The 71114-nt window shown below is 46.2% G+C and overlaps 4 protein-coding genes and 3 pseudogenes across 6 annotated transcripts; all 7 read left to right on the forward strand.

Annotated features, from left to right (window-relative positions):
* The first annotated feature begins 5114 nt into the window (after nt 1-5114).
* On the forward strand, nt 5115-9406 carry LOC103645574 (trafficking protein particle complex subunit 11). The gene is made up of 7 exons (XM_020544111.1): nt 5115-5353; nt 5459-5626; nt 6431-6485; nt 7517-7597; nt 7789-8130; nt 8223-8389; nt 8479-9406. Exons 1-7 carry the CDS (start codon nt 5115-5117, stop codon nt 9404-9406), a joined length of 1980 nt encoding a protein of 659 aa, XP_020399700.1.
* A 270-nt stretch (nt 9407-9676) lies between these two features.
* Nucleotides 9677-10541, forward strand: LOC103645575 (uncharacterized; annotated as a pseudogene).
* A 4112-nt stretch (nt 10542-14653) lies between these two features.
* On the forward strand, nt 14654-16541 carry LOC103645576 (trafficking protein particle complex subunit 11). The gene is made up of 4 exons (XM_020544119.2): nt 14654-14732; nt 14924-15265; nt 15358-15524; nt 15614-16541. The coding sequence occupies exons 2-4, from the start codon at nt 14924-14926 to the stop codon at nt 16539-16541; spliced, it is 1437 nt and encodes a 478-aa protein (XP_020399708.1). The 5' UTR covers nt 14654-14732.
* Nucleotides 16542-16810: 269 nt separating this feature from the next.
* Nucleotides 16811-17674, forward strand: LOC103645577 (uncharacterized; annotated as a pseudogene).
* Nucleotides 17675-21784: 4110 nt separating this feature from the next.
* Nucleotides 21785-23671, forward strand: LOC103645578 (trafficking protein particle complex subunit 11-like). Its single transcript, XM_020544123.3, has 4 exons — nt 21785-21862; nt 22054-22395; nt 22488-22654; nt 22744-23671. Exons 2-4 carry the CDS (start codon nt 22054-22056, stop codon nt 23669-23671), a joined length of 1437 nt encoding a protein of 478 aa, XP_020399712.3. The 5' UTR covers nt 21785-21862.
* A 270-nt stretch (nt 23672-23941) lies between these two features.
* Nucleotides 23942-24815, forward strand: LOC118473247 (uncharacterized; annotated as a pseudogene).
* A 4232-nt stretch (nt 24816-29047) lies between these two features.
* On the forward strand, nt 29048-36705 carry LOC103643902 (exportin-2). Of its 3 annotated transcripts, none has more exons than XM_008667073.4 (3): nt 29048-30860; nt 33697-34999; nt 36124-36705. In XM_008667073.4, the coding sequence occupies exons 1-2, from the start codon at nt 29218-29220 to the stop codon at nt 34997-34999; spliced, it is 2946 nt and encodes a 981-aa protein (XP_008665295.1). In that variant the 5' UTR covers nt 29048-29217; the 3' UTR covers nt 36124-36705. The 3 variants fall into 3 exon arrangements, with proteins under 3 accessions (XP_008665295.1, XP_008665296.1, XP_008665297.1); XM_008667074.4 differs by having other exon boundaries at nt 29066-30860; nt 36090-36705; XM_008667075.4 differs by having other exon boundaries at nt 29066-30860; nt 36094-36705.
* The last annotated feature ends 34409 nt before the right edge of the window (nt 36706-71114 follow it).

A 71114-nucleotide genomic window follows, 5' to 3' on the forward strand; every position in this document is an offset into this window, starting at 1 on the left:
AAATGCCAAGTCAGCGTGAACAGTACGGGGGTACTGTTCACCTATTTATAGGCACGGGATACAACCCATACAAAATTACATACATGCCCTTTACATTTGGTGATAATTCCATAGCAATCTATCGAGGTCTAAATGGCCTTTTCATCTTTAAGTCGGTTCCCTTTTCTGCGAACATGCCGAAGCTTTCCTGCTTCACAGCTTCGGCACTGCCAACCTTCGTATCTTTTGAGGTTCTCCCTCTTTGACATAAGTCCGAAGGTACCTGTTCACACATTACACTCTAGAAACACTGTTAAATCATGTTTTTGAGGACCTTCGGAAGCCGAAGGCCCCCAACAATCACTACATAAGGACATGACTTACAACCAATGAGGAAATATCTATAGTTATGTGGTGTAAGTCATAAGGCTCAAGACCAAGCTCTAAGAAGGAGATCAAGGTCACTAGAACGAGAACAAATGTCAAAAACAGAACTGGAAGCAGCCCAAAAGAGCTAAGTGCACTCTGACCTTTAGTTTGGGTTGTTCCTATGTTTGGAGACATTCTATGTAACCTTTGCAGGATGTTGGAGCTCAGAAATGTCAATGTAAATCAAGTTAAGCTGACTTGATGATTTATGAGTCCAACATCTGTCTTAAGCATGTCAAATGCTAGAGAGGTGGAAATCCAAGAGAAGGTATGTTTCTAGACTTAGTACATTGGTTTTTGTGTACTAACATATCTGTCTGAGTGCTGGAAACAGAAAGAAAAGAAGAAGAAAAGAAAAGGAAAAAGTGTTGGCTATGAGCAGCCAACTTCAGCTCGGCTTGGTACACCGGACTGTCTGGTGGTGCACCGGACAGTGTCCGGTGCGCCAGGCTGAACTCTGGTGAACAGGCCGCTCTCGGGAGAAGTCGGCGGCGTACGACTATAAATCACCGGACTGTCCAGTGGTGCACCGGACAGTGTCCGGTGAGCCAACGGTCGGCTGGCCAACGGTCGGCCGCGTAATCCGCGCGTGACGCGTGGCCGAGCCAAGGGTCAGATGGGGGCACTGGACTGTCCGGTGTGCACCGGACAGTGTCCGGTGCGCCAACGGCTCCAAGACTGCAATGGTCGTGTGCGCCAGTTATGGAAGGAAATCGGGCACCGGACAGTGTCCGGTGGTGCACCGGACTGTCCGGTGCGCCACCCGACTGAAGGCAAGATTTGCCTTCCTGAATTGCTTCCAACGGCTCCTAGGACCCTTGTGCCTATAAAAGGGACTCCTAGGCGCCTCAAGCATTGGTAGAAGTGCAGCCAACAAGTGTAGACATCACTCAGATCAATTCTTACTCTCCCTCTTGTGTGTAACTCTCTAGTTTGTGTAGAAGGCAAAGCTAAGCCTTTAGAGAGTGGAGAAGAGCTGCCTAGAGCTAGTGCAAGGTCTTGAGCATATCGTTACTCTGCCGGAGTGCTGCCAAGAAGATTGTAAGCAGCCGCGGCTCTGTTGTAACTACCTCAACATAGTGGAAGGCTCTATCTGTCTGACTGACAGATCTGAGCAAACGGAGGAAGGAGTTGAAATAGACTCCAAGCCCAGGTGTGGCTAACTCCAACGAGGACTAGGCAAGCATTTCAGGCTTGGCCGAACCTCGGGATAAATTCCTGTGTCCACGTGCTCTACTCTGTGTTGTGTGCTGATTCTCTGTCTTATTCAGTTCTTACGTTTGCACTTCACTACTTACTTGTGGTACGAGCTTTCTTTGAAGTGCAGGATATTCTCAAGACAGGAATCTCAATTCCGTTGCAATCTACTCGAAGAGTTCTTCACTCCACTGCGATCTAGTCTTCGAGTAGAGTAAGAGTTTAAGTTTTAAAGTAATAATTTTTATTCGCCTATTCACCTCCCTCTAGGCGACATCCAGATCTTGTTCCCGGGCCAAAGGGAACTTTCATTATGTCGTACTTATATTTCAATCCTATGTCGTACTCGTTGACTCTATGTCGTACTTCTATTTGGACTTATGTCGTACTTCTATTTGAAATGTTTGTGTAAACTATGTTGGTGGATGTTATGTTTGTAATGCGTGATTTGATTATGAATGCATGTGTTTGTAATGTGTCTGTTCTGTGTGATATATGTTATGTGTGCAGAAATAGTGACCTAATTTAGTGCTGGTTTTATAGCAGTATAGGGTAATTCTCGTCGACCGAGTTAATTCCCGTCGGCTATGGTCGAACCGACGGAAATTAATTATTAACTCTCGTCGGCCCAGTTAACTCCCGTCGGCCAAGTAGGCCGACAGGGATTAATTAATAACTCCCATCGGCCAGGTAGGGCCGACGGGAATTAATTAATAACTCCCGTCGGCCAGGTTGGCCGACGGGGATTAATTAATAACTCCCATCGGCTAATTAGTGGCCGATGGGGATTAATTATTCCCGTCAGCCGCCGACGAGAATAACCTTATCCCCAACATCTGACGCCTATCGGCTGACAACCGACGAGAATAAGTCCTAAACCGACGAGAATTATTTATTCCCGTCGGTTTAAGGCTTATTCCCGTCGGTTCCTGGCCGACGGGAATTAAGTGTTTTCCTGTAGTGAATGAACAATAGAGAGACACCATTTTTTCCCGTGGTCTTGCTGATTTGCCGATCACCCCTAATCCACGTTGTGGTAGATTCCAAGTTCTCACTTGCTCATCTATCAAGGCACAACTTGATCTTTGAGCCAAGCGAACAAGAAAACACTCGATACCTCGATTCCACTAGCGTCGCATTTGCCGTTGCGGTGAGGTAGGTACGAACCCCTCACAATCTCCTTCGTGACTTCTTCCTTTACTAAGAGCTCGATGGAGTCACCACCAAGCCATCTAGGAGGTGGCAACCTCCGAAAGTAACAAGTCAATGACGATTGCTTGATGTTTGCCCTAGTGCCTCAAGATCACTTCGATGATGCAATGCACTAGATTCACTCAACCACTCATAAGAATGCAATCTCAAGCAATGTGGGTGAGTGAGAGTGTATGGAATGCTCCAATGTTCTCAATGTATGCTCAAAATGGCCAAGAGAGACCTCACACATGAGCACCACTTCTATTTATACCTATACACTCAATACTAATCGTTATGTGAAAGTTGCCCCTTTCTGTGCACTCGCGGATGGTCCGTGACCTAGCAACAATAACTCCTCAAGCTCTGTCCACCTAACTTTAATAGATGCAGATGATCCACCAATCATGGTTGGACGGTCTGTGACCTAGGAGTTAGTATTGTTCGAGCTCAAGCCTCGGACAATCTGCAGTACAACTTGCCAAAAACACACATTTTCTGCCAAAAACCATTTTATGCACCCACAGACGGTCCAGACCTCTTGGGCGGACAGTCCACACAACACATAGAAACTTGTGCAACTCGACAACTTCTCTGGTCATGACTGCAGAAGGTCCAACCGTTAGGCCTGGATAGAGATGGCAATGGGACCCGATCCCCGATTCCCCGCTAGAAATTCCTCCATTAAGGGATGGAGATGGGGAAGTTTCTCCCCCCACATGGATGTAAATGGGAAACTCTTCCTCCGACAGGTAAATAGAGACGGGGACATGGAAGCATTCCACTTCCCCGCGAGGACCCGTTAAACTTGCACGTGACAATGTTTTCGTGTACTGGTTAATGATAAAAATAAACAATTACCTTGTCAAGAGATCACTCATTGCACAAATGTGTTTATTTTGATGTACACATATTAATTTCTTACATCTAACGATGTGTATAGGTGACAATTTAAGCGGGGACGGAGATCTCCATCGGAGATTTATCCCCACGGGGAACGGGGATGGAAAAGAAATGTCCCCCCACAAGCGTTCGTGGGGATCCTCGTGAGGATTTTTTTCGTCACGGGGACGAGGATGGGGAGCTATTGTCGGGGAATTCCCCATTACCATCCTCGGGCCCAGATGGTCCGCAGTACAAAGGCTTCGGACCACGCTAAAAGCCACCAATATGCAGACCTCTATGAGTCAGTCGCGAATGGCCCGCGACACCAACATTTAGCCCTCTTTCCAAATTCTCATTTGAAAAGATTTTAACTCGCGAATTCAGAAGTGTTGTTAGTCCTTATACTAATGCAACATCTAAATGCTTTATAAGGCACTAAGTCTCAAACAAGTAATTGTCATTGATCCCTCTTGATACTATAACTATCTAGCCTACTAACCCGATCAAATTACTTCTCTAAACACCTTATGATGGCAAAAGTAAAACCCTACTTAATATCTTTGTCTTTATTCGTTTCACAACTAATGTCGAAGTCTCCAAGTCTTTCAATCACACTTATATTTTTGTGGTCCAGTGTGCATTCTTATTTCTAAAAGAATTCGTTAGTTTATATATGGTTGTAATTAATTACTAAAACACGAGTTAGGAGCATAGATGCTTCACATATAGGTGGAGTGAGCTTGGTCTTCATTGTAGGATCAACTTAACATTCTTCTCCTTGATCTTAAGGTTACTTATTTATACTCTGAGCTTATTTCTTAATTCTTTAGTTTTTTAGCTTATAATCCCTACCAAGACTTAAACGTCACAATATTTACGTGTGAGCGGTGGGGGAGAGAGGGTAGTTTGGCAATAATAATAGTATAGTTAGATGTTATTGAATTGCTACAATTTCGATAAATCATATGGTTAGACTTTGTTTTAATAAAACACAAAAATATATAATTTTTTGTTAGATGAGTGTGAATGTAGATCTAACAACTAAGTTTCAAACCTATTTATATTTTTATTTTATCTGGAAGAGAAAAGATAAAAGTAGAATTGTGTAGACATGGTTTATATCTATACTACCTATTAAGGCTCTAAGGGGTAGGCTGCCTCCCCTGGTTCTGCCTTCAGCCAATCTGCATCGTCCATCAATATGCGTCAAATCATCACCGTCCGCCCGCCCACGTCCACGTTCGTCCCCCCCGCTTCCCCCACCCCGCGTGAGCCACCGCCGCCCCGCCTCCACTCCCCACGCGCGATCCAGCCAAACCTCGCCACCGCCAGCGCGCGCGTGCCCTAACTACCGCTCGGATCTGGGAGCAGCCGGCGGCGCTCCCTCACGTGGTCCCCGGCGGCAAGGGGGCCCGGAAGGCGGCGCAGCTGAGATGCGACGCGACGCGGTGCCGCCACCCACCGCCCCCTCAGCCTCCTCCTCCTCGTCATCCCTCTTCAGCGGCGGCGAGCAGCTTTTCGAGTCCGGGCCCAGCACACTCGTCTTTCTGCCCCTACTCCTGATCCAGGGCGGCGGCATGGACCTCTCCCGCGTCGGCGAGAAACTCCTCAGCTCTGTCCGCTCGGTCGCTCCCTCGGCCTCCTCCCACCGACCCCCGCCGCGCCCCTTCCCGTCCTGAGGTCCTTTACGCTTTCTCCCTCCTTTCATGGCTTGCTCTCGCACATTGTCGAATCAATGAGGCAGAGGTCGCTCACATTTGTTTCGAACCTTCTGTAGGTTCCAGAACGAGCTGCGGCGGCAGCAGCTGCTGCACGGGGCGATCGCTGGGTTGCCACCTCACGAGAGGATCAACCTGCCATCCAATTCAGAGGATTTGGTCTCCATCTATGGGAGAAACCCCAGGGCTAGGCCGTGGGGGAGCTCGAGGAGGTGTTCTATGAGGAGGTGAGTGCTGCATTGGCATAGATTTGGTTGTCTACTGATTTCAAGGATTGATGTGTTTTGAGTTTGAAATTTGAATTATTCACAGGAGTTTGATCCAATAAAGTACATTCTGCAAAGTATTCCGGACGAAGGCAGTGATGCCACCTATTTCGATGAGCAGGTTAGTGGCGCCAGCTTTTGTTTTTCATTCTAGGACATTATGAACGAAGTACATGCTAAGAAAACTTATGTGTACCATGATTCTGAGTAACGTGTGCATGCATAAGTGCACATAGCAACATTGGTAATGGTTTGGTGTCGGTTTCAAGAATGAGAGCTATGACCTGTGTAGAAGAAACCATCTGTTTTGTCGTTTAGAAGCATTCTGGTTATCCATTAACTGTAATTGTGTATTTCTGTATTATAATTTCGACTATTTGTTATTTTGTTTACATGATTCAATTTTGTTCCCTTTCCCCCTCTTGGCAGACAATGGCCACTTCTCCCTAAGTGAAAAAAATCTGCTAGAAGACCTTAGAGGTTTTAACATTGGGATGGATATTTGGGCCCTTACCTTGCTTTAAGTGGAGATTCAGTTTTATGTTTTCACTTAATATGACAACTGAAGAGCTAAAGACTTTGAAGGGCACGGAGTCTTCAGCTCCTTCTATTCCTCCTGATGGAGGAGTCAGCAAGGAACCTCAAAAAGGGGGGAGATTGCCCAATGGGTGAATTTATATCCGCTTATTGGAACCACTCATCAGGTTTTACATTATGCATATTCCTTCTTAATTCTTATACATGTTTGTTTATCTCTGGCTTCAGGAGGACAACTGGTCCAGCACGCCGCTCATCCAAGGGCAACTGGACTGTAGAAGAGGTAAAGTTGGCACTCTGGTTTCCTAAATTCGTTAATAGCATGCATTTTCAGTACAACATTTGAATAATGAAGTAAATAACCTATCTTAGGTAGCTTTGTTGAATGCTATGCTAAACATCCATTCTCAATAAGATAGTCTTTTTTCTCTACATAGCAAAAGATAAATATCATACAGATATATAACTTTTCCGTTTTCACCATACTCTCTTCTACTGTAGTTGATACTATAGTTAATAGTATGTAGGGATTGTTGTTCTGATTCTCTTGCTGCATTTATTTTCATTTGCATCAAACATTACATACAGTAACACTGTTCAGTGACATGCCTACATCAGCACCAAAGATTTATTTGATATTTTGATGGCAATGTTCTTTCTATATGCTAAGCATTGCATGATGAAACCGTGTCAAAGATGGCCTTATATGTGATGAGATCATATTTTGCCTATCTACTGGTGTGGTTTGATGGGCACAACTACTCAATTGTAGGATGACATACTTCGCAAAGCTGTTGAAACCTACAAGGGAAAAAATTGGAAAAAAGATAGGTAAATTCTTTAGCTAATACAAAGTTCATATGTTCTCTGCAATTCATTGACATTATGAATGTATAATTGTACGCACTTGTTTTAATTGTTTGTTCATTATGTTCAACTTTCAGCTAGCACCATGCTCTTGTATGTGTTATCTTTTCCAAGAATCTTGCTTTTCAGAACTAGATTTGTTTAAGTGTCTTCCTACATGTGTTCATTATGTTCAAAGCACCCCTGTCTCCATCGGCGCTGTGTTGGCGATTTCTCGTACGGGCCATCTCGGTCGAGCATCAGTCGAGCGGGGGGCAGACGAGTAGGAAGCAGTCGAGTGGAGCAAACATCCCACCCAACTTTTTTTTCATAAACCAGTTTGTAGAAACTGAGGATAGAAACTGTTTTTTTTAAAACCGGTATGCTTCCAAACAAGTCCTAAATTTCATTAATCTCTTTTCCATATTGTTCTGATATATTCATTTGCTTCATTATTATAATCATCAGGTTGCTATTTATGCGGAGTTCAGAAGGGATTGGCCAGAAGCATTGAAGTTCTATGAGGAAGGTGTTCGTGTTTTGCGTGAGGTCTGATCACATTCCTTTCCTTATCCTTAATCAACAAGTGGCATACTAAATCAATTATCTCATAAATAAAAGACAAACTATGGCTATCATAAATCCAAAAAAAGTTAACTATTTGTTGATCCACCATTGTTTCTTAAGCAGTTTCTATTGGCTTTGCATCATCTAGTGATAATAAATGTGCTTATATTTAGATTATTGGAACTTCGACAAGGTTGCCTCCAACCCAACGCATGGTTGAGATAAAAGCAGTTGCCGAGCAATTTCACTTTAAGATATCAACCTTGCTACTTCATGCCGGGAAAGTGGTAGAAGCAATCACATGGTTCCGTAAGCATATCAAAAGCTATGAACGGGTTGTTGGAACACTAGAAGTTGCTTTTCTTCACTGGGAATGGTTTAGCAGGCAGTTCCTTGTCTTTGGTGAGCTGATAGAAACAACATCCACAACTATTCCAGATACACTATCTCCTCGATTTGGCACTGCAGACAACACATTGACTGAGTGGGAATTTCAGCCAGCATACTACTATCACGTTCAATCTACATCTTTGCACAGCACTATGATAGGCACTCCATTTACTGGATTGCACTAACAATTGACTTCTCATACATTTTCTTCTAATAGTTAGCGGCAACTTACTTGAGGGAGAAGAGGTATGCCATCGAATGCTCGTCATCAATGGCTAACCTTACAACAGAAGTTAATGGAGTACCTGAGTCAGTAATGCCTTCTGTATATGTTGGCCAATATGTGCGCTTGTTTGAGCAAGGAGATACAGTTAGTCTACTACCGTAAGCTCCTTGATACTTGTTTTCAAAAAATTATAACACATTTTTAGATGGATATGAATATGAATAGTTATGCCTCAATCTCATTGCAGCCTTTCTAATACTGAATACACCAGCTATGCTTTGTTAGAAGCTGAAAGGTTTCAAGATTCTTATGAGATAATAGCATTGTTCAGAAAAGCTTATGAATCATTTCAGAGCCTAGGTGCTACAAGAATGGCTTCTGCCTGTAGCAGTGGAATGGCCATAGAATATTACACAGTTGGTGATTTTAGCAACGCAAAACAGCTTTTTGATAGTGTTGCTGGTCTATACCATCAAGAGGGTTGGACCAGTTTGCTCTGGGAGAACCTAGGATACTTGAGAGAGTGCTCAATGAAACTTAATTCTCCCAAGGATTTTATCAGCTATTCCCTAGAGATGGCTGCATTACCATTATTTTCTGGTAGTGGAGAGGAAAATCGAGAAAACAAAATTAAGAGTGGGCCTGCAGGTTCCCCTACCATTTCTAGGAGAGAGAATATACAGCAGGAAGTTATTAATGTTTTGGAAAGAAAACAGTCATCAGAAGGAACATATGATGGATTTAATAATGAGATAGAAGAAGTTACTCACCTTGATATTGATCAGATAAGTCTGCTAAGAATGGTGCTTACTGCATCTGTTGCTTTTCATGATCAATATGTAAAACCTGGTTCACCTCTGCTTGTCAGCGTGTCACTCTTATCTCATCTTCCTTCTCCAGTTGTGGTTGATCAGTTGGAGGTTCAGTTCAATCAATCTGACTGTAACTTTGTGATGCATAGTGCACAGGAAGACTCACTCCCTTCATATTCAAATTTGCATGGCCAAGTTATTCAAGATACTTCTTCTCTTACTTTACAGGATCATTATGGAATTGAATTAATTTGTTTTACCCTGAGCATTAATCTTAGGAGTTGCTGGCCTGACAATGTGATCTCTGTGACTTTAGGTGCTCTTTCTTCAGACAAATTATTACATACTATTTTTACTGCTTAATATACGTAGAGAGTTAAGTCCTTATCCACGGCTATATATATCATGTGTTGATACCAATTGATGAAAACAACATAGCATTTAAAGTCGATCTAAACTTAGCCTATGCGTGATCACTATTCACTAATTCAACTTAGTAGAGCAGTTAGACTTTAAATACTAACCAGAGTTTTAATATGTCGAGCCTGTTTGATTTCCTACCTAAAACGCCACAATGTACCTATGTGTAAATAGTGCAAAAATATATTAAGAGTGCGAAAATAGTGCGAAACCATGAACAAGAAAGAGACTGGATCTCAGTTTGTGCGTGCGTAAATAGTGTGAAAATAGATTAAGAGTGCGAAAATATAGTTCATTAAGAGAGACAATATGATATTAGGGGAGTTAAAAAAAGGGAAATGTATCCAACTTGCATCATTAAAAACGTAATAATCCTACTACTAATTAAGAGTGGAGCGTGGGTGCCCTGGCGCGACCATGCCCCCGCCTATCTCTAACTGACACGCTGGCCCCACAAGACACCCGCCTCCACCTCGCAGATGCGTGAGTCAATGGGCCACCCACACCTCGCCTCGCCTCCCCCACGGGCTGCGACGCCGCGCTGGTCTGGAAGTCCACTTGGCCCTGGGTGATCTCGGCTGAGACCTCCTCCACCGTCTTCCGGGACAGCAGCGACGACAGCGCGAACGACCCCTGCCGAACCAGTCCCCTCCCTCCTCCTCCTCCTCCTCCTCCGTTCTCACCTGTGCCCATCGTCGTCGCCACGGGCACCGGCTCCCGATACACGCCCTCCTTGTTCCAGCCGGCCGTGGCGGCTTGGAACTCCTCGGCGTTCCATATGTTGGCCATGAACTCGTCCATGTTCATGGACCCAAAGTTGCGGCCCGGCTCGCACAACGAGTTCTGCAGCTCCTCCAGCGTCAGCGACATGATGGACGACTGCCGCGCCAGCGGATCCACCGCCTGCTGTTGCTGCTGTTGCTCCTCGGCGACGTCGCTGGTCTAGGCGCGCGAGTGCTGCAAGGAGACCTCCTGCTCGTCGAGGGCCTTCACGTTCTTGCTCATCTCCGACGCCATATCTCACTCGACCTGCGAGACTAGCTCCTTTTTAGCACACTCTCTGCTGATGCGTTGTTGAACTCGACGCGACACACGGTCCTTATATGAAAAAATTATGTACATACCGGATGTAAACACCACATATTTCTACATAAGTTATCGTAGTATTCTATGTTTCCGTTGCAATGCACGGGCACCCACCTATTATATTGAATAGATGGTGAGAGACTATGTACGAGGCATGCAAATTAGCAAGACTCATACAAGCGCGGAACAGTGTGCTGATGGGGCACATGAGTAACACATGCTCAGGTCTTAACATGTTTGGCTTCCGAGCAAACTTTCTCCAGACCCCCAAGAAAATATAAGATCCACTCAGATATGTGTCGATGATCATCCCAGCGTATTCCCGTTGCAACGCACGGGCATACACCTATTTGTTAGATGATACATGGATTCACTTGTTCTCATTTGTTGTTAATGGTTTGTGCCTTCGTAGTCTTCTCCAATATATTGAAGGTCCCGCAGATTGAAATACTTGCTGACTCGGATGAACAGTCCATACAATATATTTACTTATTGGAATGACAATTTCAAATGTTGATTTGTCATACAACTATGTGCAGCGGGTGCCAGATAAGCTGCAAGTAACTAAGAAGGCAGTGCTTCATGTCTTCCCTGCTGCTCGACTCTAGAAGGGGAGAAAGAGAATTAAAGGAGGTTAGCCAAATTTGTACGGACTTTTTTTGGGTTCGTCTATGCGGAGGGCGCCATTGTCAGTTGTAAATATTGGCGGCATATTAGGAAACAAATTATCCCTATTTGAGTTGCACACACATTTCATGTTATTAGTGTGAATTTGTGAGATATTGAGGTTGATGATATATATGTTGTTCATTTTCATGTGATCGTTATGCACTAACAGTTATCGAATAATTTATACGCCGTCGCAACGCACGGGCACATACCTAGGGGTGGTAATGGATCACGATCCAAATGTTTCTTTACAATAAGTTAAGGCTCTTAATAAATTTTAGCTCAAAAATAAATAGGAATAGAGCGAGCCCAATCTCAATCCAATTTGATCCTTAGATTTTGTAGTGTAATATTTTGAGCTCATTACCACCCCTACACATAACTCAACATATGAAATCATACAAAACTGAAAAGTATTAGCTTTAGAACTATTATTATGCTTAGCTGATAGGAAACAGTCCATCTCATTCAATCACCAGTTTATGAAAGGACAATCAGTTCAGAGTAAAATAACTAGGGCAATAAATCTTCACTAGAAACTTCTCAATTACGACGTACCTTTGTTGCACTTGGTGAATCCAACAATGTTTGCAATGCTTAGACTCAAGCAAACTCCAACAACAAGAAGGTAATCAGCCTCAAGCCTGATGAGTGAAAATATACCAAGAACGATCCATGCAGCAGCCTGAAACATGAAGAGATTTGTTTTTGTTTATCTATACTACCTATTAAGGCTCTAAGGGGTAGGCTGCCTCCCCTGGTTCTGCCTTCAGCCAATCTGCATCGTCCATCAATATGCGTCAAATCATCACCGTCCGCCCGCCCACGCCCACGTTCGTCCCCCCGCTTCCCCCACCCCGCGTGAGCCACCGCCGCCCCGCCTCCACTCCCCACGCGCGATCCAGCCAAACCTCGCCACCGCAAGCGCGCGCGTGCCCTAACTACCGCTCGGATCTGGGAGCAGCCGGCGGCGCTCCCTCACGTGGTCCCCGGCGGCAAGGGGGCCCGGAAGGCAGCGCAGCTGAGATGCGACGCGACGCGGTGCCGCCACCCACCGCCCCCTCAGCCTCCTCCTCCTCGTCATCCCTCTTCAGCGGCGGCGAGCAGCTTTTTGAGTCCGGGCCCAGCACACTCGTCTTTCTGCCCCTACTCCCGATCCAGGGCGGCAGCATGGACCTCTCCCGCGTCGGCGAGAAACTCCTCAGCTCTGTCCACTCGGTCCGCTCCCTCGGCCTCCTCCCACCGACCCCCGCCGCGCCCCTTCCCGTCCTGAGGTCCTTTACACTTTCTCCCTCCTTTCATGGCTTGCTCTCGCACATTGTCGAATCAATGAGGCAGAGGTCGCTCACATTTGTTTCGAACCTTCTGTAGGTTCCAGAACGAGCTGCGGCGGCAGCAGCTGCTGCACGGGGCGATCGCTGGGTTGCCACCTCACGAGAGGATCAACCTGCCATCCAATTCGGAGGATTTGGTCTCCATCTATGGGAGAAACCCCCAGGGCTAGGCCGTGGAGGAGCTCGAGGAGGTGTTCTATGAGGAGGTGAGTGATGCATTGGCATAGATTTGGTTGTCTACTGATTTCAAGGATTGATGTGTTTTGAGTTTGAAATTTGAATTATTCACAGGAGTTTGATCCAATAAAGTACATTCTGCAAAGTATTCCGGACGAAGGCAGTGATGCCACCTATTTCGATGAGCAGGTTAGTGGCGCCAGCTTTTGTTTTTCATTCTAGGACATTGTGAACGAAGTACATGCTAAGAAAACTTATGTGTACCATGATTCTGAGTAACGTGTGCATGCATAAGTGCACATAGCAACATTGGTAATGGTTTGGTGTCGGTTTCAAGAATGAGAGCTATGACCTGTGTAGAAGAAACCATCTGTTTTGTCGTTTAGAAGCATTCTGGTTATCCATTAACTGTAATTGTGTATTTCTGTATTATAATTTCGACTATTTTTTATTTTGTTTACATGATTCAATTTTGTTCCCTTTCCCCCTCTTGGCAGACAATGGCCACTTCTCCCCAAGTGAAAAAAATATGCTAGAAGACCTTAGAGGGTTTTAACATTGGGATGGATATTTGGGCCCTTACCTTGCTTTAAGTGGAGATTCAGTTTTATGTTTTCACTTAATATGACAACTGAAGAGCTAAAGACTTTGAAGGGCATAGAGTCTTCAGCTCCTTCTGTTCCTCCTGATGGAGGAGTCAGCAAGGAACCTCAAAAAGGGGGGAGATTGCCCAATGGGTGAATTTATATCCGCTTATTGGAACCACTCATCAGGTTTTACATTATGCGTATTCCTTCTTAATTCTTATACATGTTTGTTTATCTCTGGCTTCAGGAGGACAACTGGTCCAGCACGCCGCTCATCCAAGGGCAACTGGACTGTAGAAGAGGTAAAGTTGGCACTCTGGTTTCCTAAATTCGTTAATAGCATGCATTTTCAGTACAACATTTGAATAATGAAGTAAATAACCTATCTTAGGTAGCTTTGTTGAATGCTATGCTAAACATCCATTCTCAATAAGATAGTCTTTTTTCTCTACATAGCAAAAGATAAATATCATACAGATATATAACTTTTCCGTTTTCACCATACTCTCTTCTACTGTAGTTGATACTATAGTTAATAGTATGTAGGGATTGCTGTTCTGATTCTCTTGCTGCATTTATTTTCATTTGCATCAAACATTACAAACAGTAACACTGTTCAGTGACATGCCTACATCAGCACCAAAGATTTATTTGATATTTTGATGGCAATGTTCTTTCTATATGCTAAGCATTGCATGATGAAACCGTGTCAAAGATGGCCTTATATGTGATGAGATCATATTTTGCCTATCTACTGGTGTGGTTTGATGGGCACAACTACTCAATTGTAGGATGACATACTTTGCAAAGCTGTTGAAACCTACAAGGGAAAAAATTGGAAAAAAGATAGGTAAATTCTTTAGCTAATACAAAGTTCATATGTTCTCTGCAATTCATTGACATTATGAATGTATAATTGTACGCACTTGTTTTAATTGTTTGTTCATTATGTTCAACTTTCAGCTAGCACCATGCTCTTGTATGTGTTATCTTTTCCAAGAATCTTGCTTTTCAGAACTAGATTTGTTTAAGTGTCTTCCTACATGTGTTCATTATGTTCAAAGCACCCCTGTCTTCATCGGCGCTGTGTTGGCGATTTCTCGTACGGGCCATCTCGGTCGAGCATCAGCCGAGCGGGGGGCAGACGAGTAGGAAGCAGTCGAGTGGAGCAAACATCCCACCCAACTTTTTTTTTTCATAAACCAGTTTGTAGAAACTGAGGATAGAAACTGTTTTTTTTAAAACCGGTATGCTTCCAAACAGGTCCTAAATTTCATTAATCTCTTTTCCATATTGTTCTGATATATTCATTTGCTTCATTATTATAATCATCAGGTTGCTATTTATGCGGAGTTCAGAAGGGATTGGCCAGAAGCATTGAAGTTCTATGAGGAAGGTGTTCGTGTTTTGCGTGAGGTCTGATCACATTCCTTTCCTTATCCTTAATCAACAAGTGGCATACTAAATCAATTATCTCATAAATAAAAGACAAACTATGGCTATCATAAATCCAAAAAAAGTTAACTATTTGGTGATCCACCATTGTTTCTTAAGCAGTTTCTATTGGCTTTGCATCACCCAGTGATAATAAATGTGCTTATATTTAGATGATTGGAACTTCGACAAGGTTGCCTCCAACCCAACGCCTGGTTGAGATAAAAGCAGTTGCCGAGCAATTTCACTTTAAGATATCAACCTTGCTACTTCATGCCGGGAAAGTGGTAGAAGTAATCACATGGTTCCGTAAGCATATCAAAAGCTATGAACGGGTTCTTGGAACACCAGAAGTTGCTTTTCTTCACTGGGAATGGTTTAGCAGGCAGTTCCTTGTCTTTGGTGAGCTGATAGAAACAACATCCACAACTATTCCAGATACACTATCTCCTCGATTTGGCACTGCAGACAACACATTGACTGAGTGGGAATTTCAGCCAGCATACTACTATCAGGTTCAATCTACATCTTTGCACAGCACTATGATAGGCACTCCATTTACTGGATTGCACTAACAATTGACTTCTCATACATTTTCTTCTAACAGTTAGCGGCAACTTACTTGAGGGAGAAGAGGTATGCCATCGAATGCTCGTCATCAATGGCTAACCTTACAACAGAAGTTAATGGAGTACCTGAGTCAGTAATGCCTTCTGTATATGTTGGCCAATATGTGCGCTTGTTTGAGCAAGGAGATACAGTTAGTCTACTACCGTAAGCTCCTTGATACTTGTTTTCAAAAAATTATAACACATTTTTATATGGATATGAATATGAATAGTTATGCCTCAATCTCATTGCAGCCTTTCTGATACTGAATACACCAGCTATGCTTTGTCAGAAGCTGAAAGGTTTCAAGATTCTTATGAGATAATAGCATTGTTCAGAAAAGCTTATGAATCATTTCAGAGCCTAGGTGCTACAAGAATGGCTTCTGCCTGTAGCAGTGGAATGGCCATAGAATATTACGCAACTGGTGATTTTAGCAACGCAAAACAGCTTTTTGATAGTGTTGCTGGTCTATACCGTCAAGAGGGTTGGACCAGTTTGCTCTGGGAGAACCTAGGATACTTGAGAGAGTGCTCAATGAAACTTAATTCTCCCAAGGATTTTATCAGCTATTCCCTAGAGATGGCTGCATTACCATTATTTTCTGGTAGTGGAGAGGAAAATCGAGAAAACAAAATTAAGAGTGGGCCTGCAGGTTCCCCTACCATTTCCAGGAGAGAGAATATACAGCAGGAAGTTATTAATGTTTTGGAAAGAAAACAGTCATCAGAAGGAACATATGATGGATTTAATAATGAGATAGAAGAAGTTACTCACCTTGATATTGATCAGATAAGTCTGCTAAGAATGGTGCTTACTGCATCTGTTGCTTTTCATGATCAATCTGTAAAACCTGGTTCACCTCTGCTTGTCAGCGTGTCACTCTTATCTCATCTTCCTTCTCCAGTTGTGGTTGATCAGTTGGAGGTTCAGTTCAATCAATCTGACTGTAACTTTGTGATGCATAGTGCACAGGAAGACTCACTCCCTTCATATTCAAATTTGCATGGCCAAGTTATTCAAGATACTTCTTCTCTTACTTTACAGGATCATTATGGAATTGAATTAATTTGTTTTACCCTGAGCATTAATCTTAGGAGTTGCTGGCCTGACAATGTGATCTCTGTGACTTTAGGTGCTCTTTCTTCAGACAAATTATTACATACTATTTTTACTGCTTAATATACGTAGAGAGTTAAGTCCTTATCCACGGCTATATATATCATGTGTTGATACCAATTGATGAAAACAACATAGCATTTAAAGTCGATCTAAACTTAGCCTATGCGTGATCACTATTCACTAATTCAACTTAGTGGAGCAGTTAGACTTTAAATACTAACCAGAGTTTTAATATGTCGAGCCTGTTTGATTTCCTACCTAAAACACCATAATGTACCTATGTGTAAATAGTGCAAAATATATTAAGAGTGCGAAAATAGTGCGAAACCATGAACAAGAAAGAGACTGGATCTCAGTTTGTGCGTGCGTAAATAGTGTGAAAATAGATTAAGAGTGCGAAAATATAGTTCATTAAGAGAGACAATATGATATTAGGGGAGTTAAAAAAGGGAAATGTATCCAACTTGCATCATTAAAAACGTAATAATCCTACTACTAATTAAGAGTGGAGCGTGGGTGCCCTGGCACGGCCATGCCCCCGCCTATCTCTAACTGACACGCTGGCCCCACAAGACACCCGCCTCCACCTCGCAGATGCGTGAGTCAATGGGCCACCCACACCTCGCCTCGCCTCCCCCACGGGCTGCGACGCCGCGCTGGTCTGGAAGTCCACTGGGCCTTGGCTGATCTCGGCTGAGACCTCCTCCACCGTCTTCCGGGACAGCAGCGACGACAGCGCGAACGACCCCTGCCGAACCAGTCCCCTCCCTCCTCCTCCTCCTCCTCCTCCGTTCTCACCTGTGCCCATCGTCGTCGCCACGGGCACCGGCTCCCGATACACGCCCTCCTTGTTCCAGCCGGCCGTGGCGGCTTGGAACTCCTCGGCGTTCCATATGTTGGCCATGAACTCGTCCATGTTCATGGAACCGAAGTTGCGGCCCAGCTCGCACAACGAGTTCTGCAGCTCCTCCAGCGTCAGCGACATGATGGACGACTGCCGTGCCAGCGGATCCACCGCCTGCTGTTGCTGCTGTTGCTCCTCGGCGACGTCGCTGGTCTAGGCGCGCGAGTGCTGCAAGGAGACCTCCTGCTCGTCGAGGGCCTTCACGTTCTTGCTCATCTCCGACGCCATATCTCACTCGACCTACGAGACTGGCTCCTTTTTAGCACACTCTCTGCTGATGCGTTGTTGAACTCGACGCGACACGCGGTCCTTATATGAAAAAATTCTGTACATGCCGGATGTAAACACCACATATTTCTACATAAGTTATCGTAGTATTCTATGTTTCCGTTGCAACGCACGGGCACCCACCTATTATATTGAATAGATGGTGAGAGACTATGTACGAGGCATGCAAATTAGCAAGACTCATACAAGCGCGGAACAGTGTGCTGATGGGGCACATGAGTAACACATGCTCAGGTCTTAACATGTTTGGCTTCCGAGCAAACTTTCTCCAGACCCCCAAGAAAATATAAGATCCACTCAGATATGTGTCGATGATCATCCCAGCGTATTCCCGTTGCAACGCACGGGCATACACCTATTTGTTAGATGATACATGGATTCACTTGTTCTCATTTGTTGTTAATGGTTTGTGCCTTCGTAGTCTTCTCCAATATATTGAAGGTCCCGCAGATTGAAATACTTGCTGACTCGGATGAACAGTCCATACAATATATTTACTTATTGGAATGACAATTTCAAATGTTGATTTGTCATACAACTATGTGCAGCGGGTGCCAGATAAGCTGCAAGTAACTAAGAAGGCAGTGCTTCATGTCTTCCCTGCTGCTCGACTCTAGAAGGGGAGAAAGAGAATTAAAGGAGGTTAGCCAAATTTGTACGGACTTTTTTTGGGTTCGTCTATGCGGAGGGCGCCATTGTCAGTTGTAAATATTGGCGGCATATTAGGAAACAAATTATCCCTATTTGAGTTGCACACACATTTCATGTTATTAGTGTGAATTTGTGAGATATTGAGGTTGATGATATATATGTTGTTCATTTTCATGTGATCGTTATGCACTAACAGTTATCGAATAATTTATACGTCGTCGCAACGCACGGGCACATACCTAGGGGTGGTAATGGATCACGATCCAAATGTTTCTTTACAATAAGTTAAGGCTCTTAATAAATTTTAGCTCAAAAATAAATAGGAATAGAGCGAGCCCAATCTCAATCCAATTTGATCCTTAGATTTTGTAGTGTAATATTTTGAGCTCATTACCACCCCTACACATAACTCAACATATGAAATCATACAAAACTGAAAAGTATTAGCTTTAGAACTATTATTATGCTTAGCTGATAGGAAACAGTCCATCTCATTCAATCACCAGTTTATGAAAGGACAATCAGTTCAGAGTAAAATAACTAGGGCAATAAATCTTCACTAGAAACTTCTCAATTACGGCGTACCTTTGTTGCACTTGGTGAATCCAACAATGTTTGCAATGCTTAGACTCAAGCAAACTCCAACAACAAGAAGGTAATCAGCCTCAAGCCTGATGAGTGAAAATATACCAAGAACGATCCATGCAGCAGCCTGAAACATGAAGAGATTTGTTTTTGTTTATCTATACTACCTATTAAGGCTCTAAGGGGTAGGCTGCCTCCCCTGGTTCTGCCTTCAGCCAATCTGCATCGTCCATCAATATGCGTCAAATCATCACCGTCCGCCCGCCCACGCTCACGTTCGTCCCCCCGCTTCCCCCACCCCGCGTGAGCCACCGCCGCCCCGCCTCCACTCCCCACGTGCGATCCAGCCAAACCTCGCCACCGCCAGCGCGCGCGTGCCCTAACTACCGCTCGGATCTGGGAGCAGCCGGCGGCGCTCCCTCACGTGGTCCCCGGCGGCAAGGGGGCCCGGAAGGCAGCGCAGCTGAGATGCGACGCGACGCGGTGCCGCCACCCACCGCCCCCTCAGCCTCCTCCTCCTCGTCATCCCTCTTCAGCGGCGGCGAGCAGCTTTTCGAGTCCGGGCCCAGCACACTCGTCTTTCTGCCCCTACTCCTGATCCAGGGCGGCAGCATGGACCTCTCCCGCGTCGGCGAGAAACTCCTCAGCTCTGTCCGCTCGGTCCGCTCCCTCGGCCTCCTCCCACCGACCCCCGCCGCGCCCCTTCCCGTCCTGAGGTCCTTTACGCTTTCTCCCTCCTTTCATGGCTTGCTCTCGCACATTGTCGAATCAATGAGGCAGAGGTCGCTCACATTTGTTTCGAACCTTCTGTAGGTTCCAGAACGAGCTGCGGCGGCAGCAGCTGCTGCACGGGGCGATCGCTGGGTTGCCACCTCACGAGAGGATCAACCTGCCATCCAATTCGGAGGATTTGGTCTCCATCTATGGGAGAAACCCCCAGGGCTAGGCCGTGGAGGAGCTCGAGGAGGTGTTCTATGAGGAGGTGAGTGATGCATTGGCATAGATTTGGTTGTCTACTGATTTCAAGGATTGATGTGTTTTGAGTTTGAAATTTGAATTATTCACAGGAGTTTGATCCAATAAAGTACATTCTGCAAAGTATTCCGGACGAAGGCAGTGATGCCACCTATTTCGATGAGCAGGTTAGTGGCGCCAGCTTTTGTTTTTCATTCTAGGACATTGTGAACGAAGTACATGCTAAGAAAACTTATGTGTACCATGATTCTGAGTAACGTGTGCATGCATAAGTGCACATAGCAACATTGGTAATGGTTTGGTGTCGGTTTCAAGAATGAGAGCTATGACCTGTGTAGAAGAAACCATCTGTTTTGTCGTTTAGAAGCATTCTGGTTATCCATTAACTGTAATTGTGTATTTCTGTATTATAATTTCGACTATTTGTTATTTTGTTTACATGATTCAATTTTGTTCCCTTTCCCCCTCTTGGCAGACAATGGCCACTTCTCCCCAAGTGAAAAAAATATGCTAGAAGACCTTAGAGGGTTTTAACATTGGGATGGATATTTGGGCCCTTACCTTGCTTTAAGTGGAGATTCAGTTTTATGTTTTCACTTAATATGACAACTGAAGAGCTAAAGACTTTGAAGGGCACAGAGTCTTCAGCTCCTTCTGTTCCTCCTGATGGAGGAGTCAGCAAGGAACCTCAAAAAGGGGGGAGATTGCCCAATGGGTGAATTTATATCCGCTTATTGGAACCACTCATCAGGTTTTACATTATGCGTATTCCTTCTTAATTCTTATACATGTTTGTTTATCTCTGGCTTCAGGAGGACAACTGGTCCAACACGCCGCTCATCCAAGGGCAACTGGACTGTAGAAGAGGTAAAGTTGGCACTCTGGTTTCCTAAATTCGTTAATAGCATGCATTTTCAGTACAACATTTGAATAATGAAGTAAATAACCTATCTTAGGTAGCTTTGTTGAATGCTATGCTAAACATCCATTCTCAATAAGATAGTCTTTTTTCTCTACATAGCAAAAGATAAATATCATACAGATATATAACTTTTCCGTTTTCACCATACTCTCTTCTACTGTAGTTGATACTATAGTTAATAGTATGTAGGGATTGCTGTTCTGATTCTCTTGCTGCATTTATTTTCATTTGCATCAAACATTACATACAGTAACACTGTTCAGTGACATGCCTACATCAGCACCAAAGATTTATTTGATATTTTGATGGCAATGTTCTTTCTATATGCTAAGCATTGCATGATGAAACCGTGTCAAAGATGGCCTTATATGTGATGAGATCATATTTTGCCTATCTACTGGTGTGGTTTGATGGGCACAACTACTCAATTGTAGGATGACATACTTCGCAAAGCTGTTGAAACCTACAAGGGAAAAAATTGGAAAAAAGATAGGTAAATTCTTTAGCTAATACAAAGTTCATATGTTCTCTGCAATTCATTGACATTATGAATGTATAATTGTACGCACTTGTTTTAATTGTTTGTTCATTATGTTCAACTTTCAGCTAGCACCATGCTCTTGTATGTGTTATCTTTTCCAAGAATCTTGCTTTTCAGAACTAGATTTGTTTAAGTGTCTTCCTACATGTGTTCATTATGTTCAAAGCACCCCTGTCTCCATCGGCGCTGTGTTGGCGATTTCTCGTACGGGCCATCTCGGTCGAGCATCAGCCGAGCGGGGGGCAGACGAGTAGGAAGCAGTCGAGTGGAGCAAACATCCCACCCAACTTTTTTTTTCATAAACCAGTTTGTAGAAACTGAGGATAGAAACTGTTTTTTTTAACCGGTATGCTTCCAAACAGGTCCTAAATTTCATTAATCTCTTTTCCATATTGTTCTGATATATTCATTTGCTTCATTATTATAATCATCAGGTTGCTATTTATGCGGAGTTCAGAAGGGATTGGCCAGAAGCATTGAAGTTCTATGAGGAAGGTGTTCGTGTTTTGCGTGAGGTCTGATCACATTCCTTTCCTTATCCTTAATCAACAAGTGGCATACTAAATCAATTATCTCATAAATAAAAGACAAACTATGGCTATCATAAATCCAAAAAAAGTTAACTATTTGGTGATCCACCATTGTTTCTTAAGCAGTTTCTATTGGCTTTGCATCACCCAGTGATAATAAATGTGCTTATATTTAGATGATTGGAACTTCGACAAGGTTGCCTCCAACCCAACGCCTGGTTGAGATAAAAGCAGTTGCCGAGCAATTTCACTTTAAGATATCAACCTTGCTACTTCATGCCGGGAAAGTGGTAGAAGTAATCACATGGTTCCGTAAGCATATCAAAAGCTATGAACGGGTTCTTGGAACACCAGAAGTTGCTTTTCTTCACTGGGAATGGTTTAGCAGGCAGTTCCTTGTCTTTGGTGAGCTGATAGAAACAACATCCACAACTATTCCAGATACACTATCTCCTCGATTTGGCACTGCAGACAACACATTGACTGAGTGGGAATTTCAGCCAGCATACTACTATCAGGTTCAATCTACATCTTTGCACAGCACTATGATAGGCACTCCATTTACTGGATTGCACTAACAATTGACTTCTCATACATTTTCTTCTAACAGTTAGCGGCAACTTACTTGAGGGAGAAGAGGTATGCCATCGAATGCTCGTCATCAATGGCTAACCTTACAACAGAAGTTAATGGAGTACCTGAGTCAGTAATGCCTTCTGTATATGTTGGCCAATATGTGCGCTTGTTTGAGCAAGGAGATACAGTTAGTCTACTACCGTAAGCTCCTTGATACTTGTTTTCAAAAAATTATAACACATTTTTATATGGATATGAATATGAATAGTTATGCCTCAATCTCATTGCAGCCTTTCTGATACTGAATACACCAGCTATGCTTTGTCAGAAGCTGAAAGGTTTCAAGATTCTTATGAGATAATAGCATTGTTCAGAAAAGCTTATGAATCATTTCAGAGCCTAGGTGCTACAAGAATGGCTTCTGCCTGTAGCAGTGGAATGGCCATAGAATATTACGCAACTGGTGATTTTAGCAACACAAAACAGCTTTTTGATAGTGTTGCTGGTCTATACCGTCAAGAGGGTTGGACCAGTTTGCTCTGGGAGAACCTAGGATACTTGAGAGAGTGCTCAATGAAACTTAATTCTCCCAAGGATTTTATCAGCTATTCCCTAGAGATGGCTGCATTACCATTATTTTCTGGTAGTGGAGAGGAAAATCGAGAAAACAAAATTAAGAGTGGGCCTGCAGGTTCCCCTACCATTTCCAGGAGAGAGAATATACAGCAGGAAGTTATTAATGTTTTGGAAAGAAAACAGTCATCAGAAGGAACATATGATGGATTTAATAATGAGATAGAAGAAGTTACTCACCTTGATATTCATCAGATAAGTCTGCTAAGAATGGTGCTTACTGCATTTGTTGCTTTTCATGATCAATCTGTAAAACCTGGTTCACCTCTGCTTGTCAGCGTGTCACTCTTATCTCATCTTCCTTCTCCAGTTGTGGTTGATCAGTTGGAGGTTCAGTTCAATCAATCTGACTGTAACTTTATGATGCATAGTGCACAGGAAGACTCACTCCCTTCATATTCAAATTTGCATGGCCAAGTTATTCAAGATACTTCTTCTCTTACTTTACAGGATCATTATGGAATTGAATTAATTTGTTTTACCCTGAGCATTAATCTTAGGAGTTGCTGGCCTGACAATGTGATCTCTGTGACTTTAGGTGCTCTTTCTTCAGACAAATTATTACATACTATTGTTACTGCTTAATATACGCAGAGAGTTAAGTCCTTATCCACGGCTATATATATCATGTGTTGATACCAATTGATGAAAACAACATAGCATTTAAAGTCGATCTAAACTTAGCCTATGTGTGATCACTATTCACTAATTCAACTTAGTGGAGCAGTTAGACTTTAAATACTAACCAGAGTTTTAATATGTCGAGCCTGTTTGATTTCCTACCTAAAACGCCACAATGTACCTATGTGTAAATAGTGCAAAAATATATTAAGAGTGCGAAAATAGTGCGAAACCATGAACAAGAAAGAGACTGGATCTCAGTTTGTGCGTGCGTAAATAGTGTGAAAATAGATTAAGAGTGCGAAAATATAGTTCATTAAGAGAGACAATATGATATTAGGGGAGTTAAAAAAAGGGAAATGTATCCAGCTTGCATCATTAAAAACGTAATAATCCTACTACTAATTAAGAGTGGAGCGTGGGTGCCCTGGCGCGGCCATGCCCCCACCTATCTCTAACTGACACACTGGCCCCACAAGACACCCGCCTCCACCTCGCAGATGCGTGAGTCAATGGGCCACCCACACCTCGCCTCGCCTCCCCCACGGGCTGCGACGCCGCGCTGGTCTGGAAGTCCACTGGGCCCTGGCTGATCTCGGCTGAGACCTCCTCCACCGTCTTCCGGGACAGCAGCGACGACAGCGCGAACGACCCCTGCCGAACCAGTCTCCTCCCTCCTCCTCCTCCTCCTCCTCCTCCTCCTCCGTTCTCACCTGTGCCCATCGTCGTCGCCACGGGCACCGGCTCCCGATACACGCCCTCCTTGTTCCAGCCGGCCGTGGCGGCTTGGAACTCCTCGGCGTTCCATATGTTGGCCATGAACTCGTCCATGTTCATGGACCCGAAGTTGCGGCCCGGCTCGCACAACGAGTTCTGCAGCTCCTCCAGCGTCAGCGACATGATGGACGACTGCCGCGCCAGTGGATCCACCGCCTGCTGTTGCTGCTGTTGCTCCTCGGTGACGTCGCTGGTCTAGGCGCGCGAGTGCTGCAAGGAGACCTCCTGCTCGTCGAGGGCCTTCACGTTCTTGCTCATCTCCGACGCCATATCTCACTCGACCTGCGAGACTGGCTCCTTTTTAGCACACTCTCTGCTGATGCGTTGTTGAACTCGACGCGACACGCGGTCCTTATATGAAAAAATTCTGTACATACCGGATGTAAACACCACATATTTCTACATAAGTTATCGTAGTATTCTATGTTTCCGTTGCAACGCACGGGCACCCACCTATTATATTGAATAGATGGTGAGAGACTATGTACGAGGCATGCAAATTAGCAAGACTCATACAAGCGCGGAACAGTGTGCTGATGGGGCACATGAGTAACACATGCTCAGGTCTTAACATGTTTGGCTTCCGAGCAAACTTTCTCCAGACCCCCAAGAAAATATAAGATCCACTCAGATATGTGCCGATGATCATCCCAGCGTATTCCCGTTGCAACGCACGGGCATACACCTATTTGCCAGATGATACATGGATTCACTTGTTCTCATTTGTTGTTAATGGTTTGTGCCTTCGTAGTCTTCTCCAATATATTGAAGGTCCCGCAGATTGAAATACTTGCTGACTCGGATGAACAGTCCATACAATATATTTACTTATTGGAATGACAATTTCAAATGTTGATTTGTCATACAACTATGTGCAGCGGGTGCCAGATAAGCTGCAAGTAACTAAGAAGGCAGTGCTTCATGTCTTCCCTGCTGCTCGACTCTAGAAGGGGAGAAAGAGAATTAAAGGAGGTTAGCCAAATTTGTACAGACTTTTTTTGGGTTCGTCTATGCGGAGGGCGCCATTGTCAGTTGTAAATATTGGCGGCATATTAGGAAACAAATTATCCCTATTTGAGTTGCACACACATTTCATGTTATTAGTGTGAATTTGTGAGATATTGAGGTTGATGATATATATGTTGTTCATTTTCATGTGATCGTTATGCACTAACAGTTATCGAATAATTTATACGCCGTCGCAACGCACGGGCACATACCTAGGGGTGGTAATGGATCACGATCCAAATGTTTCTTTACAATAAGTTAAGCCCAATCTCAATCCAATTTGATCCTTAGATTTTGTAGTGTAATATTTTGAGCTCATTACCACCCCTACACATAACTCAACATATGAAATCATACAAAACTGAAAAGTATTAGCTTTAGAACTATTATTATGCTTAGCTGATAGGAAACAGTCCATCTCATTCAATCACCAGTTTATGAAAGGACAATCAGTTCAGAGTAAAATAACTAGGGCAATAAATCTTCACTAGAAACTTCTCAATTACGACGTACCTTTGTTGCACTTGGTGAATCCAACAATGTTTGTAATGCTTAGACTCAAGCAAACTCCAACAACAAGAAGGTAATCAGCCTCAAGCCTGATGAGTGAAAATATACCAAGAACGATCCATGCAGCAGCCTGAAACATGAAGAGATTTGTTTTTGTTTATATATATTATACTAGGAGAGTGTCCGTGCGTTGCAACGAGAACGTATAAAACCACGATAAACTATGTGGCAAATCGAGAAGTTTTACATATAACAGTGTTCTCGATTTGTATATAAGTTATGCTTCCTGTGGAGCAAGGAAGCGAATGCAAGCCAGCGTTTTGTATTAGTGCATTATGTTCAGTTCTTACTTGATCATCCCGTGTTCTCGCGTGTGCCATGGCCGAGTGGCAAGCTCAACACTGGTATTGTTGTCTTGTCTCAAATGAAGTCTGGTTCCACAAGTTAACCGGAAATCTTCATGAGTGATAGTTGTGTCAGATTCTTTCGCGCATAGGGCAAGTAATACAAGTGATAGCTGTGTCAGTTTACCCCCATTTTCTTGGGCATCACTTGTCTCAAATGAAGTTCATTGGAGGTTCGCAATTTATGTTCCGTGACATCGCACGGGCACCTACCTAGTAATAGAGAAGAGATTTAAGCCGTAAAAAATGAAGCAATTACGTGTCCGACCAATCCCAGCCTGCCCTTCGTGTCAACTTGCCTGCTAACGTACTTGAACACGATGATCTGCTCGTATCATGAATAGAGATGGCAACGGGTACAAACCCGCTGGGTTTTGCCGTCTCAAACCCGTACCCGTGAAAAATATCTATGCCCATTAAAAAACCCGTACCCGTGACGGGTTTGAGATTTTGCCCAAACCCGTACCCATCGGGTTAACGGGTACCCATGGGTTACCCGCGGGTTTCATCTCCAATATAATTATCTTCTCATAATCAATAAGTATCGTAATGATTAATGATATCATGATCCAAAATCTATGTAATGAACAACGAGTTCATGATTTGGTATAAAAATTATTAGTAGAGAGAATGAAATACAAATAATAAGTTGTATAATTAAGTGACCTTGCACTAAGTTATCCATCCACCACATATATAACGCTAGTAAAAACTATAATAGCAAGCAAGCAACACTCTCACCGATTACTGATACATTCACCAATTGTTAAAAATTATGAAGTAAATAAGGAATAACAAGTTTGTTGTTCGTTTATAAAATAAAATGACAATATGCACTAGGTTTGGTCGGGTTTAAAAAACCCACGGGTTCACGGGTTTGGGTACTATAGGAACAAACCCGTACCCATAAACCCGCTGGGTACAGATTTATGCCCATTAACAAACCCATGGGTATGAAAATTGGCCCAAACCCGTACCCTAATGGGGTAAAAACCCATCGGGTTTCGGGTTTCGGGTACCCATTGCCATCTCTAATCATGAATGAGTGCATCTCGCTGTCGAGCAAGCGGGGCCTAACAAAACGAATACACAGGACTTTCACTTTATTTTAAAGAATTGGAATCTAACTAATACAGTAGGCTAATTTTTTATAATGTAATATTTCGTAACTTTCTAAAGTGTATATATAAACCTATCTCAAATTCATGAGATACAAGATAAAAATTGATTATATAGATTTACATGCTACTTTTCTAATGTACAATTTATAACATACTTTTCTACTTATTTATCTATAACATAAATATGCTGTATAACTATCTCTCTCATATGATTTAGAATAATATACAAATATATTACATAGATAAATATATTAACTTAATTAATTTTGTCTAAATTATAATTATTAGAATTAGAATGGAATTCACACAGGTTTCGGGTACATGTACCCTTTTGTTGAAGGTCGTTCGAGCTTTTCCTGAGAGTATGGGTTACATACTTCAGCGCCGTAGCGCCTGGTATGAGCCTCGCGGAGAAGCAATGACTAGTCCACGGGGCTCATACTTCAGCGCTGCAGCGCTTGGTACTCGGACCTCGGCTCGAGGCATTTTCTCTACCCCTTCTTGCCCTGAAAAAGCAGGGTCACCTTGTGTCCTTAAACCTATAACCATCTTTCGGCTAACCTAGCCTCCTCCGTCCCTCCGTACCAATAAGAGAAGGGGTAGTACAGGAATATTGACCTGTTGTCCATCGACTACGCCTTTCGGCCTGATCTTAGGCCCTGACTCACCCTCCGTGGACGAACCTTGCGGAGGGAACCTTAGGTTTTCGGGGCATTGGATTCTCACCAATGTTTTTGTTACTCAAGCCGACATTCTCGCTTCCGCTTCGTCGACCCCCGCTTTCGCGTTTGCTTCCCTCTAAGGCGGAACGCTCCCTACCGACAAAACAAACATGTCTAATTATACTTTTCCTTGAAGACGAAGTACACTATAATCATAGTTAACTACAGAGTGTGGCAATTACAGACGTGATACGTGGTTGATGTTCTTGAAGGTTTACGCAGCAGCCAAATGCGTGGCGTGCATTCATCCAATCCAACAGTCCATGCCATGTTGATGGATGACCACAGGTTCTTTTGTTATATACGCTCTGTAATCCGGCCGTCATTGACATTGCCAAAGGAATTGAACCAACCAGATTCTATAAGAAAACTGACGTAGCACGTTATTTTCTTTCAGAATTTTATCCAACACGATTTACAAACCTGATGCACTTTTATTTAGGCACCAGCCGATCATACCGCTTTGATGTCAGAAAAATGAATTTGATCCGACGAGGCGACGACAGTCTTAAATACTGCGGCGTTTAAGGATCTTTGAAGCAATTTTGACAGGCCATTGCTATCTTCTGATCTCATGATGAATTGTTCTTTCTTTAGCAATTGATGAATTTGTTCTTGGCAAGTTGGCTTCATAATAAAAGAGAAAAAAGATAGGCCGGAGCGGCCTGAAATCACCTTCGGCCCTGGTACAACTTTGCCAACCATAAAGTCTAGGCCGACGAATAGTTGGCCCAACACTACGGCCCATAACCACCATTTACTCATTTTCCCTTTCCTCCGACACGTCGCCCCTATTTCTCTCTGCCTGTCTGCCTCGCTTCCGGTTCCGACCTCCCAGGCTCCCACTTCCTCTGCAAGTCGCAGCGCAAAGCGGAAGCAGGATTTCAAAAACCCTACCTCCCTACCCTACTCCGCACACACCCCGATCTCCCTCCCCCACCCAGATCGCCGGCCCGCGGCGGCGCGAAATGGAGGTGCCGCCGGAGATGCTCGACGCCCTCGCGGGCTGGTTCGGGCAGTCGCTCTCACCCGACGCCGCCGTGCGCCGCGCCGCCGAGCAGAGCATCTCTTCCGCTACCTCTTCCCCAGGCTTCGCGCTCGCGCTCCTCGGCCTCGCCGCCTCCCCGCGCCACGATCTCCAGGCCCGCCTCGCCGCCTCCGTCCACTTTAAGAACCTGCTCCGCCGCCGGTGGCCCAAGCCCGACGCCGACGCCGACGCTGACGCCGACTACCTCCCCGCCTCCGACTGCGCCATCATCAAGGCACACCTTCTCCAGCTCCTCCTCACCGCCCCGCCCCTCATCCAGGCGCAGCTCTCCGAGGCCCTCGCCGCCGCGGCGGCCTCCGATTTCCCCGCCAGGTGGGAGTCGCTCCTCCCGTCTATTGTGTCCTCCCTAGGCAGTGCCGTCAACGCGGGGGACATCGCCGCCACCAACTCCCTCCTCACCGCCGTGGTGTCGCTCTTCTCCCGCTTCCGCAACGCATTCGACAACAATGCCCTCCGCCTCGACCTCAAGTACTGCCTTGACATCTTTGCCGCCCCACTCCTCGAGGTCTTCCTCTTCGCCTCCCGCCGCCTTCAGGCCACCGCCACCACGGCCAACCCGCTCGAGCTCCGCCCCGTGTTTGAGTGCCTCCGCCTCTGCTGCGAGATCTTCTACTCGCTTAACTCCATCGACCTGCCTGAATTCTTCGAGGATAACATGCGCCAGTGGATGACAGAGTTCCGAACTTTCGTTACCACATCCTACTCACCGCCTGTTGAGGCAGATGGTGCCCCTGATGCGCTCCGTGCTGCTGTCTGTGATAACCTGCAGCTTTATATGGAGAAGTACGAGGAGGAGTTTAGGGGATACCTGAAGGAGTTTGTTGAGGCCGTGTGGGGGCTCCTCATGGCGCAGACCACCTCTCCATCCCGTGCACAGCTTGCTGTTACTGCGATAAGGTTCTTGACTACAGTTGCTGAGAGTGTGCACCATGCCTTATTTGGGAGTCCTGAAGCAATGAAGCAGATATGTGATAGTGTTGTTGTGCCTAACTTGCGCCTGCGGGATGAGGATGAGGAGTTGTTTGAGTGCAATTGGGTGGAATATGTTAGGCGTGACTCTGAGGGTAGCGATGCAGATACGCTCAGACGGGCAGCGTGCCGGTTGCTGCGAGGCCTTGCAGCGAACTACCGGGAGCAGGTGGCTGCACTCGTGTCAGCACAGGTCCAGCAGATGTTGGCAGCATATGCCGCGAATCGGGCAAACAACTGGAAGGAGAAGGATGCTGCAATATACCTTGTTATTGCTCTTATGCAGAAGCCTGGTGCCACAGGTGGCGGCACAGCGGTGGTTGACATGGAGAGCTTCTTTACATCTGTGATTGTGCCTGAGCTCCAGGCTCCTGATTGGCAGTCTGAGCCAATGTTGAAGGCAACTGTGCTCAGGTTCTTGAAGGAGTTCAGGGATCAGATCCCCAAAGCCACTGCATTGGCACTCCTGCCAAGTGTAGTGAGGTTTCTGACACATGAGTCTAATGTTGTTCATTCATATGCTGCAACTTTTATCGAGAACCTGCTGATCATCAAGGATGCTATCCCAGTACCAGGGGTGACCACAGTAACCAGGTGCGTCAAATGCCAACAACCTCCATTTCGGCTGTCATGTGATACTCTTTTCTTGCTGTTTATTTACCAGTGGTTCCATAGGGGATGCCTTTGGAGTATCAATAGTAATTTCATACATGAATTAGGAATAAGTGGCTTACACCTTGAACTTGTGTTGTTAGAGTGGTCGTTTATTCAATGCTCAATCATTTACAATTGAATTTGTTGATCTTTGAGCCACGTGAATTAGTTTCCTTTAGTGTTAGATTGCTTCTTTTCTTGCCAATCTGGATTAGTTTGTTGAGTAGACAAAACAATGCTTTTGAGTCTCTGATATTGACAAGCTAGAACCCTCCTTATTTGCCTTCCTTGTTAGTCATATATTCTACTCTGCCTTTTCAGTTTTCATGTGCTGTAGCGGGGCATCAGCTTTCGGTTAGCACTATGGATTGAGAATAAGAACCTTAATGTGCACCCTTTAGCCCCATGCATTCTTTTTTTTAACGAACATGGAGGAGAGCCGCACATCATTATATTATATTAAGAAGAGAAGAGGTCTACAATAGAGCAGTACAAAAGGCCGTTCACGGAGGCCAAAACCGAAGATACACAAATGGATCCATCTATGATTAAGCCCCAATACGACACTACATCTTACGACCAAATTCCTCTCAAACCCGATGCACCGACTAGACACCACACACTAGCTTTATCTTTGATTTCTTGGGCAAGCCTTTGCACACATGGAGGAGAACCCTTGAGCACCACTGTGTTCTTGTGTTTCCAGATGGACCACGTGACTAAAATCACCAAGGAATTGAAACCTTTTCAATGTTGATCCTGTATACGAAGAACCACAGCCCTCCACCAGCCTTGGAAAATCTGCTCCGTAGTACTACGAGTGAGTTGTTGTAGGTTGATGATAGAAAGAATCAGGAACCAAACCTCCCTAGCAAAAACACAGGAGACCAACAAAGGCTGGATTGTTTCATCCTCTTGCTCACACAAGGGGCAGCAGTCTAGATGATCCATGTCCCTTCGAGGGAGGCAGTCGGCCGTCCAACATCGGTTTAAATCAGCCAACCACAAGAAATAAGGATCAAATTCAACCGAGCCAAAAAGAATTGGCTTATAGCCGATTTAGAGGAGTAGATGCCCGAAGTGGTTGGTGTCCACACATGGCTATCAGCAACCTCTGGAACTAGTTGCCACCCCTCCAGCAGTTCTCAAAGGTATTCATGATGGCCTGCATAGAAAGCCCTCCCGTGATATCTCTCACCCAAAGCCTGTTTGATAAAGCGTTTTTATTGTACGTTTGTTGACAACTCTTTTAGAAACCAGGGAAACTAAAGCCCCTAGTTGAGTGATGGACTGACCATGAAGCCACTGATCGGTCCCGAACAAGGTATTTTCTCCATTGCCGACTGTAGACACAATAGAAGCCACAAACATCTGAGCTATGTCCTACGTGCGGATGCACCTTGATCCCCAATCTTGCTAACGGCTGGTCAGGCTGGGTTTTCTTAAGCCAGAGCCACCGCTTGCACAGGGCCCAACCAAGTGTCTCTAGATTATTAATTCCAAGACCACGGCGAATTGGTCTGCAGACTTTCGACCAACCCACAAGACAGTGGCCTCCCTTTATGTCCTTGCGATCCCTCCAAAGGAAACCCTGCCTTATCTTGTCAATTGACTTAATGACCCATTTGGGACACTAATGCAATCAGTTGATAAATAGGAATAGCAGTTAGCACAGCCTTGATCAAGACCGCCCGACCAGTAGGATGAATGAGGGCAGCTTTCCACCCAGGCAGCTGATCTGCAATTCTTTCAATCAATGCAAACCACTGATTTTTAGTGAGCTTTTTAACTGAAAGCTGCAGACCCAAGTATTTGCAAGGAAAATCTACCACATTACATGGCATGACTTCCTGTGCCACACTTACATCTTGCTTATCACATTGGATGGGAGTCAAAGAGCACTTTTGGACTTAGTCACCAGCCGCGAAGCTTCACCAAACACTAACAGCAATTCCATTTCCAAGGTCACCTCTTCTGATCGTGGCTGCAGGAATAGGATGACATCATCGGCGTACTAGGAAATTCTTTGGCTGAAACCACGACACAACATTGGTAGAAGTTGATAAGTTAATCTTTTTAATATTGGTTTACTACTAGAATATGTTTGCTTGTAGCGCTGAATTGTTAGTGCAAGCTGACTGATTTACTCTATGGGCCCCTTTGGTAGGGCTTATTTTTCAGCTTCGGCTCTGGCTCATGCAAAAGTTGTGCCAAACACCTCTTTTTCAAATGGCTTCACCAGTGAAGTGCTTTTCCAAAATGAACTAGAAGGCATGAGCCAAAAAAAGTGGCTCACCCGGCTTCAGCTCACGTCATTTTTGCACAATAGCCCTCCCACCAGTCCAAATTATTTTTTTGGTCCTGCTCTCAATCCCTAGCCACGCACAATAGCCCTCCCACCAGTCCAAACTATACAAGGGTCTTTCTGAAAAACAACCTATAAGCCGTTTTGCCAAATGATTTTTCAGAATAGCTTTGGCTCATCTAAAGAAGTGGCTTCACCTCGTGAGCCAGAGCCAAAGTCGTTTTTGGAGAAGCCAGAGCCATGCCAAAGGGGCCCTATATATTTTACTTCTATACAAAAGATGCGTCTAGTTATTCTCAAGACATGCAAAGCAATTATACAAATTCTGGTTATAGGCAGCTAGTTTGGTGATGTATTACGTTTATGTGCTGCTTTACTTTCATGCTATGTTACTGTGCAAATAAATAGGAAATAAAAACGCTGACTTAAATTTTGGCCTAATATGTGGACTGGTTTGTTTTGCAACTCCAGGTCTCCACGTTTTGTTGCTGCTGATATCAATCCATTTGCCCCACAGATCATTCAGAACCTGTCCACAGCACTAGGTTTCCCTGATTCATATGAGAACCCCTACCTGATGAAGTGCCTGATGCGGGTGCTTGGGATTGCTAATATAGCTGGTCAAATTGTTCATGAGATCACTGCTCGACTTGTGGGTATTCTCATGGAAGTGTGCAATAACCCCAAGAACCCTGACTTCAACCACTACTTGTTTGAGGCTCTGGCAGCAGTTATTGGCCGGACTGGTGAGCAGGACCCAGCGCTACTCCCTGCTTTTGAGGCCAGCCTCTTCCCAGTGCTCCAGAGGATATTGGTCGAGGACATCTCAGAGTTCTGGCCATATGCTTTTCAGATATTTGCACAACTCGTCAATTTGAGCCGACCACCTCTCTCGCAGAACTATATGCAGCTATTTGGTGTTCTCCTCAGTAATGCCACCTGGGACCGGCCACCATGTGTTCCTGCCTTGGTTCGCTTGCTGCGAGCATTCCTTAGGAAAATTCCAAATGAGCTAAACCAAGAGGGCAGGCTTCCAAATATCTTGGCAATATCCCGTAGTCTCCTCTCACGCAGCAGCACTGAAGATTCTGCTTTCTACATGCTGAACACAATAGTGGAAAACGTTGGTTTTGACATACTGAACCCATATATAACTGAGATATGGAGTGCTTTGTTTACTCGGTTACAGACTAGACAGGCAGTGAAATATGTGAACTCTCTTGTGGTTTTCATGTCGCTAGTGCTGGTCAAATATGGATCAAGTGTTCTTGTCAGTTCCGTTGATTCAATTCAGCCAAATCTTTTCACCCAAATCCTTCAGCGATTTTGGATTCCCAACCTCAAATTGATCAAAGGTGCTCTTGAAGTTAAGTTGACAGCAGTTGCTTCGACAAAGCTGCTTTGTGAGTCTGCGGTGCTGTTGGATGCTGCTGCAGCTCAGTTATGGGGTAAATTACTTGATAGTATTGTCACACTGTTGTCCAGAACGAATCAAGATGGAACACAAGAGCAAAATGATGGTACTGATGCAGTGGATATTCAGAAGACATCAAGTTATTCTGTCTCATTTGTACGGCTTCAATATGCTGGAAAGAGTGAAGATGACCTTTTGAAAGAAGTAAATGATCCAAAACAGTTTGTGGTCACATCCTTGGCCACACTTTCTGCCCAGTTTCCTGGGAGGTTTGGACTTGTCATTGAGCAGCATGTGGACCCAGCGAACAAAAGTGTGCTTCTTCAACTTTGTGCAGCCTACAGTGCCAACATTGTCTAGGTAAATTCTTTTATGACCTTAAAACATGGAACATCTATTTGATACTTTTACCATTTTGTTCTGAAGTTCTGTAAATCATGCACATACATGTTAACAAAGTAACAACAGAAACCGCTGGATGCTATGCAAGGTTATTCGAGTAGCATAGTTGTCATCTTTGGTCAGTTAGGGCATCAAGCTTCGTGTTCATAGCATCTCATTGGTCACATGCAGCAGATATTGATTAGCCGTTGCTTTGAATTGTTGTTTTCTTTTTACAATTTCGTATCTAGTTGCTTCAAGTATATCATTGAGAAGCCTTGCACATCTGGATATTATTTTGAACACTGAAAAAATGTTCATATATTAGCCACTAGTCTAGTGGCTATTGTCTATTGAAGATCTCTTCTCAGCTTGCAATTCATGACTACAGTTATTTCATTCACATTTTCTTAGCCAGAAACTTCAATGGTTGCACATCTTGTCTCTCTCGTTTGTTTTGGGAACTCAAAGGTGATATTCAAACTGCATGTTCTTAGGCCATCTTTCCAAATTTATAATGTGATTGGTACTTTGGTAGTATTTAACTGTTGAATTTAGCTGAAAAGTGGGTGTTGTGTTGTGTGTGTACTTAGTGCCTTAGTGGTCTCAACTCTCAAGTCTGGAGGAGGACTTAGGCACTTAGCTACATGGCTGTACCATTAATAGTCATTCTTGCTACTGAAACAACTAAGAATGACACAATTTGTTTCTTTTAAGATGTCTTCCACGATGTTGTAACTCCTAATATCAAGTGGTTAACACACTGCAGCCTCACCTTATAGTGTCATTCTGGTACGACTCACGAAACTGAAAATATTATCTTTATTCCGAAATAAATCAACTTCTGGAGTTGTCCTAAGTCAAACATTCAGCTAGAAACTCAAAATTCTGTTGCAGTGATCCTGAATGTGCAATCTTGTTGGTTAGTTGTTCATATAAATACTAATTTTTATAGCTTGTATGGAATGTGGGAGGTGTTATATTTGCTTCAGAAATGTTGACATTCCAATGTTTTTTGAAAAGAATCTGCATTCACTGCAAACTTATAATTTGTCTTTTGTGACCCAAGGCAGTCACATGCCCTTCTTCTCCCTAAATTTCAGGAGCCAATTGCATTGGGAAGGCATTTGCTTGTTGTCAAATGGGTCTGGTCGAAAGATGAGTCTCTTGGAGTTGTCTGTCTGTCAAGATTTTCTGGTGTAATCCTTATTTATTTAGTGGCAGGATGTTGGTTGTGCCGTGGTTGTGCCGTGGGACCCTTGGATGCCAAAACATGTAGGGTTGATTTGGTGATCAGAGATCACGAGGAATCCATGGGAGATGAATCCATTGCTATTCAAATTGAATAGCAAGGGGATTCCTCCCCATGGATTCCCTTGTGATTCCTGGTCACCAAACCAGCCCATAAGGAAAACAACATTAGCTTTGTGGAGGATTCGTCTGTTTGGTTTGGCTGAGGATTTTGTTTCGAGGCTGAAGTTTCTTTTTTTGGGGCAGTCTAATGGTGTACTGTCCTGATTATGTATCTGAAGGTCCTGAATCAATGGTTCGGAAAACAACATTAGCTTCAATGGTTGTTGGAACACGCTGTAATTTTGCCTGCCTGCCTTTCATGGTTCGGGGAATGCTATTCTGCAGATGCATAGCCAAAATTGACAATTGACGAAGGAACCGTATATGTTCAACGTATCTTCATTCAATTTCGCGACTGTATATTTGAAATCTAACCATCATGATTCATGCGGTTGCTTCTACGTAAGATTTGGATCCCGTGGAGATAACTAGCTGTCAAAATTAGCCGAGGCTCCGTTTTCATTGGCTGTCTAGTTAGTGCTTTATGCTAGGTCACAAGATCTTGCATATGGTCGTACTGTTTGATTATTGTTTATAGGATGGAGTTTAAAACAAAAGATGGAGATGAGTAAGCAGTTGGAGATAGCCTTATACTGTTACACGTATCACTTAACTAATAATTAGCTTAGCTATTAGCTAACTCTCTTCAGCTTCTGTTTGCTTTCTTAGCTTGTTAGTGTCTTATCAACCCGCTAACAATTAGTGGTATTTGGTTTTTAGGGACTAATTTTTAGTTTTCATTTTATTATATTTTAGTCCCTAAAATATTAAATATAGAAATTAAAACTCTATTTTAGTTATAATTTAGGAACTAATACAAAATTAAATGGATGACTAAAAATTAGTCCCTATAAACTAAACATGCTTTAGTTTCATTTAAACTGCTTATCAAGTTTTTGATTGTCAGACTGTCTCTAGCAACGTCCTCTATATCTATCCTCTATATTTCATCTTTTATATCTACTTTGTCTCTAACAACGTCCTCTAAATCACGTCCTCTATACTCAAATACCTATATTAAAGACATTTTTTTATTTTTTATACATACATATTTGTCATACTTTCAAATATATTGTACATACTTTAGTTTTGCTAAACCGACTATTTAAAGTATTCAAATGAATAGAGTACCGTTTAGAGAAACTTTATATATAGAGAATTCAACAGTGTCCTCTAAATTTAAAGGACCGTTTAGAGGACGCTGCTCGAGAGCGTAGATGACTGTTTAATCCTCTATATTTAGGGTATAGAACCCTTTATAGGCCCTTGCTAGAGCTAGAGGACTGCTCACTTTTAAGATCAAATTAATTTCTAAAACAATTACCATATAAACAATGGATAATTCATTGTTGGTCTTGAATGTATCTAATATAAATATGAGTGAGAAACTCGTCATTACTGGATTGATGCAGTCTGGTCAATGATGAGTTTACGTTGTCGTTGAAGTTCGTAGACGTCGTAGTGTATGTTAACTTGATGACTAAAAATCTGAAAGTCACCTAGAGGGGGTGAATACCTAGATGGGGTGAATAGAGGAAACCTAAAAATTACAAACTTTCAACATAAACTTCGCTCGGAATTAACGTTAGAACGAGTAATGATGAAATCGGAGTGCGGAAGAGAATTCTTGTTATGAGTTGCTCAATCAATGCGGATAACTTTGGGAACTAACTCAAAACAATTGCAAGCAAGAGAACTTAAAGAGAGGGGAGAGGAAGAATCAAATAGCAATACAAGATTAACACAAAAACACATACGGTTTGTTTTCGAGATTAGGTGCCAAAGAACCTATTTCCCGTTGAGGAGGCCATGTGCCCATGTAGGCCGGGTTTTCTTTCAACCCTTTCTCTCTCTCAAACGACCATTTAATTAGATCGGTTGAGTGCTTCTTCTTAATCTCGATGGTCACTTAGACCCCGTAAAGATCACCACACAATTAGGTGTCACTTGCTAGCTTTACAAGTGAAAGGGAAATGTGCCCTTAGGCCATTTCTATAATGTTTTGGTGATTAAGTGCCCAACACACATTCTCTAAGTTCTGAATGTGCTAAAGATTGAAGAAGTGCAAATCATGTAACAAGGTACGTTTCTAGACTTAGTACATTGTTTTGAGTACTAATATATTTTGTCTAAGTACTAGAAACAGGAGAAAAGGAATTGAAAAAACAGCCAACTCCTGCTCGGTCTGGGTGCACCGGACTGTCCGGTGGTGCACCGGACAGTGTTCGGCGCGCCAGGCGAGTCCAAGGTGAACTGGCCGCTCTCGGGACTCAACGACGGCGTACAGCTATAATTCACTGGACTGTCTGGTGGTGCACCGGACTGTCCGGTGAGTCGTCCGCGGCAAAGTCGTCGCTCTCGGGAAAAAGGATCAGCGGCGTATGGCTAAAATTCACCGGACTGTCCGGTAAGCCAACGGTCGACTGCGCAACGGTCGACCGTGCAATCCGCGGGCGACGCGGCCCGCACCAACGGTCGGAAGGGGGCACCGGACTGTCCGGTGTGCACCGGACAGTGTCCGGTGTGCACCGGACAGTGTTCGGTGCGCCATTCGGCCCAGAGGTGCAATGGTCATCTGCGCCAGAAAAGGAAGGAGATCGGCACCGGACCATCTACAGTGACTGTCAGGTGGCGCACCAGACTGTCCATTGCGCCACTCGACAGAAGGCAAGGATGGCCTTTCTTGTTGGCCTCCAACGGCTCCTAGCTGCCTTGGGGCTATAAAAGGGACCCCTAGGCGCATGGAGGAGTCACCCAAGCTGACTAGAAACATTCTAAGACTCCAAGACTCCAACTTCACGCATTCGATTCTTTGAGATAGTGACTTGAGCTCCATTTGAGTTGAAAACTCCATGCGTTGTGTTTTGAGCTCAAGTTGTGGCTTGTGTGCGTGATTGTGCTCTCGATTTGAGTCTTGTGTGTGTTGCTCTCCCCTCCCTTACTTCCGTGCTTCTTTTGTGATCATCATTGTAAGGGCGAGAGGCTCCAAGTTATGGAGATTCCTCGCAAACGGGAGAAAGACTAAGAAAAGAACATCGTGGTATTCAAGTTGATCATTGGATCACTTGAAAGGGGTTGAGTGCAACCCTCGTCCATTGGGACGCCACAACGTGAAAGTAGGCAAGTGCTACTTGGCCGAACCACGGGATAAAATCGTGTGTCTCTTGTGATTGCCTTCTCATTGATTGTCTATGTTCGCAAGAGCTCACAGACTTGATTAACTTGCACTAACATCTTTATAGTCAAGTTTGTGGAATTTAGTGTTGAATTTTACAGGATCACCTATTCACCCCCCTCTAGGTGCTCTCAATTGGTATCAAAGCCGTTCTCTTCACGTAAGGGACTAATCGCCCGAAGAGATGGATCCTAAGGGAAAGGGGATGGTGGTCAACGACAAGGAGAAGGAGTCCATCGTCAACGAGCCAAGAGATGACAAGCCCACTGACTCTGGCTCGAGTTACAAGAAAAAGGACGGGAAGAAGAAGAGGCGCATCAAGAAGATCGTCTACTACGACAGCTGAAAGTCGCCTAGAGGGGGGTGAATAGGGCGAAACTGAAATTCTCAAAAATAATCACAACTACAAGTCGGGTTAGCGTTAGAAATATAAACGAGTCCGCGAGAGAGGGAGCAAAACAAATCGCAAGCAAATGAAGAGTGTGACACGCGGATTTGTTTTACCGAGGTTTGGTTCTTGCAAACCTACTCCCCGTTGAGGAGGCCACAAAGGCCGGGTCTCTTTCAACCCTTCCCTCTCTCAATCGGTCCCTCGGACCGAGTGAGCTTCTCTTCTCAATCAACCGGGAACCAAACTTCCCCGCAAGGACCACCACACAATTGGTGTCTCTTGCCTCAATTACAATTGAGATGATCGCAAGAAAGAATGAGAAAAAGAAGCAATCCAAGCGCAAGAGCTCAAATGAACACAACAATCACTCTCTCTAATCACTAAAGCTTTGAGTGGAATTGGGAGAGGATTTGATCTCTTTGGTGTGTCTAGAATTGAATGCTAGAGGTCTTGTAAGTAGTTGGAAGGTGGAAAACTTGGATGACTTGAATGTGGGGGTGGTTGGGGTATTTATAGCCCCAACCACCAAACTTGACTGTTGGTGGAGGCTTCTGTCGCATGGCGCATCGGACAGTCCGGTGCGCCAGCCACGTCACCTGGCCGAAGGGTTTCGACCGTTGGAGCTCTGTCTTGTGGGCCCGTCTGGCTGTCCGGTGGTGCACCGGACAGGCCCTATAGGCTGTCCGGTGTGCCACCCGCGCGTGCCCTGCTCCTCTGCGCGCGCAGGCGCGCATTTAATGCGTTGCAGTCGACCGTTGCACGCGAACTAGCCGTTGCTCCGCTGTCATAACGGACAGTCTGGTGACTCACCAGACACTCCGGTGAATTTTAGCGGAGCGGATTCCCGAAGCTGGCGAGTTCAGAGTCGCTCTCCCCTGGAGCACCAGACACTGTCCGGTGGTGCACCGGACAGTCCGGTGAATTATAGCGAAGCGCCTCTGAGATTTCCCGAAGGTGAAGAGTTCGGCTTGGAGTCCCCTGGTGCACCGGACACTGTCCGGTGGTGCATCGGACAGTCTGGTGCGCCAGACCAGGGCAGCCTTCAGTTGTCCCTTGCTCTTTTGATTGAACCCTTTTCTTGGTCTTTTTATTGGCTTATTGTGAACCTTTGGCACCTGTAGAACTTATACACTAGAGCAAACTAGTTAGTCCAATTATTTGTGTTGGGCAATTCAACGACCAAAATCAATTAGGAAATAGGTGTAAGCCTAATTTCCTTTCAATCTCCCCCTTTTTGGTGATTGATGCCAACACAAACCAAAGCAAGTATATAAGTGCATAATTGAACTAGTTTGCATATTTGTAAGTGCAAAGGTTACTTAGAATTGAGCCAATATAACTACTCATAAGATAAGCATGGATTGTTTCTTTATTTTTAGAATTGAGCCAATATAACTACTCATAAGATAACTACTCTGAGAAGGGCGGCGATGCCCATGTGTGCCGCTAGTGGGACTCCGACGAGAGCTCCACCGACTCCTCCTCCGACGAGGACGCCACCAACATCGCCGTCACCAAGGGACTTCTCTTCCCCAACATCGGCCACAAGTGCCTCATGGCAACGGACGGCAAAAAGAAGAAGGTTAAATCCAAATCCTCCACTAAATATGAGTCCTCTAGTGATGATAATGCTAGTGATGAGGAGGATAATTTGCGTACTCTTTTTGCTAACTTCAACATGCAACAAAAAGAAAAACTAAATGAACTAATTAGTGTCATCCATGAGAAGGATGAACTCTTGGACTCCCAAGAGGACTTCCTAATCAAGGAAAACAAAAAGCATGTTAAGGTTAAAAATACTTATGCTCTTGAAGTTGAAAAATGTGAGAAATTAACTAGTGAGCTAAGCACATGCCATGATTTGATTGCCAACCTTAGAAATGAAAATGCTAGATTAATTGCTAAGGTTGATTCTAATGTTTGTGTTGATTCAATTTCCAATCTTAGAGATGATAATGTTAATTTGCTTACTAAGATTGAAAAATTGAATGATTCTCTTGCTAGCCTTAGAAATGAAAATGAAAAATTAATTGCTAAGGCTAAAGATTTTGATGTTTGCAATGTTACTATTTCTAATCTTAGAAGTGAAAATGATATATTACATGCTAAGATTGTAGAATTAAAATCTTGCAAACCCTCTACATCTACCGTTGAGCATGTTTCCATTTGCACTAGATGTAGAGATGTTGATATTGATGCTATTCATGATCATGTGGCTTTAATTAAACAACAAAATGATCATATAGCAAAATTAGATGCTAAAATTGTCGAGCATGAACTTGAAAATGAAAAATTTAAATTTGCTCGTAGTATGCTTTATAGTGGGAGACGCCCTGGCATCAAGGATGACATTGGCTTCCAAAAGGGAGACAATGTCAAACTTAATGCCCCTCCTAAGAAATTGTCTAACTTTGTTAAGGGCAAGGCTCCCATGCCTCAGGATAACGAGGGTTACATTTTGTACCCTGCCGGTTATCCCGAGAGCAAGATTAGGAGAATTCACTCTAGGAAGTCTCACTCTGGCCCTAATCATGCTTTTATGTATAAGGGTGAGACATCTAGCTCTAGGCAACCAACCCGTGCTAAGTTGCCTAAGAAGAAAACTCCTAATGCATCAAATGGTCATGACATTTCATTTAAAACTTTTGATGCATCTTATGTTTTGACTAACAAATCCGGCAAGGTAGTTGCCAAGTTTGTTGGGGGCAAACACAAGGGCTCCAAGACTTGTGTTTGGGTACCCAAAGTTCTTGTGTCTAATGCCAAAGGACCCAAAACCGTTTGGGTACCTAAAGTCAAGAACTAAATTTGTTTTGCACGTTTATGCATCCGGGGGCTCAAGTTGGATCATCGATAGCGGGTGCACAAACCACATGACCGGGGAGAAGAAAATGTTCTCCTCTTATGAGAAAAACCAAGATCCCCAACGAGCTATCACATTCGGGGATGGAAACCAAGGTTTGGTCAAAGGTTTGGGAAAAATTGCTATATCTCCTGACCATTCCATTTCAAATGTTTTTCTTGTAGATTCTTTAGATTATAACTTGCTTTCTGTTTCCCAATTATGTCAAATGGGCTACAACTGTCTTTTTACTAATGTAGGTGTCACTGTCTTTAGAAGAAGTGATGATTCAATAGCATTTAAGGGAGTGTTAGAGGGTCAGCTATACTTAGTAGATTTTGATAGAGCTGAACTCCACACATTTAAGGGAGTGTTAGAGGGTCAGCTATACTTAGTACACTTGCTTAATAGCTAAGACTAACATGGGTTGGCTCTGGCACCGCCGACTAGCCCATGTTGGGATGAAGAATCTTCATAAGCTTCTAAAGGGAGAACACATTTTAGGATTAACAAATGTTCATTTTGAGAAAGACAGGATCTGTAGCGCATGCCAAGCAGGGAAGCAAGTTGGTGTTCATCATCCACACAAGAACATCATGACGACTGACATGCCACTGGAGCTCCTACACATGGACCTATTCGGCCCGATAGCTTACATAAGCATCGGCGGGAGTAAGTACTGTCTAGTTATTGTGGATGATTATTCTCGCTTCACTTGGGTGTTCTTTTTGCAGGAAAAATCACAAACCCAAGAGACCTTAAAGGGATTCTTGAGACGGGCTCAAAATGAGTTCGACTTAAGGGTCAAGAAAATAAGAAGCGACAACGGGACGGAGTTCAAGAATTCACAAATTGAAGGCTTCCTTGAGGAGGAGGGCATCAAGCATGAGTTCTCTTCTCCCTACACCCCACAACAAAATGGTGTAGTGGAGAGGAAAAATAGAACTCTATTAAACATGGCAAGAACCATGCCTGATGAGTACAAGACGCCGGATCGGTTTTGGGCCGAGGCGGTCAACACCGCCTGCTACGCCATCAACCGGTTGTATCTACACCGAATCCTCAAGAAGACATCATACGAACTCCTAACCGGTAAAAAGCCCAACATTTCATATTTTAGAGTCTTTGGTAGCAAATGCTTTGTTCTTGTTAAAAGAGGTAGAAAATCTAAATTTGCTCCTAAGACAGTAGAAGGCTTTTTACTAGGATATGATTCAAACACAAGGGCATATAGAGTCTTTAACAAGTCCTCAGGACTAGTTGAAGTTTCTTGTGACGTTGTGTTTGATGAAACTAACGGCTCTCAAGTAGAGCAAGTTGATCTTGATGAGATAGGTAATGAAGAGGCTCCGTACATCGCGCTAAGGAACATGTTCATTGGGGATGTGTGTCCAAAGGAATCCGAAGAGCCATCACATGCACAAGATCAACCATCCTCCTCCACGCAAGCATCTCCACCAACTCAAAATGAGGATGAGGCCCAAGTTGATGAAGGAGAAAATCAAAATGATGAGCCACCTCAAAATGACGGCAATGATCAAGGGGGAGATGCAAATGATCAAGACAAGGAGGATGAAGAACCAAGGCCGCCACACCCAAGAGTCCACCAAGCAATCCAACGAGATCACCCCGTCGACACCATCCTCGGCGACATTCATAAGGGGGTAACCACTAGATCTCATGTTGCACATTTTTGTGAGCATTACTCTTTTGTTTCCTCTATTGAGCCACACAGGGTAGAGGAAGCACTCCAAGATTCGGATTGGGTGATGGCGATGCAAGAGGAGCTCAACAACTTCACTAGGAATGAGGTATGGCATTTAGTTCCACGCCCTAATCAAAATGTTGTAGGAACCAAATGGGTCTTCCACAACAAGCAAGATGAGCATGGTGTGGTGACAAGGAACAAAGCTCGACTTGTGGCCAAGGAATACTCCCAAGTCGAAGGTTTGGATTTTGGTGAAACCTATGCACCCATAGCTAGGCTTGAGTCAATTCGTATATTATTAGCCTATGCTACTTACCATGGCTTCAAGCTTTATCAAATGGACGTGAAGAGTGCCTTCCTTAATGAACCAATCAAGGAAGAGGTCTATGTTGAGCAACCTCCCGGCTTTGAAGACAGTAAGTATCCTAACCATGTCTATAGGCTCTCTAAGGCGCTTTATGGGCTCAAGCAAGCCCCAAGAGCATGGTATGAATGCCTAAGAGATTTCCTTATTGCTAATGGCTTCAAAGTCGGCAAGGCCGATCCTACTTTATTTACTAAAACTCTTGACAATGATTTGTTTGTATGCCAAATTTATGTTGGTGATATTATATTTGGGTCTACTAACAAATCTACATGTGAAGAATTTAGTAGGATCATGACACATAAATTCGAGATGTCAATGATGGGGGAGTTGAAGTATTTCTTAGGATTTCAAGTAAAGCAACTCCAAGAGGGCACCTTCATTAGCCAAACGAAGTATACTCAAGACATTCTAAACAAGTTTGGGATGAAGGATGCCAAGCCCATCAAGACACCCATAGGAACCAATGGGCATCTCGACCTCAACACGGAAGGTAAATCCGTAGATCAAAAGGTATACCGGTCGATGATAGGTTCATTACTCTATTTATGTGCATCTCGACCAGACATTATGCTTTCCGTATGCATGTGTGCAAGATTCCAAGCCGACCCTAAGGAATCTCACCTTACAGCCGTAAAATGAATCTTGAGATATTTGGCTTATACTCCAAAGTTTGGGCTTTGGTACCCTCGGGGATCCACATTTGATTTAATTGGTTATTCCGATGTCGATTGGGCAGGGTGCAAAATCAATAGAAAGAGCACATCGGGGACTTGCCAGTTCTTGGGAAGGTCCTTGGTGTCTTGGGCTTCAAAGAAGCAAAATTCTGTCGCTCTTTCTACCGCCGAAGCCGAGTACATTGCCGCAGGTCATTGTTGCGCGCAATTGCTTTGGATGAGGCAAACCCTTAGGGACTATGATTACAAATTAACCAAAGTTCCTCTTCTATGTGATAATGAGAGTGCAATCCGCATGGCGGATAATCCCGTTGAGCATAGCCGCACTAAACACATAGCCATTCGGTATCATTTCTTAAGGGATCACCAACAAAAGGGAGATATCGAGATTGCATACATTAATACTAAAGATCAATTAGCCGATATCTTTACCAAGCCATTGGATGAGCAAACATTTACCAGACTTAGGCATGAGCTAAATATTCTTGATTCTAGGAATTTCTTTTGATGTCTTGCATACATAGCTCATAAATATACCTTTGATCATGTCTCTTTCATATGCTATGACTAATATGTTTTCAAATGAATTTCAACCCAAGTCATAGGTATATTGAAAGGGAATTGGAGTCTTCGGCGAAGACAAAGGCTTCCACTTCGTAACTCATCCTTCGCCGTCGCTCCGAGCATCTCTCTGTCTTTGGTATAATCTTCACTCATATGTTTTATTTGCCAAAGGGGAGAAAGTAGTTGAAAGAGCTTATATTTCACTCTAAGTATCCGTTTTTGGCGATTCATGCCAAAGGGGGAGAGTATTAAGCCCAAAGCAAAAGGACCGCACCACCAACCAAATTTTAAAACTTATGATTTTCAAATTGGTATCTCATTGTGTTCTAAAGGGGGAGAAAGTAGCACCTTCAAAAATTGGTATCTTAAAACCCTCTTGAACTCTAAGAGGAGAATTTTATTGAAGGGGAGTTTTGTTTAGTCAAAGGAAAAAGCATTTGAAACAGGGGAGAAAATTTCAAATCTTGTAAATGCTTCTCAAAATCATACTCATTTACCTTTGACTATTTGCAAAAGGACTTTGAAAAGAGTTTACAAAAGTATTTGCAAAAATAAAACATGTGGTGCAAGCGTGGTCCAAAATGTTAAAAATAAAGAAACAATCCATGCTTATCTTATGAGTAGTTATATTGGCTCAATTCTAAGTAACCTTTGCACTTACAAATATGCAAACTAGTTCAATTATGCACTTATATACTTGCTTTGGTTTGTGTTGGCATCAATCACCAAAAAGGGGGAGATTGAAAGGAAATTAGGCTTACACCTATTTCCTAATTGATTTTGGTCGTTGAATTGCCCAACACAAATAATTGGACTAACTAGTTTGCTCTAGTGTATAAGTTCTACAGGTGCCAAAGGTTCACAATAAGCCAATAAAAAGACCAAGAAAAGGGTTCAATCAAAAGAGCAAGGGACAACTGAAGGCTGCCCTGGTCTGGCGCACCGGACTGTCCGGTGCACCACCGGACAGTGTCCGGTGCACCAGGGGACTCCAAGCCGAACTCTTCACCTTCGGGAAATCTCAGAGGCGCTTCGCTATAATTCACCGGACTGTCCGGTGCACCACCGGACAGTGTCTGGTGCTCCAGGGGAGAGCGACTCTGAACTCGCCAGCTTCGGGAATCCGCTCCGCTAAAATTCACCGGAGTGTCTGGTGAGTCACCGGACTGTTCGTTATGACAGCGGAGCAACGACTAGTTCGCGCGCAACGGTCGACTGCAACGCATTAAATGCGCGCCTGCGCGCGCAGAGGAGCAGGGCACGCGCGGGTGGCACACCGGACAGCCTATAGGGCCTGTCCGGTGCACCACCAGACAGCCAGACGGGCCCACAAGACAGAGCTCCAATGGTCGGAACCCTTCGGCCAGGTGACGTGGCTGGCGCACCGGACTGTCCGATGCGCCATGCGACAGAAGGCTCCACCAATAGTCAAGTTTGGTGGTTGGGGCTATAAATACCCCAACCACCCCCACATTCAAGTCATCCAAGTTTTCCACCTTCCAACTACTTACAAGAGCTCTAGCATTCAATTCTAGACACACCAAAGAGATCAAATCCTCTCCCAATTCCACTCAAAGCTTTAGTGATTAGAGAGAGTGATTGTTGTGTTCATTTGAGCTCTTGCGCTTGGATTGCTTCTTTTTCTCATTCTTTCTTGCGATCATCTCAATTGTAATCGAGGCAAGAGACACCAATTGTGTGGTGGTCCTTGCGGGGAAGTTTGGTTCCCGGTTGATTGAGAAGAGAAGCTCACTCGGTCCGAGGGACCGTTTGAGAGAGGGAAAGGGTTGAAAGAGACCCGGTCTTTGTGACCACCTCAACGGGGAGTAGGTTTGAGAGAACCGAACCTCGGTAAAACAAATCCTTGTGTCTCACTTCTTTATTCGCTTGCGCTTTCTTTTTACACCCTCTCTCGGACTCGCATTATATTTCTAATGCTAACCCGGCTTGTAGTTGTGATTAACTTTGTAAATTTCAGTTTTGCCCTATTCACCCCCCCTCTAGGCAACTTTCAGACGACAAGCCCGCAAAGACACCAATGGGAACCGACGGACATGTCGACCTCAATAAAGGAGGTAAGTCCGTTGATCAAAAGACATATCGGTCTATGATAGGGTCATTACTTTATTTATGTGCTAGTAGACCGAATATTATGCTAAGTGTATGCATGTGTGCTAGATATCAATCTGACCCCAAGGAATGTCACCTTGTGGCCGTTAAGTGAATTCTTAGATATTTAGTTACTACGCCTTGCTTCGGGATCTGGTATCCAAAGGGGTCTACCTTTGACTTAATTGGATATTCAGACTCCAATTATGTTGGATGCAAGGTTGATAGGAAGAGTACATCAGGGACGTGCCAATTCCTAGGAAGGTCCCTGGTGTCTTGGAGTTCAAAGAAACAAACTTCTGTTGCCCTATCCACCGCTGAGACCGAGTATGTTGCCGCAGGACAGTGTTGCGCGCAACTACTTTGGATGAGACAAACCCTCCGGGACTTTGGCTGCAATCTGAGCAAAGTCCCACTCCTATGTGACAATGAGAGTGCAATCCGCATGGCGGATAATCCTGTTGAACACAGCCGCACTAAGCACATAGACATCCGGCATCACTTTCTGAGAGACCACCAGCAAAAGGGAGATATCGAGGTGTTCTATATTAGCACCGAGAACCAGCTAGCCGATATCTTTACCAAGCCATTAGATGAGAAAACCTTTTGCAGGCTGCGTAGTGAGCTAAATGTCTTAGATTCGCGTAACTTGGATTGATCTATAGCATACATGTGTTTTATGCCTTTGATCATGTTACTTCATACATTTATGCAATTTGTTGCTTATTTATGGTGCTCAAGTTGTGCAAGGGATCCCCGGACCTCACAAGTCCATGTGTGAATGATGCACATATTTAGGGGGAGAAGTGCTACAACTTGACCCTTTGAGACTAATCCTTGTGTTTGAGTTACTTGATGTAGTCTCAAAGGTGCATTAAAAGGGAAAATGGACTTGGACGTTGCTGTAGGAAACGAGTGACGCCTAAGAGGGGGGGTGAATTAGGACTTCTAAAACTTTTACTAAACTAGGCCACAATTAAATCCCTAGAGCAAAACCTATGCAAATAATCAAAACTAGAATGTGCAAGCTAGGTTTTGTCTAAGTGTTGCTATCTCTACCACAAAGGCTAAGTTTCAATCTACACTAAATAAGTATGACTACAAGATTGAAACTTAAATGCTTAATATAAGTGCGGAATGTAAAGAGCTAAGTAGAGAAGCAAACTCTCGTGGATGACGCCGGTATTTTTACCGAGGTATCCGGAACCACACAAGGTCCCGACTAATCCTCGTTGGTGCCCCTACGCAAAGGGAAGCCCACGCGAGGGACAAGCACCACGGTCGAGTAACTCCGTAGAGAGCCACGGGCCTTCTCCACGCGCAAGTGGTGCTCCGCTTCCGGCTCCTCTCGGACGCTCCCCGCCGTCTCCACTATCGAGCTTCCGGCCGAAACGCCGCGGGCCTCGTTCCCTCCGGTACACGGTGGCGGCCGTGACACAAACGCGGTTGTCACGGTCTCGCAAGACTCTCGCCCCACTCGGTACAATTACAACGACTCACGCAAGAGCCGAGGGGTTGTGTGGTTTTACAAAACTCACTCAACTAACTAGGGTTCACCTAGAGCAAGCGCTAAAGCGGTCTAACTAACCTAAGCACTTCGCAAAGCATCTACGCTAATCACCGAGTGATTCTATTAAGCACTTGGGTGTTTGAGCTCTTGGAAATATGCACTATGTGCCTTGGTATGTTGCTTGGGCTCTCACACTTGAGAATGGCCGGTTGGGGTGGTATTTATAGCCTCCACACCCCCAACTTTCTGTCGTCGGGTGCACCGGACAGTCCGGTGCACCGCCGGACATCTACTGTGCAGTGTCCGATGCACGCCACGTCAGCCGACCGTCGGCGCCTGTAGCAGTCGACCGTTGGATCCGACCGTTGCCGTCTGCCCAGTGCACACCGGACAGTCCGGTGCTACAGCCAGAGAGCGCCTGTCTGTGGCCTCTCTGCGCAGACAGTCCGGTGCACACCGGACATCAATGTCCAGTGCACCACTAGGCGCTGGCTGACAGCCCTCATCTTGGATTTCTTCGGGCTTCTTTTGTTCTTGAGTATTGGACTCCTATGCATCTTTTTATGTCTTCTTTTGAGGTGTTGCATCCTCATTGCCCTGGTCCAATTCTCTTTGCATCCTGTGAACTATAATTATAAACACTGGCAAACATATTAGTCCACAGGTTGTGTTAATCATCAAACACCAAAACTCAATTAGCCAAATGGCCCGGGGTCCATTTTCCTTACAGTTGCAAAGACTTCCACTGCACTCTGGTATTGGTGTATTTAATTCCAAGTTCATACTTATGCTCTTATTGCCTTTTTGCTCTTGATTGACAATTTTGGTCTCTGCAATAGGGTTAAAGGGAAAAAATGATCCCGTTTTGGTGCTTAATGCCAAAGGGGGAGAAATTAAGGCCAAAGCAAATGGATCAGCTACCACTTGAGAATTTTGAAAATAGTAGAGTTAGAATTTTTGATTTGTCCAAATCTTATTGCAAAATTTGGTCTCTTGTGGGGGTGAATTTATGATTATGGGAAAAGGGGGAGTTTTTGCCTCTTGATAAATTTTCCATTGGAATATCTCTCTTTATGCCCAAACAAGTGAGTTTGAATTAGAGATAAGGAAAATGAATTTGATTTGTAAAAACAAACCAAGTGGTGGCAAAGAATGATCCAAATATGACAAATTAGAGACAAAAACAATTTGGTTCTCTTTTGCATTGAAATTGCACTTATTTTGGTTGCTTTGTGAAGTGTTGGCATAAATCACCAAAAATGGGGAGATTGAAAGGGAAATGTGCCCTTGGGCCATTTCTATTATGTTTTGGTGATTAAGTGTCCAACACACATTCTCTAAGTTCTGAATGTGCCAAAGATTGAAGAAGTGCAAATCATGTAATAAGGTACGTTTCTAGACTTAGTACATTGTTTTGAGTACTAACATATTTTGTCTAAGTGCTAGAAACAGGAGAAAAGGAATTGGAAAAGAGTTGGCTCCTGCTTGGTCTGGGTGCACCGGACTGTTCGGTGGTGCACCGGACAGTGTCCGGTGCGCCAGACGAGTCCAAGGTGAACTAGCCGCTCTCGGGACTCGACGGCGGCGTACGGCTATAATTCACCGGACCGTCTGGTGGTGCACCGGACTGTCCGGTGAGTCGTCCGCGGCGAAGTCGTCGCTCTCGGGAAAAGGATCAACGGCGTATGGCTAAAATTCACCGGACTGTCCGGTGGTGCACTGGACTGTCTGGTGAGCCAACGGTCGACTGCGCAACGGTCGACCGCGCAATCCGCGGGTGACGCATGGCCCGCACCAACGGTCGGAAGGGGGCACCGGACTGTCCGGTGTGCACCGGACAGTGTCCGGTGCGCCATTCGGCCCGGAGGTGCAACGGTCATCTGCGCTAGAAAAGGAAGGAGATCGGCACCGGACCATCTACAATGACTGTCTGGTGGCGCACCGGACTGTCCAGTGCGCCACTCGACAGAAGGTAAGGATGGCCTTCCTTGTTGGCCTCCAACGGCTCCTAGCTGTCTTAGGGCTATAAAAGGGACCCCTAGGCGCATGGAGGAGTCACCCAAGCTGACTAGAAACATTCTAAGACTCCAAGACTCCAACTTCACGCATTCGATTCTTTGAGATAGTGACTTGAGCTCCATTTGAGTTGAAAACTCCGTGCGTTGTGTTTTGAGCTCAAGTTGTGGCTTGTGTGCATGATTGTGCTCTCGATTTGAGTCTTGTGTGTGTTGCTCTCCCCTCCCTTACTTTCATGCTTCTTTTGTGATCATCATTGTAAGGGAGAGAGGCTCCAAGTTATGGAGATTCCTCGCAAACGGGAGAAAGACTGTCACACCCGGTTTTAGAAGGCAAACCGAATGCGAACCATGTACGTGCCAGGATCAGTTATTCACGTACACAGCAGTTACATAATATGGACATCATCACACAGTGCTCAAAATAGTATTAATAAGGGAAATAGTCGATTACATCATACGTCTGAGACGTCCATATAGTTCTTACAATAAATCAAAGTGCGGAAAAGAAACGTAGATAACTGCGGCCTTCACAGGCAGCCGACTGGGGGTTGCCGCTAACCCACACCTAGAACTCGTCGTAATCTTGGAACTCCTGGAAGTCTCCTTCCACAGCTTCATCTTCGCCCGAGCAGTGGTTGCAATGCTGACAACCTGGGGGGGTTTGGTGTATAGAGCAAGGGTGAGTACACATCAACATACTCAGCAAGCATCATGTTTGGCTATAGTGGACTAGCTTTATGTGGGGATAAGTCAAGCAGTTGCTTTTAGTTGGTCAGATTATTATTTACTAGTAGAAAGCCAAGTTTTAGCATTAACCCAAGTTATTAACCCGATGTACCCTTTCCAAACGGAAAGAATACCACTTACCAGCACCATAGTCATAACCAAAACCATCAATCTCATTGCCACCTGTAAACCAAAAGGTCTCTTATCAAGTACCACTAATCACTGGAGCTCCCTTGGCCGCTCATAACCGCGAGCACGGCTGATATATCAGTTTTCATAACACTCTGCAGAGGTTGTGCACTTTACCCACAAGCCGTGATTCCCTCTTGCCTAGGGCCGATCAAACCCTTAAACACTACCAAGGTGAATAGGCAGGGTTTCACTACGTAGCCTTTACAAAGATTCCCCGGGGCTGTAGCCACCCGTTAGGTTTCCTAAATGCACCGCACTCCTCCCCAAGGGGCGAACCCAAACTTGGCAGAGCGAGCCGCATACACCGAGCCCCATTGACGGCACGACGGCTAAGTGAACTACACCCCGGATCCTCTAATTATTCAGCTAAGGGCACCCCATTCCACCCTCATGGTTGCACTGTTTTCCCGGGCGGTCATCCATAGAACAGGTCCTTACGGAGAGGCACTCGAGAAACCGCTCGAGCCCCCTTGAAGCCACAAGTACAACATCATCATAAGAGAAGGGAAAACAGCGTATCATAGATAATCTCATCATGTTCATTGATTAGAGTTGAGCAATAGCATAAAGCTAAACAGTAATAATCCAACCCAAATAGGTAAACAAGGACATGGATAACAAAAGCTAGTCAATCCTTAGGTATAAAGGTGTAATGCGGGAGGTGAATTAAATAATGAATAGGACAGAGATAGGTCAAAGGACACTTGCCTCCACCAACCGACTGCTGCTCAGGGGCTTCTCCTGCGAATTCCTCGGGCTCTTCGACTGGATCGTTCTCTATGCGAGCGCAAACATACATACACCCATCCACATATTTAATACAAAAGAACAGTACACCATACAAGGGAACAAATAAAGTGAGTATGCATCAAGTATGACATTCGACATTGCATTTGTTATGGTTAGAAAGAAACGGGAAAGGGTCTCGCAGGGGGTTAAATCTTATGCACTAACGATCAATTACAATTGGTTCTTAACAAAAGAATTCCGTTATATGCACTAGTGGGAACCTAATCATTTTAAGTTGTTCAACATCGCACGAGATAAACAATTAACTACATAAATCAATTAGCATAACGGAATTTTAAATTAAGCTTCACATTTCAATAACATTAACAATGATTAGCCTACCTAAAATAAAATAGCTATGATCACAGAAAGTAAATAAAATAATAAAAAAAAATAAAAAAAACAGAGGGGGGGGGGGGGCGGTTGAACCGGCCCTAGGGGCGGTTGAACCGGCGGCCAGGCGAGCGCGCGGGGGGGGGGGGGGGGGGGTCGGGCTGGCCAGGCGGCCGAGCCGGCCAAGCGGCCAGGCGAGCGCGCGACCAGGGCGGCCAGGCGGGCGGCCGAGGGCGGCCAGCGGGGGGGTTGGGGTGGCCGGGGGCGCGGCCAAGGCCGGCCGGGGGCCAGGGGCCAGGCGGGCGCGCCAGGGCGCGGCCGGGCGAGCGGCCATGGCGGCGGCCATGGCGCCGAGCGGCGAGGGGAAAGGGGAGGGGGGATGGGGGGAGGGAGGAGAGGGGGAGGGGTCTCACCGGCGACGGGGACGGGGACGGGGCGGGGCGGCCGAGCGGGGCGGCCGATCGGCGACGGGGCAGGGGGCGGCGGCGGCTTAGGGCAGGGGTAGGGGCGGCGCTAGGGAGAGAATGAGAGAAAATGAGAGGGAGAGGGAGAGGGTTTGGGGAAAAAGGGGAGGTGGGGGGGGGGGCGGCATGGGCCAATTGGGCCCAAGGGGGGGCGCCAGGGGCGGCTGGGCCGGCCGGGGTCGGCCCACGGCGCGGGAGAGAGAAAAAGAGGAGAGAGAAAGAGAGAGAAAAAGAAAGAAAAGATCTTCTCCTTATTTTCGAAATCCGATCTTCCTACATGAATGCATTTGCACTTTCAAAGCAATCAAAAGAAATGCAAGGTTCGGCATGGTGCATCAAACAACATAAAGTATTTAGGGTTTTTCTTACACGGGAAATCCAAACCGAATCCCGCTAGAACTTTGGAAAAGGTCAAGGTTTAGCGAAGGGAAAAAGAAAAAGAAAAGGTAACGCCCGAATTTTGGCGAGTAAAGAAAAGAAAAAAAAATCAACTGCAAAATTCGGGGCGTTACAAACCTATCCCCCTTAAAAGAATCTCGCCCTCGAGATTCAGGGCTGGCTAGCAAAGAGCTCTGGGTACTTGGCCACTAGATCATCTTCACGCTCCCAGGTTGCTTCTTCCTCAGAGTGGTGATTCCATCTGACTTTGCACATTCTGATGGTCTTCCTTCGGGTGACTCGGTCTGCAACCTCAAGGATTTGCACTGGCTTCTCAACGTAGGTCAAGTCCTCCTGGACCTCAAGACCTTCCACTGGCAACTGCTCTTCTGGCACACGCAAGCACTTCTTCAACTGAGACACATGAAAGACATTATGCACAGCAGACAAACTCTCTGGCAAACTGAGCTGATAGGCCACTTCTCCTCGTCTTGCAAGAATCTGATACGGACCAATGTAGCGGGGTGCTAGCTTGCCTTTCACTCCGAATCTTCTGACTCCTCTGATCGGTGACACTTTCAGATAAACAAAGTCTCCGACTTCAAAACTCAGCTCTCTTCTTCTTGTGTCTGCATAGCTTCGCTGCCTCGATTGCGCTATCTTCAGATTCTCTCGAACCATCTTGATGTTCTCTTCGGCTTCAAGCAAAATGTCTGGCCCAAACACTTGCTTTTCTCCAGGCTGATCCCATTGCAACGGAGTTCTACAACTCCTTCCATAGAGCACCTGAAATGGTGACATCTTCAAACTGGCCTGGTAACTGTTGTTATAGGAAAACTCTGCATAAGGTAATCTCTTATCCCATCCGGACTGATCTTGCAACGCACAGGCTCTCAACATATCTTCAAGAATTTGATTGGTCCTTTCGGTCTGGCCATCTGTCTGCGGATGATAAGCTGAACTGAAATTCAGATGCGTGCCCAAGGCTTCATGCAACTGCTGCCAGAAATGAGAGGTGAACTGCGTTCCTCTGTCTGACACTATCTTCTTTGGCACACCATGAAGACAAACGATCCGAGACATATACAATTCTGCCAATACTGCACTGTTGTAGTTGGTCTTGACAGGTATGAAGTGGGTTGACTTGGTCAAGCGGTCCACTACTACCCAAATGGAATCGTAGCCGGCTCGAGTGCGAGGCAATCCGACTATGAAATCCATACCGATTTCATCCCATTTCCACTGAGGGATCTGCAACGGTTGCAACAATCCAGCAGGTCTCTGGTGCTCTGCCTTAATTCTTCGACAACTATCGCACATAGCCACATGCTCTGCGATTTCCCTCTTCATTCTGTACCACCAGAATTTCTTCTTCAGATCCTGATACATCTTCTCACTACCAGGGTGAATCGAATAAGCTGTCTCATGAGCTTCCTTAAGAATCAACTCCCGAATGGACTGGACATTGGGAACACATAAGCGGTCTTTGAACCATATCACGCCTTCTGCACCCTCTCGAAAATCTTTGCCTTTGCCTTCTAGAATCAGTCGCCGGATCTCACTGATTTTCTCATCATTCTTCTGCGCTTCTTTGATTTCGCGCTCCAAGGTAGGTTCCAACTCTACTGTGACTCCTCGCGAATTGTTCAGAAATCCGAGACTCAACCTGTCAAACTCCTTGGCCAACTCATAAGGCATCGGACGAGCAACCATCAGATTGACTTGACTCTTTCTGCTCAAAGCATCTGCCACTACGTTTGCTTTGCCTGGATGGTAATGAATCTCCAACTCATAGTCTTTGATCAGCTCTAACCATCTTCGTTGCCTCATGTTCAACTCTGACTGAGTGAATATGTACTTCAGACTCTTGTGGTCTGTGTAAACATCACATTTCTGTCCATACAGATAGTGCCTCCATGTCTTCAGTGCGTGAACCACTGCTGCCAACTCTAGATCATGGATTGGGTAATTCTTCTCATGAACCTTCAACTGTCGGGACGAGTAAGCCACAACTCTTCCCTCTTGCATCAACACACATCCCAAACCTGTGTAGCAAGCATCGCAATACACCGAAAAGGGCTTGTGCACATCAGGCAAGACTAGGACAGGCGCTGTAGTCAACTTCTCTTTCAGCGCTTCAAAGGCCTCTTGGCATTTCTGGGTCCACTTGAACTCAACCTTGTTGCCTAGCAACGCTGTCATTGGTTTCGCAATCTTCGAAAACCCTTCAATGAATCGCCGATAATATCTGGCCATTCCAATGAAACTCTTGATTTCTCTAGCATCTGTTGGCGCTTTCCAGTTCAGAATGTCTGCCACTTTCTTCGGATCCACAGCCAATCCTTCTTTGTTGATTATATGACCCAAGAACAGGACTTCACTGATCCAGAATTCACACTTGCTCAACTTTGCATACAACTGGTGCTCTCGCAATCTTTGCAATACCATCCTCAAATGATCTGCATGCTCTTCTTCGCTATGAGAGTAAACTAGAATATCATCAATGAATACCACCACAAACTTATCAAGGTAATCCATGAATACACTGTTCATCAAGTTCATAAAGAACGCTGGCGCATTGGTCAAACCAAAAGACATCATTGTGAACTCGTACAAACCATACTTGGAAATGAATGCCGTCTTCGGAATGTCCGAAGGTCGGATCCTGAGCTGATGATAACCTGACCTCAGATCAATCTTAGAGAACACACTGGCTCCTCTCAACTGGTCGAACAGATCTTCTATTCTGGGCAAGGGATACTTGTTCTTGATCGTGACCTCATTCAAAGCTCGGTAATCGATACACATCCTTTTGGTGCCATCTTTCTTTTCTACGAACAAGACAGGGGCGGCCCAAGGCGAGGTGCTTGGCCGAATGTAACCTTTCTCTGACAGCTCATCAATCTGCTTCTTAAGCTCAACCAACTCTGGTCCGGATATTCTGTAAGCTCTCTTAAAGATAGGGGCGGTTCCAGGAAGAAGCTCTATGGCAAACTCAACTTTCCGCTCTGGTGGCATACCCGGTAAGTCCTTTGGAAACACATCTGGGAACTCAGACACAACCTTGATACTCTCATTTGGATCTGCTTCACTGCTATCGACAACCATCTGATAACAACTTCCTTTCTTTGGCTCAGGTGGGACTAACTCGGTCACCACTTCCTCTCCTAGTGGGGACACCAACTTGATTGTCCTTTGATCACAACTGATAACTGCCTGATACTTATCTAGCCAATTCATCCCTAGGATGACATCTATTCCCTGAGTACCCATTACTATAAGGTTGGCGGGAAACGCTATCCCCCTTATTTTCACACTTATATTCAAACAAATGCTATCGGCTCGAATTCTACCACCGGCTGAGTCAATTTGGATGGGGGTTGACATGGTAGTAATTGGAAGATTATGTGCTTCTACCCATGATGCAGTAATGAAAGAATGCGTTGCTCCAGTATCAAATAACACTTCTGCAATATGGGAGTCGACTGGGAACATACCTACTATCATGCCGGGGGTCTCCTGAACTGCTTCAGCCTCCAAGTGATTCAATCTTCCATGATTATAGCGCGGCTGAGGGCGATTGCCTGCTCCAGGCTGAGACACATTCTGCTTTGCTGGGGCATTGGGGCCTGACTGCTGCTGGGCTGCCTTCTTCGGACATTGCATCACCCAGTGGCCTTGCTCTCCACAGTGGAAACATGCCCTGTTTCCAACCTGAGCTGGTGCTGCCTGACTGTTCTGCTGATTTGCTGGGGCAGGAAGACGAGGGGCCTGCTGATTCTGCCTTTGAAACTGACCTCCTGACTGATTGCTCTGACGGTTCTGGTACTGATTCTGAGGATACTGCCTTTGAAACTGCTGATGCTGCTGAGGTGGACGCTGGTTCTGCCTGAACTGCTGAGGTTGATTGCCTGAAAAACGAGGGCGGCTGCTGCTTCCAGGCTGGGGTCCACTGATCTTGCGCTTACGATCTTCCATCTCCTTGCGCTTTCTCTTCGTCATGATTGCTCTATCAATCAGGTGCTGGAATGTCGGGAAGGTGTGGTTCATCAGCTGATACTGCAGAGGGTCAACCAAGCCTCTCAGGAAACGGTATTGTCGCTTGGCGTCAGTGTTGACATCTTCAGGAGCATAGCGAGACAATTGCAGAAACTTGTCCCGGTACTCACTGACAGACAATGGCCCTTGCTTGAGGGCCAGGAATTCCTCCTTCTTCACTGTCATCAGACCTGCAGGAACATGGTACTGACGAAAGCTACCCCTGAATTCTTCCCAGGTGATGGTGTCGGGGTTGGCATGGGTGGCGAGGTAAGACTCCCACCATGACTGGGCTGCTCCTCTCAACAGACGGGGACCATACAGAACTTTCTCCCTGTCATCGCACTGAGCGGTATGCAATTCCCGCTCCACAGTGCGCAGCCAATCTTCAGCATCCATGGGGTCAGAAGAATGAGCGAACGTTGGTGGATGACCTCTCATGAATTCAGCACGCTTGTCTCTGGGCATCTGAGGCATCTGAGGCTGAGGTGGGGCCTGCTGCTGTTGCTGCTGCTGCTGCTGCTGAATGGCGGCCAAAGTCTGACCGATGGCTTGAACTGCCTGAGTCTGCATCAGAAACATCTGCTCGATGGACATCGGGGGCGGGGGCGGCAGCTGCTGCTGCTGGGGCGCCTCCTCCTGTTGAGCGGCTCGCTCCTGCTGAGCACGCCTTCCTCCTCTACGCCTGTTCTCTGACATCTGCAGAATGCAACCACACATCAGAACTGATCTGGCAAATCTTGCAGCATAAGGAAAGAGAATAGAATTCTTCAACAGCACTGAACAGATGAGCATCTTCACTGATCTCCAACACAGACCACACAGCTTCTCAGATAAAGAGGAAAGTGGAATAAAAGGTTTCCCAACTATGTAACTAACTTTATTAACATAAGAGGTAAACCAAAATGCAGGGGATACCCACACTCTGGTGACAATCATTACAAAGATCCAAACCAATCATAGTTCATCATGACAAACATCAATGCACAGGATATAGCAAACTACCCTGTCTAACTAAGACTAACCAAGACTGAGACTAACGCTAAGACTGAAGCTTCTATGTATATATATTTCGTATTAATTACAAGATCCAACTCTAGCGATCTATGGTTCTAGAGTTATCTTGGTCTTGCAGTCGGGATTGCCATAAGACTGGTGTCCACGCTGAGGTGAGCGGTACGGGTGCTGAGTCCCAACGGGAGCGGGGGAACCACCATCCAAATAACGACGTTCCGCGCGCTCAGCCCGCAGCAGGGCGATCTCAGCACGAGCCCTACTCAGCTCGTCTAATGCATGGTCCAGCTCCGTGTTTAGCACGGCGGCTAGGTTGACTGTGCTGCTCAACCTAGGATTGCCCTCACCGACAGGTGAGACAATCACGCCTCCTGTGCTGCCAGATGGACGGCGGGGGTAATACTTCAGGTCAAGACCGTCAGCTGCCCCACCGAAAACCGAGCAGTAGTGCGAAAGCGCACGCCGTGCAGCATCTTGCATGGCTGCCTCAGCTGAGTCCCGCTCAGAGATAGAATAGTGCTCTGAACAGGCCTCCGCACCCTGGAGACTGTCCTCCGGGCAGCGCACCAAGCAAGTCGCCTCCCAGCGGTCTGGGTAGACCCCACGACTATGCTGGTAGACCACACAGCGATACTCGACGGACCAAGTATGCCGGTCAAATGCCCGACGTAGCAGGGTGTCGAGCGCATCGTGGAAGTGACACCCGCGAGCAGCGTCGCGAGTGATGGGTCGAGCAACCCATCCTTCCGGCTCAAGGTTAGCAGAGAAGTCGGTGTCGTGGCTCGAGCTGTCGTCACCATCTCCGTCGTCTGGGTCTCCTCCAGCAGCTACTCCAGAAGCTGGGGCGCCCAGTGGTGGTGCAGGGGGCGGCTCCAGAGGAAGCACAGGGGAGCAGCTCCTCACAGACTCTATCTCCTGGTGGAGCGAGAAGGAAGAGCTCTGCTGCTCCTGTCGTCGACGTTCCTGCTCCTCACGCAGGCGGTGGTGTAGTCTCTCCAAGTGGCTGGACTGTCCGGCCACGGGACGGCGAAGCGGACGCTCAGCAAGGCGGGAGGGTAAGAAGGGGATGACTGACTTTCGTGCAGTGTGTCTAAGTCGAGCCATCTACAAAAGACATCGCAAGCAAAAGGGTGAGAACAGAATTAATATGACCAGCAAGTAATAAGTAAATGAAGGATCAGAATGAAACACAATTTTTTAGCAAGGTATAATATATAGTAGAACATAGGTTTGGTCGGTATGACCAACTTTTGAAGGGATATCAAAGTCAAGGAAGAGACAGAGGTCTATAGTCCTTAGAACGACCATTCTACTCTAGGTTAGCGGTCCTACAGTCAGCACGGCTCTGATACCACTTATGTCACACCCGGTTTTAGAAGGCAAACCGAATGCGAACCATGTACGTGCCAGGATCAGTTATTCACGTACACAGCAGTTACATAATATGGACATCATCACACAGTGCTCAAAATAGTATTAATAAGGGAAATAGTCGATTACATCATACGTCTGAGACGTCCATATAGTTCTTACAATAAATCAAAGTGCGGAAAAGAAACGTAGATAACTGCGGCCTTCACAGGCAGCCGACTGGGGGTTGCCGCTAACCCACACCTAGAACTCGTCGTAATCTTGGAACTCCTGGAAGTCTCCTTCCACAGCTTCATCTTCGCCCGAGCAGTGGTTGCAATGCTGACAACCTGGGGGGGTTTGGTGTGTAGAGCAAGGGTGAGTACACATCAACATACTCAGCAAGCATCATGTTTGGCTATAGTGGACTAGCTTTATGTGGGGATAAGTCAAGCAGTTGCTTTTAGTTGGTCAGATTATTATTTACTAGTAGAAAGCCAAGTTTTAGCATTAACCCAAGTTATTAACCCGATGTACCCTTTCCAAACGGAAAGAATACCACTTACCAGCACCATAGTCATAACCAAAACCATCAATCTCATTGCCACCTGTAAACCAAAAGGTCTCTTATCAAGTACCACTAATCACTGGAGCTCCCTTGGCCGCTCATAACCGCGAGCACGGCTGATATATCAGTTTTCATAACACTCTGCAGAGGTTGTGCACTTTACCCACAAGCCGTGATTCCCTCTTGCCTAGGGCCGATCAAACCCTTAAACACTACCAAGGTGAATAGGCAGGGTTTCACTACGTAGCCTTTACAAAGATTCCCCGGGGCTGTAGCCACCCGTTAGGTTTCCTAAATGCACCGCACTCCTCCCCAAGGGGCGAACCCAAACTTGGCAGAGCGAGCCGCATACACCGAGCCCCATTGACGGCACGACGGCTAAGTGAACTACACCCCGGATCCTCTAATTATTCAGCTAAGGGCACCCCATTCCACCCTCATGGTTGCACTGTTTTCCCGGGCGGTCATCCATAGAACAGGTCCTTACGGAGAGGCACTCGAGAAACCGCTCGAGCCCCCTTGAAGCCACAAGTACAACATCATCATAAGAGAAGGGAAAACAGCGTATCATAGATAATCTCATCATGTTCATTGATTAGAGTTGAGCAATAGCATAAAGCTAAACAGTAATAATCCAACCCAAATAGGTAAACAAGGACATGGATAACAAAAGCTAGTCAATCCTTAGGTATAAAGGTGTAATGCGGGAGGTGAATTAAATAATGAATAGGACAGAGATAGGTCAAAGGACACTTGCCTCCACCAACCGACTGCTGCTCAGGGGCTTCTCCTGCGAATTCCTCGGGCTCTTCGACTGGATCGTTCTCTATGCGAGCGCAAACATACATACACCCATCCACATATTTAATACAAAAGAACAGTACACCATACAAGGGAACAAATAAAGTGAGTATGCATCAAGTATGACATTCGACATTGCATTTGTTATGGTTAGAAAGAAACGGGAAAGGGTCTCGCAGGGGGTTAAATCTTATGCACTAACGATCAATTACAATTGGTTCTTAACAAAAGAATTCCGTTATATGCACTAGTGGGAACCTAATCATTTTAAGTTGTTCAACATCGCACGAGATAAACAATTAACTACATAAATCAATTAGCATAACGGAATTTTAAATTAAGCTTCACATTTCAATAACATTAACAATGATTAGCCTACCTAAAATAAAATAGCTATGATCACAGAAAGTAAATAAAATAATAAAAAAAATAAAAAAAACAGAGGGGGGGGCGGTTGAACCGGCCCTAGGGGCGGTTGAACCGGCGGCCAGGCGAGCGCGCAGGGGGGTCGGGCTGGCCAGGCGGCCGAGCCGGCCAAGCGGCCAGGCGAGCGCGCGACCAGGGCGGCCAGGCGGGCGGCCGAGGGCGGCCAGCGGGGGGGTTGGGGTGGCCGGGGGCGCGGCCAAGGCCGGCCGGGGGCCAGGGGCCAGGCGGGCGCGCCAGGGCGCGGCCGGGCGGGCGGCCAGGGCGAGCCGGCTATGGCGGCGGCCATGGCGCCGAGCGGCGAGGGGAAAGGGGAGGGGGGATGGGGGGAGGGAGGAGAGGGGGAGGGGGCCTCACCGGCGACGGGGACGGGGACGGGGCGGGGCGGCCGAGCGGGGCGGCCGATCGGCGACGGGGCAGGGGGCGGCGGCGGCTTAGGGCAGGGGTAGGGGCGGCGCTAGGGAGAGAATGAGAGAAAATGAGAGGGAGAGGGAGAGGGTTTGGGGAAAAAGGGGAGGTGGGGGGGGTGTGGGGGATAGATATCCCCTGGGTCCACTAAAGAAGTAATAGGCCTCACGAAAGGCCCGAGGGCCCAATAATTCGTAAGGTCATTCTTTCATGGGCCTAGGGAAAGACCACCAACAAAGAAGAGAAGACGTGAGACCCGGACGGCCCACAACGTCGAACGAATGAATCACAACAAAGACCCGACTTTCCCGCGCTGAAGCCCCATGCAGCGCAGCCATGCGAGGATAAGTCGGCAAGGGTTACGTAGGGATAAACTCAAAGAGGTTCACTATCTTTTAGCTACTTGTTGTTATCATATCACATGTACTGCTCCACGGTCGAGTATATAAGGCCTAGGGGGCACCCCTTCAGAACGATCGACTCTGCTCTACTTAGCCACCCACAAAAACTCTCTGCGCCCTCTACCCAGAGAATCCTCTTGTAACCACACTCATATACTCACCAGGACGTAGGGTATTACGCACTTCTAAGCGGCCCGAACCTGTAAATCTTGTTCATTGTCCCTCGTGCGATCGGCACGAACCATTTTGCTACAGTCGTCGACACCGTCCTACTCCTAAAAACACCTTGAGGGGCAACCCCGGGTGTGCGGTCGGACCCAAAACACCGACAGCTGGCGCGCCAGGTAGGGGGTGTGTCGACGATCCAAGCTAGCTCAATGGCCGTCACCTTCCACAGCAAGATCACCATGCGTCCCGGATCCATATTCTGCTTCGGGACAATCTCATCCGTGGCGGACGAAGAAGGAATCCTACACCGCCTCGCGGATCTGCCGGAACAGAAGTCTCCTCCAACAAACTCCGAAAATGCTGGAAAGACGCTACCTCCGGCTCTTTGGAACAAGATCGTCTCCGGGGAGGCTGGAGCTAGAAGCTCGCTGACCCGGAAGACTCCGCTGTCTACTTCCCCGACGAAAGAATGGACACAGATCATGAGAAGGAAGGAGATCAGGGAGAGGCCGGTCGTTCTTCCCGTTCCTCCGACCTCAAAGGAGAACGGAAAGAAAGTCACCGCGGCAGCAATACCGTTCTACCCCGACGTCCTCTTCATCGGGAGGGCAGAGTCGCCCGCCGTCTCCGATGATGAACCGACCGCGCCCGGAGAAGAACCGCCTCAGCGAGAATCCCGCCGACGAAGGAACCGACGCAGAAACGTTCGACGACATCACGCAGCTGGAGAACGGGATCCGGAGCAGCCTGTCTCGCGAGACGAGGTCTCAGAGATAGGAGAAACTCCGGAAGAACGCGTCTTCAGGGAACGAAGGAACTCCCGACGACGTGATCGCCGTCGGACTCAGGAGCAAGCCGAACAAGATGCAAGGCAACGACGCGAGAATCCGCTCTTCGGGCGTAACTTGAACCCTGACTTCGCCCGAGCTATGAACACGCCGAGCGAGGTCGGAGGCGTTCTAGCCCGGATAGCTGACGGACTTCCTCGGACCCCCGACGCCGAGGGATACCGGCGCCTGTTCACTCAGGCAGCCAACCATCTTCTACCGCTCGCTCACCCGCCGAACGATCTGCGACACGCCATCAACAGTCGCCGAGACGCGCGGAGCTCTATCAATGCTTCGCGCGAACGGCGGCACGAGAACGAAATTCGCCGTCGAGAGGAGTATGACCGAGATCATGGCTTCCCGACTCAAAGCCAGGCCACCCGAACTGAGTCGGCAACAGCTTCAACTGGTGGAACCACCCGGGGACGGTCGAGGAACCACCACCGCCACTCCCCTCCCCGGGACAGACGACATCCTCGACGACAGGAGGACACGTGCGGAGTATCTGCCCTTACTCCGCGCCTTAGGGCCATCCAATGGCCTCCCAACTTCAAGGTATCCAATGTCGACAAATATGAACCTAAGCAGGATCCAGGGGGCTGGTTGGCCGTCTACACCACCGCTGCTCGGGCTACCGGGGCATCCGAGGACGTCATGACTGCGTATCTGCCCATCGTCCTCGGGCAAGACGCGCTACAGTGGCTACGACATCTACCCCGACACTGCATCGACGACTGGGGAGACTTCAGTCGACGTTTCACCGCCAACTTCCAGTCTCTCTCCGACAAGCCAGCGCAACCATGGGACCTCAAATCCATCAAGCGCCGGGGGATGAGACTCTCCGGTCATACCTTAAAAGGTTCCAGACCATGAGAAACCGCATCCCCGAGGTCACGGAGGCGGCCGTGATCGAGGACTTCTACAGAGGATCTAACGACTCGGCTTTCGTCCGAGCCATACTGCAAAAGGCGCCGACTACCTCCGAGGAGCTGTTCCGGGAAGCCGACCTCTACATCACCGCTGACGAGCGGGCCCAGGACCTCATCGGAGGAGCAAAGCCCGCACCGGCGGCGCTACGACGCGACGTGAACCAGCCGCCCGACAAGCGCTGGGAGAAGAGGCCTCGCGAAGAAGTACACGCTGCCGGACCACCCGCCTCTCGCGCCCGAGGAGGACCTCGTGGAGGCGAACGCACGCTGGACGACATCCTCGACGCCCAGTGCCCGTACCACAAGGATATGCGCCACACTCTCCGCAACTGCCGGGATTTCAAGCACTCCGTCGGGCATGGCCGACCTTTCCAACCTCTACCACCTCCTCCGCCGAGGGGAGGACCAGATGAACCACGACAGCCCCATCAGCCGGAGGAGGGGGGAGGAGGAGCATTCCCGCGCGTTGACAGGGAGGTCAACATCATCTTCGGTGGACATGGGTCGCAGGAGAACAAGAGACAACAAAAGCTCAACGATCGCCAGATACTGGTGGCGACCACCGGCCCTCCCGCTCCGTACCGGTGGTCGGAGCACCCAATCACGTTCACTCGGGAGGATCAATGGCTCAACTTCGACCACCCGGGCAAATATCCGCTCCTCGTCGATCCGGTGATCCGAGAGAGCCGGGTGAAGAAGGTGCTAGTGGACGGGGGGAGCAGCATCAACGTCACCTTCCCCCGTACGCTCCAAGACTTGGGAGTTCACCTCAAAGAGCTCCACGAGTCAGACACTCCTTTCTTCGGCATCGTGCCGACGGAAGGGGAGTACCCGCTGGGCCACATCTACATGCTGGTCACCTTCGGGACTCCGGATAACTACAGAACCGAGTTCCTGAGGTTCGAGGTGGCGAACTTCGACTGCGGGTACAACGCCATCATCGGGAGGCCGGGGCTGGCCAAATTCATGGCCATCCCACACTATACGTACATGATACTGAAGATGCCAGGGCCGCAAGGAATCATAACTGTACGCGCCGACTTCCAAGGCGCCGCAGAATGCTTCCGAGTGGCCATCCAAGCAGCCCTCACCACCAAGCCATCAGCGGTTCCTTCTACACCGGCGAACTTTAAGCCTGAAGAAGACCTCGCCGTGCCGGCAAACGAAGCTCAGGCCGCGACCTCTATGCGGCCGACTGAGGACACCAAGCGGATCAACCTGGGGTTCGCTGATGAGCGCAAGACGGCCATCATCAGCTCCAGTTTGAGTGACAAATAGGAAAGCGCGCTCGTCCAGTTCCTGCAAGATAACCGAGACGTATTCGCATGGCAACCTGCGGATATGCCGGGAGTCCCAAGAGAACTGGCCGAGCACAAATTGAAGGTCTATCCCCAGGCGAGGCCGATCCGGCAAAAGCTGCGTCGTTTCATGCCCGACAAGAGAGAGGCCATTCGTGCCGAGTTAGCCCGCTTGGTCGCGGCCGGATTTATTAGAGAAGTATTACACCCCGAGTGGTTAGCCAACCCTGTTCTTGTACTCAAAAAGAATAAAGTGGATTGGCGCATGTGCGTCGACTATACTGATCTCAACAAACACTGTCCGAAGGATCCCTTCGGACTCCCGCGGATAGATCAGGTGGTGGATTCCACCGCTGGATGTTCGATGCTGTCTTTCTTAGATTGCTATTCCGGGTATCATCAGATTAGTTTGGCAAAAGAAGACGAGGAAAAAACGGCGTTCATCACCCCGTTTGGTGCTTTCTGTTATACCTCCATGTCGTTCGGCCTCAAAAACGCTGGAGCGACTTATCAGAGAGCTATTCAAACATGCTTAGCCGATCACTGGGGCAAGCGTGTGGAGGCTTACGTAGACGACGTGGTGATTAAAACGGAGAATCCGGAAAATTTCATTGAAGATTTACAGCTGGTTTTCAATAGCCTGAGAAGATATAGATGGAAGCTCAATCCTGAGAAATGCGTCTTCGGGGTACCAGCAGGAAAGTTACTCGGATTTATTGTCAGCCACCGGGGAATTGAAGCTAATCCAGATAAGATTGAAGCTATCATGAAGATGGAAGCTCCTCGATCGCAAAAGAAGATTCAGCGACTCACTGGATGTATGGCAGCCCTGAGCAGATTCATATCCAGGTTGGGAGAAAAAGGTCTACCATTTTATAAATTGCTGAAGAAGGTGGATAAGTTTCAATGGACTTCAGAGGCACAGGAAGCTCTAGACGCACTGAAGAAATTCCTGACAACACCGCCAGTATTGAAACCGCCCCGGCGAGCTACACCGACTCAGCCAGCTGAAGATTTGCTGCTATATATCTCTTGCACGACTCACGTGGTAAGCACTGCGTTGGTAGTCGAGCGAGTGGAAGAAGGGCATGCCTACCCGGTACAACATCCCGTCTATTTCATCAGTGAGGTTCTAGGCCCATCGAAGAAAAAGTATCCTCAAGTTCAGAAGCTATTATATGCAGTACTTCTAACTGCCCGCAAGCTGCGCCACTACTTTGACGACCACAAAGTCATAGTAGTTACTGGTTTTCCAATAGGGGACATTCTTCACAACAAGGAAGCCATTGGCCGAATAGCCAAGTGGGCTTGCGAGTTGGGGTCTCATGATATCGAGTTCCGACCTCGCACTGCCATCAAAACTCAAGCACTGGTCGATTTCGTATCAGAGTGGACAGAACAGCAAGTGCCGGATAATCCAGAAACCGTAGAAGTATGGCGAATGTATTTTGATGGCTCGCTAAAGCTGCAGGGAGCAGGAGCAGGAATTCTTTTCACTGCACCTGGAGGCGAGCACCTCAAGTATGCTCTCCAGTTGCTATTCCCGGCCTCTAACAATGCTGCCGAGTATGAAGCTTTGATACACGGATTAAACATCGCCATATCACTGGGTGTCAAGAGACTGATGGTGTACGGAGATTCTCTGGTAGTCATCAGTCAAATAAACAAGGAATGGGATTGCTCAAGTGATTCAATGGGAAGATACTGCGCCGCCGTCCGAAAGCTAGAAGATAAATTCGAAGGTCTGGAGTTTCATCATATAGAAAGAGATCGGAACACGGCGGCTGATGTACTGTCCAAGCTCGGATCCGGTCGGACTCAAGTCCCGCCCGGGGTCTTCGTGCAAGAAATCCTTCAGCCGAGCATCTCGACGGATCAAATAGAAGAGTGCAACATCATAGACCAACCCGAGTCAGACTCTGATGACTGGAGGCAACCGATTATTAAGTATATAAAGAATGAAGAAGAACCAGATGACAAGAACTCGGCAGAGCGCGTTGCCAGACAATCAGCTCACTATACACTCATTGGGGAGATATTATACAGGAGGGGCGCGTCAGGCGTCCTCATGAAGTGCGTTCTCCCGTCCACCGGGAAGCAACTTCTGGGGGAAGTCCATGCTGGGCAGCGCGGAGTACATGCAGCATCCAGAACGTTAGTCGGGAAGGTTTTCAGGTCAGGATTCTATTGGCCGACGGCGAAGAATGATGCAGCCGAGCTAGTTCAGAGATGCGAAGCTTGCCAATACCTGTCAAAACAACAGCACATGCCAGCACAGCAGCTACAAACCATACCAGTAACTTGGCCTTTCGCATGCTGGGGATTGGATATGATTGGACCTTTCAAGAAAGCTCAAGGAGGATACACCCATGTATTGGTGGCAATTGACAAGTTCACTAAATGGATAGAGTTTCAGCCCATTGCCTCCTTAACCTCTGCTAAAGCCGTGGAATTCATACAAAGCATAATATTCAGATTTGGAATACCGAACAGTATCATCACTGACTTGGGATCCAACTTCACCAGTTCAGAATTCTTTGACTTCTGCGAGCAAAAAAGCATTCAGATCAAGTATGCATCTGTAGCCCATCCGAGAGCCAACGGGCAGGTTGAGCGAGCCAACGGAATGATATTGGAGGCACTTAGAAAAAGGGTCTTTGATAAAAATGAAAAATTCGCAGGAAAATGGATAAGAGAATTGCCTTATGTTGTTTGGAGCTTGAGAACTCAACCTAGCCGGGCCCTGCATGGAAACACTCCTTTCTTTATGGTCTATGGGTCGGAGGCAGTGCTACCCGCTGATCTCAAGTTTGGGGCGCCAAGATTGATCTTCGAAAGCATAGCAGAAGCCGAAGCCACTAGGCTGGAGGATATCGACGTACTCGAGGAAGAACGACTGAATGCGGTGATTCAATCAGCACGATACCAGCAGACTCTAAGGCGCTACCACGACAAAGCTGTGCGGCAACGTTTCTTTTCGATGGGAGACCTCGTCCTCCGCCGAATTCTAACGGGGGAGGGACGGCACAAGTTATCACCCTTATGGGAAGGACCTTTCATAGTAGCAGAAGTCACTCGTCCCGGATCATATCGCCTCACCCAAATGGATGGTACAGAAGTCGGGAACTCCTGGAACATAGAGCACCTCCGAAAGTTTTACCCCTAGCTGTATCTCAAAACAGCCAGGGTGACCATGTATTCTGTATAAGGGAAATACGTCATCAATAAAGAGAGATTTCAAAGATACTTGGCTCATTTATGATTGACTTGCATTCTTACTTAACTCGGGGTGACCACTATGCCCTACCAACGGAGCAATCGACTTAAGTCGGCAACGACTTAAGGCGGTGCAACATGCTCACGCTTACTTAACTCGGGGTGACCACTATGCCCTACAAACGGAGCAATCGACTTAAGTCGGCAACGACGTAAGGCGGTGCAACATGCTCACGCTTACTTAACTCGGGGTGACCACTATGCCCTACAAACAGAGCAATCGACTTAAGTCGGCGACGACTTAAGGCGGTGCAACATGCTCACGCTTACTTAACTCGGGGTGACCACTATGCCCTACAAACGGAGCAATCGACTTAAGTCGGCAACGACTTAAGGCGGTGCAACATGCTCACGCTTACTCTACCTGGGGTGACCACTATGCCCTACTAACGGAAGTTACCGGCTAAAAGTCATTGACGGCTTAAAACAGTATAGCATACTCGCGCTTATGCAGTTCAAGGGATGATCTCCATATCCCACAAACAAACTTCATCATGCAGCGTTACCACAAACTTGCAAACTAATAAATTCTGATACAATAAGGGAGTAATCACGTCATTCGAATGATAAGCCGATAACCTCTAACGAATACTTGATCATGCTAACTGCGCGCTCAGAGCACGCGAACTGTTTCTTTATTTTCTAATGTCTTTCTCAGGAACGACTGACGAAGAAGGGCGATTCGAGGAATCAGGGGCAGCATTCACGTCGGCTCTTATATCTTCAGGGACAGCCACGCCGGGTCTTCTCATCAAGATTCGTCCCGCCCGAATGGCCTTGTCCAGGGCCTTATCGCGCTGAGCTTTGAAAGTGACAGCAGTTTCTTCAGCAACTTTAACAGCCTGCTGAGCAGTTTCCAACTCCTGAGCAATGGATTTCTTAGAAGCTCGGAGTCCCTTGATGGTGGCGTCCTTTGCCGATAGCAGCTGAGTAAGGCGGGCCACTTCGTCCGAAGATTCTTGCAGTTGACGGCGCTGATTGTCAAGCTCCTCCATCGTAA

This window comes from Zea mays, chromosome 1 (genome assembly GCF_902167145.1).
Source record: "Zea mays cultivar B73 chromosome 1, Zm-B73-REFERENCE-NAM-5.0, whole genome shotgun sequence".
In the NCBI taxonomy this organism is placed as follows: domain Eukaryota; kingdom Viridiplantae; phylum Streptophyta; class Magnoliopsida; order Poales; family Poaceae; genus Zea; species Zea mays.

Bases quoted from the DNA above. Each gene is read 5' to 3' on its own strand.
- LOC103645576 (XM_020544119.2), top strand. From the start codon at position 14,924: ATGATTGGAACTTCGACAAGGTTGCCTCCAACCCAACGCCTGGTTGAG. The intron at 15,266-15,357 runs GTTCAATCTACA...TTCTTCTAACAG, and splicing joins AGCCAGCATACTACTATCAG to TTAGCGGCAACTTACTTGAG. The intron at 15,525-15,613 runs GTAAGCTCCTTG...ATCTCATTGCAG, and splicing joins GATACAGTTAGTCTACTACC to CCTTTCTGATACTGAATACA.
- LOC103643902 (XM_008667073.4), top strand. From the start codon at position 29,218: ATGGAGGTGCCGCCGGAGATGCTCGACGCCCTCGCGGGCTGGTTCGGG. The intron at 30,861-33,696 runs GTGCGTCAAATG...TTGCAACTCCAG, and splicing joins GGGGTGACCACAGTAACCAG to GTCTCCACGTTTTGTTGCTG.
- LOC103645574 (XM_020544111.1), top strand. From the start codon at position 5,115: ATGCGACGCGACGCGGTGCCGCCACCCACCGCCCCCTCAGCCTCCTCC. The intron at 6,486-7,516 runs GTAAAGTTGGCA...TATAATCATCAG, and splicing joins GCAACTGGACTGTAGAAGAG to GTTGCTATTTATGCGGAGTT. The intron at 8,131-8,222 runs GTTCAATCTACA...TTCTTCTAATAG, and splicing joins AGCCAGCATACTACTATCAC to TTAGCGGCAACTTACTTGAG.
- LOC103645578 (XM_020544123.3), top strand. From the start codon at position 22,054: ATGATTGGAACTTCGACAAGGTTGCCTCCAACCCAACGCCTGGTTGAG. The intron at 22,396-22,487 runs GTTCAATCTACA...TTCTTCTAACAG, and splicing joins AGCCAGCATACTACTATCAG to TTAGCGGCAACTTACTTGAG. The intron at 22,655-22,743 runs GTAAGCTCCTTG...ATCTCATTGCAG, and splicing joins GATACAGTTAGTCTACTACC to CCTTTCTGATACTGAATACA.